Here is a 72089-nt window from a genome sequence, read left to right as displayed (position 1 = left end):
TATAACATTGTATAACACTATGCATCCATCATATAACACTATATAAACCAAAGAACACTATATAACACCATATAACACCATGTAACACTATAAAACACTATATACGAATATATAACACTATACAGTTCTGAATAGTGGTTGCACTACATAATTAATAATTGATGGTGTTATATAGTGTTTTTTGGTGGTTGCACTAGAGAATTATATAACACTACTGAATTATATAACATCAAAAACCATATATAACACCATATAACACCATGTAACACTATATAACACTATATAAAAATATATAACACTATATAGTTCTGAATGGTGGTTGCGTTACAAATTATATAACACTACAAAATTAATAACCGGTGAACGAGATGACACAAATTCGTAGATTAATTCTTAAATTCGAATTCCTATAATAAAGGGTGGCGGTTATTTTGGGCAGTTATCTTTTAATTAATTAATTGAAAGAAATAGAAAATTACTAATTCACCCTTTTGAATTAATTTAGATATAGGACACTTGTCATCACCACATTATTTCTCACCCTTCTCATAATATTAGATTAATGTACATGATCCTCTACATATATATATATATATATATATATATATATATATATATTCAAATTTAAAAGAAAATACGTATATATATAATATATTAGGTAGTGGTTTTCTAAAAACGCATCTCCCTCTCGTCGTATTTCTAGACGAGATTTTCCACGATACGACAGATCTTATTTCCTTCCTGAATCAGATCTTCACCATAATGGCGAAGTTCTGCTACATTCTCGTGGCTCATTGGTGGCATCTGGGCTGGCATGGGTTCAGGGTAAACTGGTTGTGGTTCTCCATATGGCATGTATGGGTAGGGATCATTCATTAACTCCTGTAATGTCCAATCATTGGTTTCCCATTGTTCTAAAGGATTTGGTGCTGGTAACCTGGGTATTTCGTTTGGATCAAAGGCTGGGATTGGAAGTGGGTTTTCCTGGGTTTGTTCTAGGTTCATGGGTTGGTAAGGGTATAATGGTAGTAGTTGTGGTTTTGGAGCTGCTACAAGGTTAAGATCAGGGACATTTTCTGCAGTTCTAAACATATCCAGATTGGCTAGTCTTCTATCTAGTTCCTCCCATAATGGTCTAGTCACTGGAATCTGGGCAGTTTCGTCAGCTATTCTTGTGGCTTGTTTTTGTTTTTGGATGTTTCTTATTCTTTTTCTCCCCTCCCTCTTTTCTTTGCTAAACCATCCCCTCTTCTTAGGTGGGAATGCTTCCTCAGATTTGGCTCTAAAAACAAAGGTATCTTCAGAATCTGCTACAAATCCTGAGGCTAACTCGGATGGTCCTTCATACATTGGAGAGTAGGACAAGTGATGATAAACGTCGAAGGTATTCTAATCACTCATACTGTAAACTAAAAACAATCATCAAAATACATAAAATCATAAAATACATATTTACACAGAATAACACATAAGTTATGGATATTTTCTAACACAAATGTTTAAAATTTAGGTATTTAAAAGAACACCTAAATGGCTTAAACCCGTGGCTCTAATACCACCTTCTGTCGCAGCCCCCGACCCCACCCCGGGAGCGGGAGCTGCAAGCACGAGCCGGTGGTAACGGTGCTTATTAATTTGGCAGCGGAAATGAGACATCAGAATCGTAGTTAGGAAATAAATTTCAGAGTTTCAAAACACCAAATTTTTATATTAAACAAATGTGATAAAACCCATATTTCATTTATAATATCTTTATAGGGATAAACCCTAGTTTGCTGAAAATATAACTTCTTCTTTTATTCAGGTAAATTAAAGCCACTTTCTGTAACACCTCGAAAATTCATGTCCAATAAAATAAAGACACGTGTCATGTGAGACAAACGTGTCAGGAACCCGGATCAAATAAGAATGTATGGTAGGATTTAAAAAGGGCGTCATGTTATTAAAATACCTCTGAATGACCCAAGGGCGACATGTTATTAAAATACCTCTGAGCGACCCAAGTGATAAATCCCAAGATCCTTAAATCATTTGATAAGCATCGAATATATTATCCGGATTGTTCCTAAATAAATAAAATTTCCATTTAAATATGAGAAATAGGATTCTATAAATTCTTGCTACAACCTTCGGTAAATAAACTTTGGATTTTAAAAGAATGTCACTTGAAATTTAGTTCATGTCCAACCCTCAAGAGAATCCAAGATGAACTCTTGGAAATTCCGTCACTACAAGCTTGCCATAAGAATCCAAAATATAAAAGTTCATGCAAGGCATGCAAAGGCCTGAGTAATGGGTCCCACAACTAAAAGGAAATGCATGAGATTCGGATTGGAAAGAAGTGCATGGTCAAAGCTTAAAGTTTGCAAAATTTTTGTCCTGAGACCATCGGTTACGGACCATAAGGGTCATAGCTTACGGTCCGCAAAGAGCATATCTGGGCGAATTGAGCAAGGGTCGGTTACGGACCGCAACCATTTAAGCATACGGTCCGTAAGAGTTGCATACGGACCGCAAGAGCTTAGGCTTACAGTCCGTAAGCCTGTCGCTGGCAGCAGGTTTTGGACAGCTGCCTGTTCAGCCTGTTGCACCGCCTTAGTAATATGGTTTTCGAAATCAGGGGCATGCTAGGCAGTATATAGCATCTTAGGGACACCTGGGATGATCTTGTAACCATCATAGACTATCTTGGCTTGATCTTGAGCTCCCTAGTTCACTATATAAGGACTTGAAGTTGTGACATTGGACTTGCTCATTTTCACTTTCACTCAAGACACTTCTCTGGAGCTCCTGGACAGCAACCAACTCTTCTTAGGCTCCATAAGCATACTTAGGACTCTTGTAAGTGTCCTTAACCTCCCTTAATCCGGTTTAACTTAGTTAATTAGCTAAAAGTCAAACCATTGTAATTAAGGTTTGACTTCGAGATTAAACAATAATTACTCAGTCAAATATCAAATTAAAAATACTTATAAGTAGGTAATTATGTGGGTAACAAACCCTTAAAAGGGTATTTCCAGATTCCCACTCTAACTATGCAAATTGTCGAGTCAAAGCTTACTTTAAAAAGTCAACAGAATGCTTAATTCCAAATTAATACATAATTAGCAATGTAGGATATATGCAACCTGTTTGATCATTAATATAACTTGGTAAGTAATGTAAGAACATGTCTAAACATGTTCAAACTCGACAATTTTCAGTTTAGACCCGGTTTGGAACCGAAAGTCGCATAGTTTGACTTTCGCTTTGACTTTCAGTTCTGACCCGTTCAAGCCAAGTTTAGTATTGCCTTAGAGCTTATTTTGGACCTAGTTACATGTTAGTATAACCCTCTGTGTTTATACGACTTGGTTCACTAGTTGTCTAATTATTATGCAAGTTTCGGTTAAATGCTCATATGTTGACCATTATGCCCAAATGACCTTAAAATATGATTTTTGAAAATGTAAAAGAGTAGACATCTTAGTTACTGAATTATGAACTTGTACCCAAACTTTGATATCAGTTTGAGGTCAAGATTAAGAGTTATGCTCCTTAGCGTAATTAGAAGCATTCTTAATAATTAATTGGCGTAATTAGCATATAGCCTATCTAAACCCAAATTTTAATATCAAACTTTATACCCACTGATATATAATAATATTTTGGGATTTTTGGAGATTTTTATTCTTTTTTTAGGCGGAGCATAACTTAGAGTTTTAAGCTTATTTCGGTTATTGCCGGATTTACCCTTTTTGGCTATAAAATGAGTTTTATAAATCCTTTTGACCTCAAACCTTTTTCTACTGATTTATTATGTTAAAATAATTATTTTGAGCCTTCTGGAATATTAAAAATATCAGCTTTTTATACAAAACCCGGAAATGACTCCAAATCGCCTTTTTAGGCATTTTTACGACATAGTATGTATCAAAACTAGTTTATATGTATAAGGGTTGATACCTACTGATATATTCAATAAATTTTTATATTATAACAGTAAACTAAAGTTTTAAACTCAGGTTTCCAGTTTTGACCTTTTAGGCTTATGTGAAATTACCAAAATGCCCTTTCGGTGCATAGGATGGTTATAATTAATAAAATTCACATATATATGATACCCTACTGTTATAACATAATAGATTAAGTATATTTACTGATTTATTCAGATATGTAACTCAGGTTACTAGTTTAACTCTGTTATACCCTTTAAAGTGACTAAAATACCCTTTCGGGGCATAGTTTGAGTTAAAAACCACTTTGGGCATAATAGGACCTATCTTGCTGATATCACAACATATTAGTGTATATTAACTCAAGAAACTTGTATATGATTATTATGGTTACTCGTTACGCACTTTCGCGTTCGGATCGGCTTATGTAACTAGTTTACATACATTAGCCGAAACGGGTCAAACCATATCATTTTTGTCTCAAAATCCAGAATGTGTTTGAGTTACCCATATTAAACAAGCATGCAAGCTTGTCGGGTCAAACATTCTAAACCGGTCTTCGCCTTTTATGCGATTGAACCGTATTCATCCTTGAAAACTAACCGGTCTAAGCTTAGGCTAAATTAAAGACCCATTAGGATTCTAATAGGTTATTATAAACCTTCGTTCCAGAATAGGAGATCCAGTAAAAGATACTTGCACTTGCTTGTTGTGGTTTGTACTTGCTCAGGTAAATACTTTTAACTTATTTTCCCTTATACGGGCTTGGGGTACGGTATATAAAATACCGCTTGGTCGGGCATTTGACCTTAATCGATTAGTGGTTAAGTATTATCAAGATGACCCATTTGAAAATTTGTTTTGTTTGTTTTACACCTTTGGGAGTTTAATGACCATGTCCTGGATATCCTTGGCATCATTCATGAAATGGCCACGACCTTGACACACGGGTGTAGGCGTACACCCGACAATGTGTCCATATTTATTAAGGTATAACCGTTGGTTTCCCGCCGCGGGTTTATACTATGTGGTGTGTCTATTAATCTTAAACCCGACACGAACCGGGCGACTAAACGCATAACAAACATGTAATTCTTTTACAAGTTTAAATTTGATTAATTATCCCAAGTTATAAAAAGTTTTGTGTCATGTGCATTCAAATCAATTTTTAAAACGTTTTCAAAATGAGTCAGTTATATTGTATTTACCAGTGTAAACTGACGTATTTTCCCCAAAAAGATTAAGTGCAGGTTCTACACGTAATAGGCTGGCCTCTCCTTAGCCTCGTTTAGAGTCTCGCAAGCTTGGATGCAATAAATCTGTTGAACAATTCTCCTTTTTGCTTGATCCGCCTGTGTATCTATTTCAGCTACATTGTGATACTTGAATATTACAATTTGTTTGGTTGAAATAAATCTATCTTTTTGCTTCCGCTGTGCATTTATATTTTGTGTTGTTTGACTATGACGATATCAACTACGTCACGGAACCCCCACCGGGCCCACCGGTGACACGTGGAAAATAGGGGTGTGACAGGTTGGTATCAGAGCCAACACTGAGTGAATTAAACACTAGCCTTTTGTGTTTAATCTCAGTGCACAAATTGCACATTCCTCAAATTCCGACAAAGAACATAGGACAAACTCTGTTTTGTTTTTGTTTTATTTGGTCTTTTATTTTTATATATGTTGGTTGTTATCTTAACCATGCTTGTAGGTAAGAATGCCGCCAAGGTTTTTGAGAGGAAGAGGCAAGGGCCCAGTTACGGGCCATGACCATGAAGCCGGGCCTTCACACCGGTGTACCCCATCTATCACAATGAGCACTAGCCCCCAGTAGCCGTGGAGGGTTTACGTTGAACCAGGGAGGCGATCAGTCTCCTTAAGTTCCTCACCATCCTATTTGCATTCTTTCGGGCTGCAATCCGAAAACGAGCCCGACCACCCTCCGCCTTCCTTCATACCGTTACAGCGGTCAAACTCGCACCATTCTTTTGGTGACCCTACCCCTGCTTTCCAAAGCCGGTTCAACCCGGCTAATTTTATTCAAGAACCCGTGGGTTTTCACTGACTAGGAACCGAGGATCACTTCTCGGGTGAAAATGACATGGATGAAGATACGGATCCCATGGAGCCTGCCACTGGGACCCCGAACCACCCCATCGAAATCTCCGACGGGTCATCTTTTCATGGATCACCTTACCGTGGTCCTGACAGCTACGAGGCGAGGTTCAGGCAGATTGACTGGTATTTCACTCCCTCTCACCACTCGTCTCCTTACCACCACCAGCAGCAGCAACAGCAGCAGGATCCTTCCGAGGATTCTCGATTTGTGGCAGTCACTCCGCCACCACCACCACCGGTGGAACAGCAACCGCCTCCGGAGCCACCGAGGCGGAGAAGGTCAAACGCACGGATGTCCGTGCGAGGAGGAGTCCGCATCAGCACTCCTCAGCCCTCGAGTGGCAGTCATTATCCGCCACTCCAAGAAGAAGAAGACCCGCAGATAGGGGGTCCATCAAACCCCATCCCAGAGATAAACTCTGCACCTATGGCGCCACCATTGGGTTTTGACAACCCAATTCCTACCTACGCCGGTTCAGCGGCGTATAACCCTTTTGAACAGCCGGTTCATACCCATTACGACTATGCGAATGTGGACCCATACCAGGAGGCATGGGACTATAATGCTCGTCACCCAGAGGGACCCCTATGGTGGTCTTTGGACCACTGGTTACCCAACTTATGGGTACCAGCGTCCGCCACCTCCTCAACCTCTGTATCAGCCGCCGCAGCCACAATTGATCCCGCCAGAGCGCCAGCAAGAGGTCCTTGAAAGATTGGACCGATGTGAACGGGAAATTCAAACAGAGCGCAGTAACACTCGAGGCTTCTTCAAAGGGTTGTCAGACTTGATCAAAGGAAAGTCCAAGAGAAGGGGTCATTAAAGACCTCATGTTATTTATTTTATTTAGTTGTAATCAAGTCCCTGCGTGGACTTGTGCTTCAGTATTCAGCCCCTGCGTGGGCTTGTCTTTTTGTACTCTGCCCCTGCGTGGGCATGTCTTTTGTTAATCCCTGCGTGGGTTTGTTGTTTGTTTCGCCCCTGCGTGGGCATTTTATGTTATTATATTTTTTGTAGAAGTCCCGTTTAGGGCAAAAGTTGTACTTGTTTGAACCTTTATGAGATGTTTTAGTTTAAATTTTCATTTTTATTATTATTATTAATTATGTGCATAAAACATAAAATAAATGAAGATAATTAAAAGATCTACCATTATATTAAAATGGCAAAAATCTAAAAAAAGGACAAGACCTAGCCATATGTCATCTTAAGACCAGGCCAAGATGGTAGTTCCATAATTTGATTCAGATCCAATTTAACATCTCAAATTAGGATTGTTCTGCGTTAATTATTAAAAGAATCTTAAAGATAAAACCTAGCCTATATGTCACCACAGACATGGCCAAGACGGTAAAACCTATCTAAAAGATTCCAATCCATGTTACCATCTGTAAGTATGTTAACATTCTTGGCAAACTGTGAATCATTAAAGTCACACAGGCCATCCTTTAAAAAGGGTTAATTTAAATTTCCTTAATTATATAACCGCCCCTTAAGGGCGAAGCGCCTGCGGGCAATAATTAAATGTCCACTGGGACTAAAGACAGTGGTAGCTTACGACTCCCTGTCAAGAAAAGGTGATGAACTGTGGTTCAAACCTAAATACCTTGATACTGTAAAAATCCTGGTTTATAATTAAATTAAATTGTCTGCGTGACGAGGCCTTATGTGCTATTATTAACTTAAAATTTAGGATATTAATAAAGATCCTACATTTATAGCAAATTAACCTAAATTGGCAATTTAAAACCATGGTTAATAGAATATAAAATATTGTAAAAGCTTCTAAATAAAACCTTGCCCATTATTTCTATATGTAGTAATTGAAGCTACATGGCTGGGTCGGATGAAGTAAATAGTCATCCGGTGGAAAACCACGATAACGCTAGAATACAGTTAATTGGCGTGGAGCTGCAAGCGCTAGTATATAATGCCGTTACAAAAGCTTTGGATAGGCAGAACAGTGAGTCCTCTGGGACCCAAAGTAGAACCCTGTCTACACCACATTCCAAGCCTAAGACCCATACTGAGGCTCATAGCAAACCACCCTCTATCCAGCCTAAACCTAAGAAAGATGATGATCGACATTCTTCAAATGAGAACAGTGTTCACCCCAAGAAGATAGTGTCCGATAATGCACCTCACGCTAAAGGATGCACGTACAAGTACTTTGTTTCATGCAAGCCTCGAGATTTTACGAGGGAGAAGGGCGCTGTGGATTGCATGACTTGGCTGGATGAAATGGACACTGTTGTGGACATTAGTGGTTGTGCTGAAAAGGACATTGTAAAGTTTGTATCCCAGTCATTTAAGGGTGAAGCCCTAGCATGGTGGAGATCATTGATTCAAGTTTCTGGAAAAATTCCATTGTACAACATGTCTTGGGAGCAATTTGTTGCTCTTATCAAAGAAAATTACTGCCCTCAGCATGAGGTTGAAAAGATAGAATCTGATTTTCTATCTCTAGTCATGAAGAACCTGGATTGCCAGGCTTATCTCACGAGCTTCAACACTATGTCAAGGTTGGTTCCTTACCTTGTGACCCCGGAACCCAAAAGAATCGCACGTTTCATTGGGGTTTGGCCCCTGAAATAAAAGCAAGCGTGAAGGCCTCTCGGCCCGCTACGTTCAGGTCCGCAGCTGATATTTCCCTGTCCCTTACGTTGGACGCGGTCAGGCAAAGATCGCTAAGGAACTCGGACGCTGAGAAGAGAAAGCAAAATGATGACAATTCACTCCGATCAAACAAGAAGCATAAAGGAAATCAGGATCACAAAAAGGGGTCGGGATCTAAGAAAGGTGATCAACAATCAGGTGATAGACCCAAGTGCAAGATTTGTAAGAAGCACCATTTTGGGAGGTGCAGGTATGAGCAGAAATCCTAATCCCAGCCGAAGACATGTGGAATTTGCAAGTCCTCTGAGCACAGGACCCTTGATTGCAAAAAGTTGAAGGATGCAACTTGCTATAGTTGCAATGAAAAAGGGCATATCAAGACCAACTGCCCAAAACTAGCAAAGAAAGCTGAGGAAGGGAAAAAGACCAACGCCAGGGTCTTTCAAATGAATGCACAGGAGGCTATCCAGAACGACAATGTCATAACAGGTACGTTCCTCATTAATCATGTTTTCGCAAGAGTATTGTTTGATTCTGGAGCAGATAAATCCTTTGTAGATAATAAGTTTTGTGAGTTGCTAAGATTGCCTGTTAAAACCTTAAGTGTGAATTATGAGGTGGAATTAGCTGATGGGACCATGGAAACAGTTTCGACTGTGTTAGATGGATGTGTTATATCCATTAGGAACCACTATTTTCCCTTGTCCCTCCTTCCGTTTAAGTTAGCCGGTTTCGATGTAGTGATAGGTATGGATTGGTTATCGCATAACCAAGCCCAGATTGTGTGCAACAAGAGGCAAGTGGTGATCAAGACTCCGTCTGGTGAACCACTTACCATTCAAGGAGATACTCAGCATGGATTGCCTGAGCAAGTGGCTATGCTAAAGGCATCCAGATGTTTGAAGAAGGGTTGTGTCATTTATATGGCACAGGTAACCATTGATGAGCAGAAGCCCAAGATTGAAGATATCCCCGTTATTTCTGAATACCCTGAAGTTTTCCCGGAAGAACTACCTGGTTTGCCACCAGATAGACAAGTAGAGTTCAGAATCGACATCATTCCAGGAGCAGCGCCTATTGCAAGAGCACCATATAGGTTAGCACCAACAGAAATGAAGGAATTAAGGACGCAGTTAGATGACTTGCTAGCCAAAGGTTTTATTAGACCTAGCTCGTCTCCATGGGGAGCACCAATCTTGTTTGTCAAGAAGAAAGATGGGTCGATGCATTTGTGCATTGATTACCGTGAGCTTAATAAGGTCACTATCAAGAATAGGTATCCTTTGCCCAGGATCGACGATCTGTTCGATCAGCTACAAGGAGCAAGCTACTTTTCCAAGATTGATCTGAGGTCAGGCTACCATCAGTTGAAAGTTAAAGATGAAGATGTACACAAAACTGCATTTAGGACTCGTTATGGTCATTACGAGTTCCTAGTGATGCATTTTGGGCTCACTAATGCACCTGCCGCATTCATGGATCTCATTAATCGCGTCTGCAAGCCCTATTTGGATAAATTTATCATTGTCTTAATCGATGACATTCTCATCTACTCAAAGAACCAAGCTGATCACGAGAAGCATCTTCGATGTATTCTTAAGCTGCTTCATCAGGAAAAGCTCTATGCCAAATTTTCCAAGTGTGAATTTTGGCTTCGAGAAGTCCAATTTCTTGGACATGTTGTAAGCGAGCATGGTATCCAAGTAGATCCCGCTAAGGTGGAAGCTGTCATGAATTGGCAGGAGCCGAAGACGCCTACGGAGATTCGCAGTTTCTTAGGACTAGCAGGATATTACAGGAGATTTTTTGAAAACTTCTCAAAAATTGCAGCACCCTGACTTTGCTGACTCGCAAGAATAGCAAGTTCGATTGGGGGCCTAAGAAGCAAGAGTCATTCGATATTTTGAAGCAAAAGCTGAGTAACGCTCCAGTGTTGACGTTACCTGAAGGAATTGATGAGTTTGTGGTTTATTGTGATGCATCACACACCGGTATGGGATGTGTGCTTATGCAGAAAGGCAAAGTCATTGCCTATGCTTCACGACAGTTAAAAGTGCATGAAAAGAATTACACCACCCATGATTTGGAGTTGGGTGCCGCTGTATTTGCACTAAAACTTTGGAGGCACTACTTGTATGGAACCAAGTGTGTGATCTATTCTGATCACAAAAGCCTTCATCTGTTCAATCAGAAAGATTTAAATATGAGGCAGCAACATTGGATGGAAACTTTAAATGATTACGATTGTGAGATAAGATATCATCCAGGCAAGGCCAACGTAGTCGCAGATGCCTTGAGCAGGAAGGAAAGAGTGAAGCCAATAAGAATCAATGCCAAGAGCATTGAAATCAAGAACAGTCTAAATGAAAGGTTGTTAGCTGCACAGAAGGAAGTTGTGTTGGAAGCTAACTATCCTAATGAAAAGCTAGGGGTGACTGAAGAACAGTTATCCTATGGCAAGGACGGAATCCTGAGATTAAACGGAAGAATATGGGTTCCTGTTTATGGAGGACTTCGGGATGTTATCCTTCAGGAAGCCCACAGTTCCAAATATTCCGTTCATCCTGGAGCTGATAAGATGTACCAGGATTTGAAGGCAAACTATTGGTGGATAGGCTTGAAGATGTCTATAGCTGCCTATGTAGCTAAATGTCTGACGTGCGCACAAGTCAAAGCTGAACATCAAAAGCCGTCAGGTTTGCTGCAACAACCTGAAATTCCCACTTGGAAATGGGAAATGGTGACGATGGATTTCATCACCAAATTGCCAAAGACAAATAAGGGAAATGATACTATATGGGTCATAGTTGATAGACTGACTAAGTCAGCACATTTCCTACCCATTAAGGAGACTTATAGCTCTGACATGTTAGCCCAACTGTACGTTGATAAGATTGTGTCTCTACATGGAGTACCAGTGGCTATTATCTCTGGCAGAGATACCAGATACACGTCACACTTTTGGAAAACTTTCCAACAGTCTTTGGGCACGCGCTTAAACTTCAGTACGGCTTACCATCCTCAGACGGATGGGCAGAGTGAGCGTACCATTCAAACTTTGGAAGACATGCTTCGTGCATGTGTGATTGATTTAGGAGGTAGCTGGGATAAGCACCTACCTTTGGTCGAGTTCTCCTACAACAATAGCTACCATACCAGCATTCAGGCTGCACCTTTTGAGGCAATATATGGTAGGAAGTGCAGAACGCCCATCTGTTGGGCAGAAGTAGGAGACACTCAATTATCAGGTCCTGATATAGTCTTTGAGACAACGGACAAGATTGTCCAGATCCGTGACCGCCTAAAAGCTGCCCGGGATAGACAGAAGAGCTATGCTGATAAAAGGCGAAAACCCCTCAAGTTTGAGGTTGGTGATAAAGTTTTGCTCAAAGTATCACCTTAGAAAGGGGTGATGCGTTTTGGCAAGAAAGGTAAGTTAAGCCCGAGGTATATAGGACCATTCGAGATTGATGTGTGTAAAATACAACATATAAATTACATCAAATGAGGCATAAAACTAACCCTTTTTAAGTACTAATGTTGGAAAAAGAGTGTTTTTGTCTTCCTTTTGTATTTTCAGGATTAAATGAGCTCAAATTAACAAAAGAAGCAAAAAGGTAGCTAAATCTAACATAAATACAAGAAAAGGAACATAAGTGGATTGCCCGACCCCTCGACAACATCCTCCCAAGCAAAACAGAGAAGGCAGAAGACTGAACACGCCCCGTGCTCAGCGAGCACGGGGCCGTGCCCAAGAAGCAGCAGATAAGACAAACCTATAGAAGCTTCTATTGCCCACCACGGGGCCGTGCCCAGTGAACACGGGGGCGTGGCGAAAGTACTGCAGGCGCATTAATTGTAATTGCGAATTACAATTAATGAGGAGAGAGAGTGTCAGACAGGCACGGGGCCGTGCCCAGCGGACATGGGGCCGTGCCCAGGCTTCTGTTCAGCCTATGAATAGGAGTGCTTGGTTTCATTGCAACTCATCCCTTGGCACACCACCTCTCTCACACTTCATCCACCACCCACCACCACCATAAGACCATCATCCACCACCATCATCCATTGTCCATCATAGAGTGTGTGAGTCGTCTCGGGATCCAAGATTGATCGTAAGAGTTCTTGACAATCAAGGCCATGTTTGCCTAAGTCTCTTACATCACTTGGTGAAGACAAGTGTTTAGTATAATACTTTTTATTTTTAATCTTTTGCACTTTTTATTTGGTTTTGTATTAATGACTTTAATAACTAGTTGCTTATGTTGAAGGTGATTCTTCCTTATCGTTTGTCCGTGGTGTCTTGGCATTATTTTACTGTCTATATAAAATAAAAGATTTTCACCATTCATATCTCCACGGTCTATATGGAGGTATGTTGGCTACCTGGTCGGGGGTTAAGGGAACGGTTTGGTAAGGGTCTTGCCCTTGTTCAGCGTTTAGAGGTCCTGCAAGGGACCTGGGTCAAATTTAGTAGGATCTCCTTCAATACCCAAAGGTATTGGATGGCGGGGTTCCAAACTCTTTGACCCCCTCATAAGTTAACTACTATTAATACTATAACCCGGCTATTTAGGACTATATCCCTGCTGACTCAGACTACTTAGTCGAGGGTAACGTCACCTCCAAAAGAGGGGCCTACCATAATTTGCATTAATAACTTAATTCATTAGCTTTCAATAATCCGACCCTTTAAGATTGTATCCTTGCTGACTCAAACTACTGGGTTGAGGGTAACGTCGCCTTCAAAAGAGGGGCCTACTACAACAACTAAGATAATCTCTTAAACAAGTGCAAAAGTGCGAAAATAATCAAAGGTTATACTAATACACGAGTCGGATCCAAGTGATTCATCTTGTCTATCTGTTTTTATTTTTATTTTATTTTTCAGCATTTAGTTAGTTTTATTTTCTTAGTTTAAAAATCTTTTTTTCTAACATTTTGATTTGATTAGACGTTGAGGATAAACCGGTACTAAAAGCTCTTGTGTCCTTGGACGACCTCGGTATCTTACCAACACTATACTACGTCCACGATGGGTGCACTTGCCCATATGTGTGTTTAGTGTTAGTAAATATCGTGTTTTATAAATTTAAAACTTGGCTAAAAGTGTAAAAAGGGCTTAAAATATACATCTAAAATATATTACACTACACACGCATTTAGTTTTTGGCGCCGTTGCCGGGGACACAAGGATTTTAAGAAAGTTAGGAATCAACGGCCTAATCATATTTTATTTTTCTTTTTAATTTTTTAGGATTTTCATAGTTTTTCAGCTTCTGCAGAGCTCAGCACGGGTCGTGCCTGGTCGGACACGGGTCGTGCCCAGTGTTGTTACTGGCAGTTTTTAGTTTTCCAAGTTACAGAAGGCTGACCACGGGGCCGTGTCGGTGCAACACGGGGCCGTGTCCAACTCTCCAGTAACTGGGATCTGGAAAACAATCACTGTAACTCTGACCACGGGCCGTGTTCTCTGAGCACGGGGCCTTGGTGAACCTTCTGACCAGCATTCTTTTCTGTTTTTATTGCAGGACTTGGAACCAGACGCCACCCCTACGTAGTGTATGAGCTCCAGTTCTAATAAGGACATAAAAGAACCTCTAGAAGAACCCGAACGCTTTCTCAGAAAAAGACTAAAAGCCAAAAACCAAGAGAAAGTTTCGGGGAATCCACTTCCAATGGCGGACCAACGTACCCTCATGGATTATCTACGACCCACCGTAGGTAATCTCGGCGCCGCTATCAACGCACCGAATGTTGAAGCCAATAACTTCGAACTTCGGCCGCATTTGATACAGATGCTTCAAAACTCCGCAACCTTTCATGGGCTTGCGGACGAGGATCCCCATCTACATATTACTAATTTCTTAGAAATATGTGATCCTTTTTGGATCAATGGAGCATCAAATGACGCCATCCGCTTCCGAATGTTTCCTTTTTCACTGAAAGACCGAGCAAAAGCTTGGCTTAACGCCCTCCCAGCTGTATCGGTAAACACCTGGGATGAACTAGCCCAAAAATTTCTATATAAGTATTTCCCTCCCGCTAAAACGACTAAATTAATGACTAAAATTAATACATATTCACAAGAGGACAGGGAATCCTTATATGAAACTTGGGAAAGGTTCAAGGAGTTTATGCGAAAGTGCCCACATAACGGCCTTGCGATATGGCAACAAGTATCCACTTTCTATAATGGGTTGTTGCCACACACAAGGCAGACACTTAACTCTAGCTCCGGGGGACTTTTAGGTAATCGCCGCCCGCATGAAATATATAATCAAATTGAGGAAATTGCTCAAACCAATTTTCAGTGGCACACTCCCCGAGGCAATAAATCTATTGCCCCGGGCGCCCATAAGGTTGATGAAAGCACTTCTTTACAAGTCCAAATCGAGGCCCTTTCTTCGAAAATAAAAAAATTAGAAATGACAAAAACAGTCTCGGTTATGGCTTGTGAAGGGTGTGGTGGGCCACATGAAAAATGGAGTTGTATGAAAGAAACAGACGATCAACAAGAGTCGGTAAGCTACATTGATAATAGACCTAGGTCGTCGGGTCCTCCAACGGGCACCTACAACCAAGGATGGCGAAATCACCCTAACCTTGGTTGGAGAGAACCCGGCAATAGTAGTAACCAACAAAACCAACGAACAAACTTTCAACAACCAAGAAATGAGTCACAAAATTTCCCTCAACAACAAGGTGGACGAGAAAGGCTTGAAGATACTATATCTCGCCTCATCTCCGACACTGAAAAGAAAAACTCGGAGAGGTTTCTACAATTAGAATCAAATTTTAGAAATCAACAAGCTAGTATTCAAAACATAGAAAAACAAATAAGTCAACTAGCCCAAAATTTCTCCGAGAGACCACAAGGCGCATTACAAAGCAATACCGAAACAAACCCAAAAGCGCAAGTTCATCTCATCACATTACGAAACCGCACCGTGGGTCCTACGGAAGTGCCACCGCCTACCGAGGATACTATACCGCTGCCCCTACAAGAGAAAGGTTCCCCTCCATTACCAGAGCCTACCAAGGCTCCTCGAGTTCCGTACCCCGGTAGGTTAATCCGTCAAAAGACCAATGAGCAATTCGCAAAATTCGAAAGTCTACTAAAACAATTGCATGTCAACATTCCTTTTATTGATGTCCTAACCCAAATGCCCAAATACTCTAAGTTCATGAGGGACTTCCTCGCTCATAAAAGGAAAATTGAAACTTTGCAATTAGTTAACTTAGGCGAAGAATGCTCTCCTCTCGTACTCAACAAACTCCCCCAAAAGAAAATCGATCCCGGAAGCTTCACGATTCCTTGCTCGATCGGGGACTCCCCCGTTCGTAATGCACTAGCCGACCTTGGGGCTAGCATTAACCTCATGCCCTCATCAATGTTCAAAAGACCCGGCCTAGGAAAAACGAGTCCTACAAAAATGAGCATACAACTTGCTGATCGATCCGTCAAATTCCCACAAGGTGTCATTGAAAATGTTCTAGTCAAGGTGGACAACTTCGTTTACCCGGCCGACTTTGTCATACTTGATATGGAAGAAGATACCGAAGTCCCCCTCATACCAGGGAGACCCTTTCTCGCCACCGCACAAGCAGTGGTGGACATGAATGACGGAACGCTCACTTTAAAATATGGGGATAATGAAGTAAAATTCGGGGTTGGGAAGAAGAAGGAGGACGATGACCCGGTCAATTACATGAAGGTTATTGATTCGAGTTTGGATGCTGCTCTCCGACGGTGCAACATGCGATGCAAAACATCCCACTCAGAAAATATATAACCTCACCTTGGGTCTAGCCAAGGACCCTTATAAACGTGGCGCACCACGGAGGCATTCCGCAGAACTATCCTTAGTTTAGTTTAATCTTTTAGTTTTAATTTGCAGGAATAAAACACACTCATGGTGGTAAAGGATGACAAGGGAAACGAGAAACATGGCCCCATTCACAAGAACAAGGCCACCCGACAACAATTTCTCCATTACAGTAAGCTCAGCACGGGCCGTGCCCAGCCAACACGGCCCCGTGCTGAATATCCTGCAGAAAAATGCCCAGTTCAGGTAACTTGACACGGGCCGTGTTCACCGGACACGCCCCCGTGTCCAGGCTTCTGTTTCTTTTCTTTAATTATCGTTACTGGCACCTGAACACGGGGCCGTGCCCGGTCACCACGGGGTCGTGTCTAGACTGCCAGTAACATAAATTTTTGCTTTTAACACCATGTTACACATTCAATCAACCTAAAAATTTATTTTTGGGACACATTGAGGACAATGTGTAATTTAAGTGTGGGGGGATGCTAAAACCTTGAATTTTGCAAGTCCTAATAACAAGCTTTACACAAAACTCTATTGGAACCGCTAATCACCCCAAATTTTTTCAAAAAAAATTTTCATTTTTTTTACTTGTCTAAAGTTTAAGCTGGGAATTTTAAGACTAACAAGGTTATATTTTTACAAATTTACAACCGATAGCGTCGTGATAAAAAGAATTAACATAAGAAAATTATGAAACGGCATGACAAGCTTAGTTAAAATTTGATTATATATACTTGATCACATAAAAACCCATTCCCACAAAAAGTGAGTTTTGAGCCTTTATTGAGCATACAAATATACATCTTTACGCTAAATGCTCATTTTTCGTTTCTTGTGTGAATAGCCGCTTAGTTCTTACGACTCTAGAACTTGCCACGACAATTCATTCCCGGTCCTTACCAACTTAAACCCAAGTAAGTAAATGATGGAGGCATTAGGACTAACCCTTTTTCTTTCAAAACCATTATTTTTATTTTTCTTTTCACCTACCCAAAAATCCCCTAGTTAACCCCTTTGAGCCTAAACATTTTCATTTCTTAACCCAAAACCCTTTTTACCCACCAAAAACCCTTTTTATTTTTACCCTTTATTTTAGTAACTAGCTCGGTTTTCGTGTGACTAAAAAAAAGAGAGAGAATTTTACAATGAAGTTAGAAATAAACAAACAAAGCTCCTAAAACAAAAGCTTGTTTGAAGAAATACTTCATTAAGAATAAAAGGTCACTAAAACGAAATGTTTTACGAAAACCGACGCTTTTTACGCTTTTCGCCCTTTTCTACTAACCACTAACCCAACTACCCACCTTTAGCCCAAGCCTTTACCAAAAAAGTCCTCTTGATATTTACAAAGGTAAAAAGTTAAAAAGGAGGAGTATTGATTGCTTGGCAAGCCTGTGGTAGGAATAAGTTCCATGCCGCTCTCGAGTGATTCACTAAAAAAAAGACACCTTCGGCCGAGTGTGAGTGATTTCTCCCGTGAGGTATGTGAACTTGTATATAAATGGAATTTTAAAAAGGCATGTTATGCCCAAATAAGTAATTTCTCTTATGAAACGTTCTAAATAAATCATAACGAATAGGATTGTAAATAAATAAAAATAAAACCCAATAAAGATCTTGGATTCCCGACACTCTATGACAAGCCAAAACCTTCTCTTCTACCCATTCCATTTGGGAGTGTAAGCCACGTATTAAAGAGTTTTGCTTGAGGACAAGCAAAAATTCAAGTGTGGGGATATTTGATGTGTGCAAAATGCAACATATAAGTTACATCAAATGAGGCATAAAACTAACCCTTTTTAAATATTAATGTTGGAAAAGGAGTGTTTTTGTCTTCCTTTCGTATTTTCAGGATTAAATGAGCTCAAATTAACAAAAGAAGCAAAAAGGCAGCTAAATCTAAAATAAATACAAGAAAAGGAACATAAGTGGATTGCCCGACCCCTCGACAGCATCCTCCCAAGCAAAATAGAGAAGGCAGAAGACTGAACACGCCCCGTGCTCAGCGAGCACGGGGCCGTGCCCAAGAAGCAGCAGATAAGACAAACCTATAGAAGCTTCTATTGCCCACCACGGGGCCGTGCCCAGTGAACACTGGGGCGTGGCGAAAGTACTGCAGGCGCATTAATTGTAATTGCGAATTACAATTAATGAGGAGAGAGAGTGTCAGACAGGCACGGGGCCGTGCCCAGCGGACACGGGGCCGTGCCCATGCTTCTGTTCAGCCTATGAATAGGAGTGCTTGGTTTCATTGCAACTCATCCCTTGGCACACCACCTCTCTCACACTTCATCCACCACCCACCACCACCATAATACCATCATCCACCACCATCATCCATTGTCCATCATAGAGTGTGTGAGTCGTCTCGGGATCCAAGATTGATCGTATGAGTTCTTGACAATCAAGGCCATGTTTGCCTAAGTCTCTTACATCACTTGGTGAAGACAAGTGTTTAGTATAATACTTTTTATTTTTAATCTTTTGCACTTTTTATTTGGTTTTGTATTAATGACTTTAATAACTAGTTGCTTATGTTGAAGGTGATTCTTCCTTATCGTTTGTCCGTGGTGTCTTGGCATTATTTTACTGTCTATATAAAATAAAAGATTTTCACCATTCATATCTCCACGGTCTATATGGAGGTATGTTGGCTACCTGGTCGGGGGTTAAGGGAACGGTTTGGTAAGAGTCTTGCCCTTGTTCAGCGTTTAGTGGTCCTGTAAGGGACCTGGGTCAAATTTAGTAAGATCTCCTTCAATACCCAAAGGTATTGGATGGCGGGGTTCCAAACTCTTTGACCCCCTCATAAGTTAACTACTATTAATACTATAACCCGGCTATTTAATACTGTATCCCTGCTGACTCAGACTACTTAGTCGAGGGTAACGTCACCTCCAAAAGAGGGGCCTACAATAATTTGCATTAATAACTTAATTCATTATCTTTCAATAATCCGACCCTTTAGGATTGTATCCTTGCTGACTCAAACTACTGGGTTGAGGGTAACGTCGCCTTCAAAAGAGGGGCCTACTACAATAACTAAGATAATCTCTTAAACAAGTGCAAAAGTGCGAAAATAATCAAAGGTTATACTAATACACGAGTCGGATCCAAGTGATTCATCTTGTCTATCTGTTTTTATTTTTATTTTATTTTTCAGCATTTAGTTAGTTTTATTTTCTTAGTTTAAAAATCTTTTTTCTAACATTTTGATTTGATTAGACGTTGAGGATAAACCGGTACTAAAAGCTCTTGTGTCCTTGGACGACCTCGGTATCTTACCAACACTATACTACGTCCACGATGGGTGCACTTGCCCATATGTGTGTTTAGTGTTAGTAAATATCGTGTTTTATAAATTTAAAACTTGGCTAAAAGTGTAAAAAGGGCTTAAAATATACATCTAAAATATATTACACTACACACGCATCAGAGATCATCGAATGTGTAGGGTCAGTGGCTTATAAGTTGAACTTACCAGAAGAGCTCAGTGGTATTCATAATGTATTCCACGTCTGCAATCTGAAGAAATGTCTAGCTGATGAATCGCCAGTCATACCACATACAGATGTGCTCATAGATGAGAGGTTGAAATTTGTGGAAAAACCTGTGTCGATTGAGGATCGACAGGTAAAGAGGCTTGGAGGAAGCTTGTGCCTATTGTCAAGGTGAAATGGGACGCCCGTAGAGGTCCTGAATATACATGGGAGTTAGAGTCCACGATGAAAGAAAAATACCCTCAATTGTTTTAGTAAATCTCGAGGTCGAGATTTCTTTTAAGGGGGTGAGGATGTAACACCTCGAAAATTCATGTCCAATAAAATAAAGACACGTGTCATGTGAGACAAACGTGTCAGGAACCCGGATCAAATAAGAATGTATGGTAGGATTTAAAAAGGGCATCATGTTATTAAAATACCTCTGAACGACCCAAGGGCGACATGTTATTAAAATACCTCTGAGCGACCCAAGTGATAAATCCCAAGATCCTTAAATCATTTGATAAGCATCGAATATATTATCCGGATTGTTCCTAAATAAATAAAATTTCCATTTACATATGAGAAATAGGATTCTATAAATTCTTGCTACAACCTTCGGTAAATAAACTTTGGATTTTAAAAGAATTTCACTTGAAATTTAGTTCATGTCCAACCCTCAAGAGAATCCAAGATGAACTCTGGGAAATTCCGTCACTACAAGCTTGCCATAAGAATCCAAAATATAAAAGTTCATGCAAGGCATGCAAAGGCCTGAGTAATGGGTCCCACAACTGAAAGGAAATGCATGAGATTCGGATTGGAAAGAAGTGCATGGTCAAAGCTTAAAGTTTGCAAAATTTTTGTCCTCAGACCATCGGTTACGGACCGTAAGGGTCATAGCTTACGGTCCGCAAGGAGTATATCTGGGCGAATTGAGCAAGGTTCGGCTACGGACCGCAACCATTTAAGCATACGGTCCGTAAGAGTTGCATACGGACCACAAGAGCTTAGGCTTATGGTCCGTAAGCCTGTCGCTGGCAGCAGGTTTTGGACAGCTGCCTGTTCAGCCTGTTGCACCGCCTTAGTAATATGGTTTTCGAAATCAGAGGCATGATAGGCAGTATATAGCATCTTAGGGACACCTGGGATGATCTTGTAACCATCATAGACTATCATGGCTTGATCTTAAGCTCCCTAGTTCACTATATATGGACTTAAAGTTGTGACATTGGACTTGCTCATTTTCACTTTCACTCAAGACACTTCTCTGGAGCTCCTGGATAGCAACCAACTCTTCTTAGGCTCCATAAGCATACTTAGGACTCTTGTAAGTGTCCTTAACCTCCCTTAATCCGGTTTAACTTAGTTAATTAGCTAAAAGTCAAACCATCGTAATTAAGGTTTGACTTCGAGATTAAACAATAATTACTCAGTCAAATCTCGAATTAAAAATACCTATAAGTAGGTAATTATGTGGGTAACAAACCCTTAAAAGGGTATTTCCAAATTCCCACTCTAACTATGCAAATTGTCGAGTCAAAGTTTACTTTAAAAAGTCAACAGAATGCTTAATTCCAAATTAATACATAATTAGCAATGTAGGATATATGCAAATGCAACCTGTTTGATCATTAATATAACTTGGTAACTAATGTAAGAACATGTCTAAACATGTTCAAACTCGACAATTTTCAGTTTAGACCCGGTTTGGAACCGAAAGTCGCATAGTTTGACTTTCGCTTTGACTTTCAGTTCTGACCCGTTTAAGCCAAGTTTAGGATTGCCTTAGAGCTTCTTTTGGACCTAGTTACATGTTAGTATAACCCTCCGTGTTTATACGACTTGGTTCACTAGTTGTCTAATTATTATGCAAGTTTCCGTTAAATGCTCATATGTTGACCATTATGCCCAAATGACCTTAAAATATGATTTTTGAAAATGTAAAAGAGTAGACATCTTAGTTACTGAATTATGAACTTGTACCCAAACTTTGACATCAGTTTGAGGTCTAGATTAAGAGTTATGCTCCTTAGCGTAATTAGAAGCATTCTTAGTAATTAATTGGCGTAATTAGCATATAGCCTATCTAAACCCAAATTTTAATATCAAACTTTATACCCACTAATATATAATAATATTTTGGGATTTTTTGAGATTTTTATTTATTTTTAGGCGGAGCATAACTTAGAGTTTTAAGCTTATTTCGGTTATTGCTGGTTTTACCCTTTTTGGCTATAAAATGAGTTTTATAAATCCTTTTGACCTCAAACCTTTTTCTACTGATTTATTATGTTAAAATAATTATTTTGAGCCTTCTGGAATATTAAAAATATCAGCTTTTTATACAAAACCCGGAAATGACTCCAAATCGCCTTTTTAGACATGTTTACGACATAGTATGTATCAAAACTAGTTTATATGTATAAGGGTTGATACCTACTGATATATTCAATCAATTTTTATATTATAATAGTAAAATAAAGTTTTAAACTCAGGTTTCCAGTTTTGACCTTTTAGGCTTATGTGAAATTACCAAAATGCCCTTTCGGTGCATAGGATGGTTATAATTAATAAAATTCACATATATATGATACCCTACTGTTATAACATAATAGATTAAGTATATTTACTGATTTATTCAGATATGTAACTCAGGTTACTAGTTTAACTCTGTTATACCCTTTAAAATGACTAAAATACCCTTTCGGGGCATAGTTTGAGTTAAAAACCACTTTGGGCATAATAGGACCTATCTTGCTGATATCACAACATATTAGTGTATATTATCTCAGGAAACTTGTATATGATTATTATGGTTACTCGTTACGCACTTTCGCGTTCGGATCGGCTTATGTAACTAGTTTACACATATTAGCCGAAACGGGTCAAACCATATCATTTTTGTCTCAAAATCCAGAATGTGTTTGAGTTACCCATATTAAACAAGCATGCAAGCTTGTCGGGTCAAAACCACATTCTAAACCGGTCTTCGCCTTTCATGCGATTGACCCGTATTCATCCTTGAAAACTAACCGGTCTAAGCTTAGGCTAAATTAAAGACCCGTTAGGATTCTAATAGGTTATTATAAACCTTCGTTCCAGAATAGGAGATCCAATAAAAGATACTTGCACTTTCTTGTTGTGGTTTGTACTTGCTCAGGTAAATACTTTCAACTTATTTTCCCTTTAAAATACCGCTTGGTCGGGCATTTGACCTTAATCGATTAGTGGTTAAGTATTATCAAGATGACCTGTTTGAAAATTTGTTTTATTTGTTTTACGCCTTTGGGAGTTTAATGACCATGTCCCGGATATCCTTGGCATCATTCATGAAATGGCCACGACCTTAACACGCGGGTGTAGGCGTACACCCGACTATGTGTCCATATTTATTAAGGTATAACCGTTGGTTTCCCGCCGCGGGTTTATACTATGTGGTGTGTCTATTAATCTTAAACCCGGCACGAACCGGGACTAAACGCATAACAAACATGTAATTCTTTTACAAGTTTAAATTTGATTAATTATCCCAAGTTATAAAAAGTTTTGTGCCATGTGCATTCAAATCAATTTTTAAAACGTTTTCAAAATGAGTCAGTTAAATTGTATTTACCAGTGTAAACTGACGTATTTTCACCAAAAAGATTAAGTGCAGGTTCTACACGTAATAGGTTGGCCTCTCCTTAGCATCGTTTAGAGTCTCGCAAGCTTGGATGCAATAAATCTGTTGAACAATTCTCCTTTTTGCTTGATCCGCCTGTGGATCTATTTCAGCTACATTGTGATACTTGAATATTACAATATGTTTGGTTGAAATAAATCTATCTTTTTGCTTCCGTTGTGCATTTATATTTTATGTTGTTTGACTATGACGATATCAACTACGTCACGGAACCCCCACCGGGCCCACCGGTGACACGTGGAAAATAGGGGTGTGACACTTTCTTTAAGCCTTCAGTGCTCCATAGTTAGCTTCATATTAAGTTAACTGAAACACGTTTTAAAAATATTCTATCAGCAAAAAATACTGGCGAGTACATTCCATTTTATAAAAACACATTGTTATAACTTCACAATATTAAGAGCGCTTACAATGTTTATATCTAACCAGAAACTCCAAGTACTTGTCACTCGACGGCTCTGTGACTATGGTCATATCACACATTGGCTACCCGTGTCCAATTGTGAAGATTATCAAGTAGTGTATACAAAACCCCATAATACCGGCAATATTTTGTAGAATACAAAGACTTAATCACTTTAAGTATAACGGAAAAACATTTGAGGTTTTGTAAAATAATTTGATGAAAATGAGAGTGACTCACATTGTAAACTTAGGTTTTTCTACCGGCTTCCTGATATATTTTCTGATTATTTTCTTGAATGCCTATTAAAAATATACAATGCACACGTGTTGGTATAATAACCCAGATTCAACTTATCAATGCGTCACGAGACAGAACCCCAACTTAGTTTACAAAGAATAGCCCTAAACATGCAGCGCTTTGGTATCAGTTTCTGGGTTCCAGATTAATCGGACAGGATATCGAATTAGTGATCAGGGGTTAAAATACTTACAATAGGGCAGAGCTTCATGATTTTAGGGGGTATTTTGACTAATATTTTCGGATATTTTGAGAGAGAGAAAGAAAGAGATGTGAGCGAGATGGGACTGGGGAACAACTGCTCAATTTATACAAGTTTTCGAGGTCTCTCGCACCCCGCGACCCCTCCCCTTGTTACTTTCGCACCCCGCGAGGGCACCCTATCTACGGCTAGGGTTGTTTGATCACTAACCTAGATCTGCCAAGTGTCGGACGCATGGCGCAAAGGGTGACTGGCAAGCAATGGCTTGTCGCGCCCCGCGACCGGCCCTCCCTAATCCTGTCGCGGCCCGCGACAGGTACTAAAACTTGATTGTTTAATTTTTTTAATTAAAATAATTGTTACGCATGTTCGGTTTTGCAAATACGGGGTATTTAGGGAGTTTTCGAGGGTTGTTATAGGTAAAGAATAAACAACTGGACACAAATTATTGAGGTTTTTGATGAAAGGTTGTCGATGTGGAAAGCTAAAACTTTATTGATTGGGGAAGGCTTACTTTGATCAATTCTATGTTGGAAAGTCTGCCTATTTGTTATTTTTCTTTATATAAGGCACCGACTGGGGTTATAAAGACCCTCGAAGACAAAATGAGAAAATTCCTTTGGATTGGCTCTGGTAGCAATTCTAAAATGCATTGGGTCTCTTGGGATTGGGTAATTTGGTCCAAGATAAAAGGTGGTGTCACAGCCCCCGACCCCACCCTGGGAGCGGGAGCCGCGAACCAGTCAGATGGTATCGGTGTTTATTAATTTGGCAACAGAAATTTTCATCAGAACCGTAGTTAGGAAATATTGTTATCAAAGTTAAACACCAAAATGTTTTAAAATAGATAAATGGGATAGAACCAAGTTTTGCTGATAATACATTTATGATAATCAAGTGGGACAAAACTCGATTTTCATTTGTAATATATTTATAGGGGTAAACCCTAATTATTGAAAACATTATCTCCTTTTTATTTAGGTAACTTTTATAGCCACTTTTCTAAGCCTTCAGTGCTCTCCAGCTAGCTTTTATTGGCTTTCATATTTTGTTACCTGAAACGCGTTTTAAAAACATTTTATCAGCAAGAAATACTGGTGAGTGCATTTCAGTTTAATCAAAACAGTTTTATCATTGTACACTATTGAGGGCATCCGCAATTACATTTGTTTATATCTACTTAATTACCACCCACGGTACTGTCAATCCTGACCTGTGGTCATGCTACTACTCATAGTGTAGTAACAAGTAATGTATACAAAACCCCAACATACCGACAATAATTGTAGAATACAAATACTCAGTCACTGTTAATTATACTTTAAAATAATTGAGGTTTTATAAAACAGTTTATGAAAAGCAGATGTACTCACATTTGTAGACTTAGGTATTCCTACAGGCTTCCTGGAAATATTATAGCTTCCTGTTGTTTCTCCTGGTTATTATTTCCGTAAATTTCTATGAATATATATAATGCACATGTGTTAGTAAAATAACCCAATTCACATTAACCGTACAACTCGAGAAAGAACTCTAGTGACTGAGTCAGGCAAAGCCTTGACATGCTTTACGGAGTCCTAAATCAATCGGGTGTAACACGAGACAGGATTCCAAGGACTGAGTCGGGCAGAGCCGACATATGTTACGGTATCCTAAATCGATCGTGTAGGGTAATAGCAGGGTTATAGTACGTAGAAAGAGGCAGAGCTTCGCTTATTAGGGGGTATTTGGCTATAATTTCCGCCTACAGAAATTAAGAGAAAAGAATTGAGAATGAACGATTGAAATGGCTTATCTCTGTTCCTTATATAGCTGATCTGCGACGTTCTCGCGCCCCGCGAAGGCCCTAAAGGCGGCAACATGTTTGATGAGTCATCACCCCAGTTTTGACGCGTGTCCGACACGTGGCGGCTCAGGTGACCAGTAAGCAATAGGGCCTTGCGCCCCGCGAAGGAGCCCCCTTCGTCCGTCGCGGCCCGTGAGCGGCTCAATTGTTTATTTTTATTTGTTTTTCAATAATATTAAGGTTGTTCGGGTCGGTTTCTCACATACGGGATGTATCTGGGAGCGTTTAGGGTTATTTTTGAGGGTTGTTATAGGTGGGTTGGGTATCAGCAGGCTTAAAGAAGTCAATGAAGCCCTTCTTGTTAAATGGGGGTGGAGAGATAGGGTTGAAAATCACAATTTATGGTGTAAAGTGGTGGAAGCGTGCCCTTGTAAGTATAATCAAAGGAACTTCCTTCCTCTTAACGAAAACATAGCGGGTTGTTGGAAAAACACTGTGAAATTAATATCCAAAGTGAAAATAAATGGGAAGGGTTTAAATCGGCTTATCATGGGTAAGGTGGGGAATGGGGTCGATATTCGCTTTTGGATTGACATGTGGGTGGGCGATTTTCCCTTCATGGAAAGGTGGCACCATTTATTTGGTTTGGAGTTGTTTAAAACGTGCAGGGTCGCTGAGAGAATGAAAACAGGTACTAGAAGAGGAGCTTAAGGAATGGAAGGGGTGTTGCGAGGTTCTCAGTATCTTGAGACTTAACAACGATAAGGATGCATGGTTTTGGAGTGGTGATAGTCAGAACGGATTCTCGGTGAAGGTGATCAAAATGGCTATGATTTCAGATAGAGGTAATAGTCATCCTCCAAATTTTGTTTGGTGCAAGTGGGTGCCCATTAAATGTAACATTATGAATTCGAGAGACAATCTGGATAGACCACCTACAATTATAAATTTAAGAAGAAGGAATGTGGTCATTCCATCGGTTTTGTGCCCTTTTTGCGACGATGTCGAGGAAATGGTGGAGCATTTGTTCACCGCTTGCTCGGTTGCTTTGAGTGTGTGGTCAGCTTTCAGAGTTTGGTGCAACATTCCGCCGTTTTTCTTTTTTGAGTTCAAAGATATTTTAGAAATCCACAAGTTCATTAAGTGTAGCAAGAAGGAGGAGAAGATCATTACGGGCTGGCTATGATAGCTTGCTGGTGCATACGGAAAGAAAGGAGCGATGTAGTTTTTAAATAGAAAATATGTAGCCCGCAAGAGATCATAGGGGAGGTAAAATCAAAAGTGTCACACCCCCAAAATCCACCTGCGGAGTATCACCGCTTGGGAGCGTGACTGACCAGGATCAAGCCACCAATCATATAGAACATTGTATAAAGTAAAAGTAATTGCAATATAATCCAAACCAAATCCATATGAAAGGTGTTTCCAAAACATAAGTAAGTTATCATTGTTTAGCGGAAGCGTATAATCCAAAACCCAACATAATTAAGTACGAAATGTCAATAGTGTTTAATAAGATAATCACGATCCAAGCCCACAACGACCCGCTCCTCCATGTGCAAGCTCCATATACCTAACGACCTGCAAGGCATGTAACAGCGGATCAACAACTAGTTGAGCGAGTTCACAGAAAGTAAATGCGTAATAGTAAGTTCGTTTGTAACAGGTGGCTCTACTGGGCCGTTAGTACGTTCTATTGGTGGGGGCTTCCCACGTTGTATAACCACTAGACTATTCGTATCTATAAGTATCCTTCACAACCGAGGATAGTGATCAGTATAAGTATCCTGCACATCCGAGGATAGTGATCAGTATAAGTATCCTTCACATCCGAGGATAGTGATCAGTATAAGTATCCTTCACAACCGAGGATAGTGATCAGTATAAGTATCCTTCACAACCGAGGATAGTGATCAGTATAAGTATCCTTCACAACCGAGGATAGTAATATGGTAGTCTAGTCATAGTGTCAGTAGTGTATCTATTCAACCTTATCCTTTCAATCCCATTCCCAACACCCCGGGAATCCCATGCCTTGGTAAGAGTGTGAACTCACCTTGATTTGCTCGGTATGCTAAGTAAGTGCTCACAGTTAATCAATCACGTCCTAAATACGCACATATGCACAATCAGTTTATATCCAAATTGTTCACGTATAGGTATAATCACAGAAGTATCAGCATGTATTCACTATCATAAAAATCATGCACATCACTTACGTAACAGCAGTTATATGTCTCAGTTAATATTTAACAGGATTAGACTGAGTTACTGGGCAGGTTATACATTTGGCGAAACACACTTTTTGGCAAAACATACTTTTTGGCAAAACATACTTTGTTTCGCCAACTACCCCTGGCGAAATCAAGTTCCAGTTTCGTCAACCGTGATTCGTCGGTGTAAATTCTGTTTCGTCAAAACAGCGGCTACGATATTCACCATATTACTTCTAAAAAATTTATTTGGTTGACACCCTATTACTAGTGGCCGCTAAAATCAGTGAATGGCCATCTTTGGCCGCCCACTACACCCAATAAAACTATGTGGCCGCCCAAGAATATTGTTAGTCAACAAAGTGGAATGATTTTATGTAAAAGAAATAGCCGCCACCAATTCCATGTAATTCGGTTGGCACACATGATCTACTGGACCGAAATCCCAGCCAATAGCATTCATTTGACCACCCAAGCCCACCAATGAAACATCACACACATGACCCTCCATTTGCAACCTACTAAACTTTGATCTTGATCCTAAACAACAGCCAGCCGCCAATTCCACATGCCACATTCATTTAACCAATCTAATGGGTCTGACACATTTGACTTTGCCATGCACAAATTAAATCCCAAATTTTAAAGCCTTTCACTTGATGATTTTATAACAATATTGAGTGTAACAAAAGGATTGGGCCGATTCTATGGCCAATCCCGTTCTTTTGCCGTCCACTACTACCAGTAACATAGCTCCTCAACATTGATTCCATTATTATATATATACTTTATAATGTTCACATCAATGTCTGACAATGTTTAATAATTACTATGAACATTTGTGATGGGACCATAATATGCAAACACATGGATTATCAGATCACTAATACATATCAACATTCAAATCGGTAGTAAACCATGCCCAACCATCGACCACCGATTTGACCCACTATCACTTAGTGAACCGACCATTAATGGCATTTGACCTAATATAAGTAGCAACTCCCTGCTATTGGACCGATTATAAAGGTGGGTCAATTCACAATAACCTAGCCGACACTAATGATCAGAACTTTATCAATTTACACCTTCCTATGAACTATCACATGGCTACTGATCACATGCATTTATGATATGAAATTCTGTCCACTATCAAACATAAAAAAAAATATATTCGAGGAGGTGCACACAGAGCTACAAGTTCACACGCGGCAGGCAATACTATCGGCACATACAATTACCAAACTTCCTTTCATTAAACAACACAATCACCAAGACATCACAATTATATCAATACTAACCGAGATTTTGATTTGATTCAGACGATTGAATGGGATGTTGCGTCCGTCGGGAGCGGTGTATCCTTGCCGTCGCTAGTTTTGTAGAAGACTAGGGTTTTATAATTTTTTTTTTAACCATTCCCCTAATCTAATATATATACATATTCGCATAAAAGTGTGGGCCGTAACTGGGCCTCGATGAATTTGACGGGTCGGCAAAACAGAACTCCTTTTCGTCGAGTAGACTTATGGCGAAACATATTTTGTTTCGTCGGGTTGTTCCACGCTTAAGTAATTAGGTTTATGTTATCCGACTCTACACGCATTTAACATATAACAACTCATCATTCATTTCAAATTATAATTCAACGTACATTACGAGTCAAACACATCAAAAACTAATCAGTTAACGAGTAATAAGTGCGAGAGTGAAACGTCGGAAACTCGAGTTATCACAAAAAGGTTACGTTTGGGTTAAAAATAGATCCTCATGTAAGTATATTAGCTGGACGGAATGGTGTAAATACCCTTTGTACATTTTGTAATTTCCTTGCCCTTTGCCCGTTTAAGTCAGGGGTGTTGTTTATATATTAGTCCTTTGCCCGTTTGGTTCGAAGGTTTGTTCTAGTGAAGTTTAATTTAAAAAAGAAAGAAGGGGTAGGCTAAATATACGCCCCTCTTATTACTTTTTATACCCCCTTTCTATAATATCACATTAAAACTTTTAATATTTACCCCCTATACAAATCATCATTTTAAAAAATATTCTTTTTGTTACAAAACAAATTCAAAAGTGTAAAAAAAGACTACTGACATTTTTTTAAATATTTATTTTTTAATTTTATTTAAATCATATTTTTTAAAAGTTTTCATATATTGTTTCTAAAGACACTTTCTCAAATAGTATTTTGATTACGTTTTTAATTGAACATCTTTACAAATAAATAATAACATTTTTTCTTATAAAAATACTAAAAAAGGTTTTGAACTTTCTTTTTGAAAAAAAGTCTATATTATGTTTTTTCCTCGTCTAGTTTTTATTTTAAAGACTTTTATATTTTTTTAATACTTTTGACGTGCTTATAAAATAATTAACAATTTTTATTTATCAAAAAAGTACAAAAAAAATTCTTTTAAAATAGCGTTTACAGACCATCTATGTAAGTGAACAAATAAACAATAGATACTAAAATTATTTTATCAAACTATAAATTAACAATCTATATAAATTCAAATTTAATTAGTGTAAAGAATATGTTATAAACAAGTTAAAACCAGTTTAAGACTTGGATCGAAGTGAACACTTTTCTAAAGCAAAACAAATGGATATGGTTGATTCACAAATATTTCTCTTCTTCATTTAAAAAATATATCAAACTGGTTGATTTCAAAAATATATTTGGATTTTTTTGTAATAAAAAAAAAGGTTATTGGAAACCAAAAGTCACGTAAAAGCATAAACTTAATTACAAATAATCATCAGTTTTCGACCACGCATCAGATACCCACTTCAAGTCATTCCAAAATAAAAAAAAACATTTTAAAATATTAAAAATAATAAATATAAGACATTTAAAATACAAACTAGACGAGGAAAAAATATAATGTAGACTTTTTTTCAAAAATAAAATTCAAAAGTTTTTTTATTATTGTTTTTATATGAAAAAACGTTATTAGTAATTTGTAAAGATGTTCAACAAAAGAAAACATAATCACAATACTATTTGAGAAAGTGTAAAAAGTATTTGAAAACCTTTTAAAAAATTTGGTTTTTTAAACAAACATAAAAATAAACATTTTTTTTTAAAACGTCTATAATATATTTTTACACTTTTGAATTTGTATTGTAACAAAAAAAGAATACTTTAAAAAATATGACTTGTTTAGGGGGTAAATATGATAATTTTAAATGTGATTTTTTGAAAAAAGGGTATAAAAAGTAACAAGTGGGGTACCTTTAGTAGACCCCAAGAAGGAAAGATACTTTGGTGAGAGTCAAAATAAAAATAAAAGGCATCTGTGTTTCCCGTTGAATTATTTAAATAAATGAGCCCTACAACGTGCCTCATTATAACGGTAACCTCGAATTCAACATTTATTTAAAATTTTATATATTACATCTAAAATAAAACAACATATTATACCTCACTAATCGACGACCTTAACCAAAGTCGTTCGTTTATCTAACGGTTCAGAACAGCCCCTCTTTCTACGGCTGAGATTATATTCATCATGGAAACGTGTAAGTCGGTTTTGACCCTGATTTACTTAACGCGGAATCCTCAAAAATTAACCAACAGCTGATATTATTTTCTCCTCTCCAGAAAACCGACTCAAAACCCTGTATATAAACCCTCATCGTCTCGTCATCATTCAACGTCTCCTACCTTCTCTCTGAAAACACTTTCTCTCTAGAGAATTTCACAACAAGGAACTTTTCAAAACCACAACAATGACGTCTTCTGGACTTGTTATGGTTATCCTGTTCGCTATGATCGCCGGATCTGCTCTTTCTCAATCACCAACCGCATCTCCGACGGGTTCGCCGACTGCTTCTCCGACTTTACCGCCGCCGCCCCCCGTCGTTTCTCCGCCAACGGCCGCTCCGACTTCAACACCGACGGAATCACCGTTAGGTTCTCCACCTGCTCCTCCGACCTCTCTTGCTCCTGGTGGTTCTCCGGCGCTGTCTCCGGCTGGTTTATCTTCTCCTGCTGGATCTCCTACTTCTCCGCCGAGCTCCGGTAGCTTGAACAAAGTTGCTGTTGGATGTTTTGTTATTGTTGCGTTTGGTGCTGCTTTGGTTATGTAGAGATCTGGAGATATTTTTGGAGTTTGATACGTTGCTGATTTGGAGTTCATTATTATTCTTACATTATTTTTAGGTTTTTTTGTTATTATTATTATGATTATGATGGGTATTATTATTGGTTTTAGGTTATTGTATGATGATTATACTGATTACTGACCGTATAATATTATTATCATTATTATATTAAATTTATGAATTCTTTTTCTTTCTTTCTATGATTTGGTGATTTATTCCTGATTCGTTTAGCGGCAAGTTCGTTTACGTTCGTAAAATGAACATACGAACGAACATAAACGAAAAATCTCGTTGGTTAAATCTCGTTCGTTTAATTGTATTTGTGAATGCTTGGTAAGGACGTAAGGTGTTTGTTTGTGAACATTTGTTTATTTGTGCGTGTTTTACGTTCGTGTGTTGTGTTTAATTAAAGATTTTTGTAGTTCCATATATTTTATGTATACTTTTTATATTATTATTTATTACCCTAATCATCAAACTAGAAAACCTATTTCATCTTGTTTATGCATCATTTTCCTTTTTTTTTTCATTATTTACATTAAAGAATACGACTCACCTCTCTTCCACAATAAGAGTTTATGCATTATTATCCTTTTCTTTTTCACTATTTACATTGAAAAATACGAATTTACTCCGTTTCATAATAAGATATTCAAGTTTCTGTGCTAATCTGTGGGTCATCCACATTTATCCTTCGTCACGTTCGCTAAATTTATTTGTCCGTTTGGGTTTCATAAACCGTTCGTAAACATGTTTATTTTCTTAATGAACGAAAACGAACATAAAATCTTATGTTAATGTGACGGCAGCATTGTTATTGTTATTACTTGGTTAATGTTCCCCCTATTTTTTTGCTTAAAATTGGGTCAATATACTTTGATGAAGCAAAGTTTGATCATATAATGACTTTTGTAATTAGGGTGAAGCGTGTAGGGTGGTCGTGAGGAGGTGGGTACGTGTCTTTTTACACTTGTATAAAAAGATGGGATGTGGTGGGGTGGGGACGTGGGGTGGTGTTTGTTTTGATTTAGGTTTTAGGTTTGGTTGAGGTGTCGGTAATACACAGGACTATAGCTGGATATCATAGAAACCCATGTGAAATTGTGCTCATCTTTACAATCCACTAAACCTTTAAAGGTTAAACGTTCTTGTTTTTTTCATTATTGAGTAAAGTACACGGATGGATGGTTATTGTGGTTTATCAAAATTTTGAATTTAGTTCATAGTTTTTTAAAAGTAAATAAATGGTTCTTGTGGTTTGTACTTTGTAATACATTTAGCCCCTAGATTTTTCCATAAAGTACATGGATGGTCCCTGTGGTTTGCACTTGCTAACGCATTTAGTCCCTAACTTGGACATGCTAGGGCCTTTAGATTTGTTGGTTGGGGACTGAATACGTTACAAAGTGCAAACCATAGGGATCATCCGTGTACTTTTGATAAGCTAGGGACTAAATTCAAAATTTTGGTAAACCACAGGGACCATCCGTGTACTTTACTCTTCTTTATTAGTTTAAGATCCGTGTATTACGCGAACTATATAAACAAAATAATTTTATTAAATCTTTTAATTTAATAAAATACACATAATTGTAGATGCTACTATATTCAAAATTGTTTTCTGTGTTACGATTATTAACAGATTTTAACACCCCCTAATCTTTAACACGAAGTTGTTTCTCATTAACGAATAAGTACGAAAAAATCATAGGTCATTTTATATAATATATTTTACTTTATAGAATATATATATATATATGTATATATAATTCTTTTTATAATAAAACGAAATAACACATTAAATGTGTGAAAAAGTTAAATTACAATATAAAAGTCTTTTTTGTTATTTATTACTTCGGTTGTATGTGGGACTTGAAATCTTGAATCTAAGACCTTCAAATCTAAGTGTACCTAAAAGATTTTGTCTTTATCATTGAGTCACCAACCTCATTGGTAAGTAACAAACATATAAGCAATCTATTAATCTCTAATATTTCTTTGTATACCACATTTTTTGTCTTTTTTTGTAACGTTTTTAATCTTTGTCTACTTGAATTTGTGTCTTCTTTTTATTCTTGATATGTCATATACAATTGTCATGAGCAAAAATCGATTCTTTTAAGTATAATCAAACCTTTAATAGTGATTGTGTTTGACTTTAATTAATAATTATTTGCTAAACATCAAATTGTTGTTTATTTATAGGGTTATTGGATTTTAATAATCCAAAGTTTCACCAGTTGGCCGATAATAATCCAAACTTCAAAATTTCCCTCTAACAATCCCAACTTGTAAGATTTTGGCCCCCATCGATCCTTTTCTAACTGGGTTATAACCCAGTTAGTTTTTGCTGACGTGGACGCAGACATGGACGCAGATGTGGCACACAACTTTAGTATTTGCTGACGTGGACAATGATTTAGCACTCTTATCACCACCTCACCTCACCACCACCACCACCCTCAGCCACCACCACGATCATCTCCACCACCCACCACTACTACCATCCCCGCAAACACCGCAGTCATCTCCAGCCATCACCACTGCCATCTCTACCACTGCCACTACCACCACCTACCATCGCCATCTCCACCATACCCATGAATCCTTTCCAACAGCCCACTAATCTTTTAACCCGCAAAATCAAATTCTCAGCATCCATTAATATATTATGTGATAAAGTTCATGTCTTTTAACTCAATTGTATCGATTCAATCAGAGTGTCAGATCCATCATTTGAAATTTTGAATGAGTTGCAGGTCAAATTGCCAATCAAATGCACGGTTGTAGGTCAAACATTATCTGAACCGTGCCTGTCGATGCAACACCACATTGATTCATCATCGAATATGCTCATCGATTGACGAAGATTCATCGGAATGACGAATGGCATTTTCCGACGAATGGAGTTTTCCATGGCTACCTACGAGCATGCCGTGTTTGATAAAATTTGCAAGTTGGGGGGTTTCGAGGGTGGAGGTTTACGGTTGAGATGGTTGAAGGTTAGGGGTTGTAGCGGTGGAGGTTTACAGTGGAGATGGAAGTTGTTAGTTGGTGCAACGGTGGTAGGTGGTGGTCTGAGGGGCTTGAAAACGGTGGTTGTGCAGTGGGTGGTTGTGGTGGTGGTGGTGGTTATGGTGCTAGTGAGGAGGTGGAGTGGTGGTGGTGAAGATGGTGAGTGTGTGTGTGTATATATCATATCAATATCTGCATCATCCTCCACATAATCAAGCAGCTCATTTTTTACACATCAGCATCCACATCAGCGTCCACGTCATCAAAAACAACCCAGTTAGAAAGGGATCGATGGGGGCCAAAATCTTACAAGTTGGGATTGTTATAGGGAATTTTTGAAGTTGGGATTATTATCAGCCAACTGATGAAACTTTGGATTATTAAAATCCAATAACCCTTATTTATAAGATATGTAAACATTTTAAATATGAAAATGATGTTTAGTTATCGTTCAAGATTTTATTAAAAAATAACAATAATACACAAAAGGTAATAATTATTATATTAATTTATTTAAACAAAAAAAGTAATTTAAAGTATATTGATTGCGTAAAATATATATTAAAATTTTTACAAGTCTGTTTATATTAATTACAATTATTTTTAAAAGGTTATTGTATTTATTAAGATCTGTGATTTGCAATCATATTCAAAAGGAAATGATCAGCACAAAAATGAAAGTCTAATTACTTTAAAATATGTGAGAAAAGAAGAGTAACAAAAGTCTTGTGTTTCCCTCTAAATCAAAACAATAAGGAGTATAATAATGATACGTGACAATTAATAACTTAAGAGAAAGTCATATGACTTAAGATAGTTTTGATTTATTGTAATTTATAGACTTGATTTGATACCATTATACAGTTATAAGAACATTTCACATGAAGCTACACTTTTTTTTTACAATCTTATACGTCAGGGGTGCAAACGAGCAGAGCTACTCGAGCTTGGCTCGAAAAAAAAAGCTCGAATGAGCCGAGCTTAAACGAGCTCGAGCCTGAGCCTAAAAACAAGCTCATTTAATAAACGAGCTCGAGCCTAAAAACAAGCTCATTTAGTAAACGAGCTCGAGCCCGAGCTTCGCTTATCGAGCTCGAGCAGGCTCGCGAGCCTAAACGAGCATTCTGTTTATATATTTTTATTAAGATATTAAACATATATTTATATAATAATAATTATTATTTTATATAAATATAAAAAATAACTAAATTATATGTATAATATAATAATTATAAGTAATATAAATAAATTAATAAATACTAAATGAGTCGAGCCCGAGCCGAGCTCGAGCTTGAAAAATTACCTTCGAGCCGAGCTCGAGCTTTAGAAATAAAGCTCGAATCGAGTCGAGCTCGAGCTTTCATATGTTAAACGAGCTTGAGCTTGAGCCTGGTCGAGCTCGGGCTTGGCTCGGTTGCACCCCTATTTGTAACAATCAATAACTTTGTTTTCCAAAGTGATATATATACTTGAAAATTCTGTAAGTTGTGTTTCTTGAAAGTTTGATTTCTAGTTCCGCACAATAGTTTCATACTTGTTGAAATCTATTGTCATACATAGTTAAAGAGCATCTTATATGGGATCAACACTTACTTTCTTGTTTCTTAAATTTTCTTGATCGCTAATACATACCACTGTACTAGTAAAGTTCAATTCAATTGAATTCAATAAACCTTCGAATTCTTTTATCCGCGAATGATTGAATATCGAATATCCGAATTTTTATGACTAACTTGTTCGCACTATAACCCGAATCCAAAAAACCCTAACATGATTTCGAAAAGAACCCTGGTTTGACTGCTAGAATCAAATTGGTTGCGGATGAATAATAAGAGGATGTAACCTGTGATCGCGAATTATTCTTGCGACTTGCCTTGCGATTCCCGATGCCTAAAGCCCGATGCTCTGATACCAATTATTGCCAACAACTTGATCTTTGATCTTTAGAATAATGAAATAACTTGTATATAATCTAAATGTTTAGTACATGTATAAATTGTTTACAATGAGAAATCTAATCCTATTTATACTAATCGAAGAGGTGCGATGACTGGATGTGTCTCTTGCTCAAAATGTCTCGTCCTTTTTTGACCTGGGATGTTGCCAACTTCTTGAATCGATGCGTATGATGAAGGCGTCGATTCGTTAAATGTGTAGGTTGCAGACTTTCGTTTAGTCGCTTCTAGTCCTCTCACTTGCTAAACTATTCTAATTACAATCCAAACTTAACTATCTACTAAATACGGAACACTTTGTATTTACGATGTGAAGGGATTAGATCTTCATTTTCCAATAGAATATGCAAGTTGGACTTAATTTTCGGATTTGATATTCGTATACAGAAGTCAATGATTTTATCATATGACTACGTCATACCAAATGTATGACATGATTGGAAAATTAAAATTTTAATGAGTTAATTGCCAAAATCGTCCCTGATGTTTGGGCACGTTTGCCATTTTCGTCCAAAATGACACTTTTGTACTAAATTGCCTCCAACGTTTGTAACTTTTTGCCATTTTCATCCAAACCACTAACTTAGTTTATTTTTTCTGATAAGTTGAGGATATTTGGATGAAACTGGCAAATATAAAACCACAGGGACGATTTTGGAAATTTACTCAAACTCTTTTAAATTTCTTTTATTTAAATAATTTTCTTACATATATAATAAAAAAGCATATACATGCAATTTTTATATGAAAAAAATAATAGCTTTGTCACAAAATTTTTATAAATTTTCATCCAACCACTAAGTTAATTTTTGTATTAAGGCGAATGATGTTTATAAACTAAGACAGAAATTAATTTCTAATTTTTTATATAGATCAGTTTTATAAAAATAAAATCTACTTATACCTCTAAATTTTATAAAACTAAAATGCTGATGACCTTATTGAAAAAGGTCAAATAAAAAAATCTTATCATATGTACCAAGTTTATAATTCATTTTCTACTCTTTTAAATTCGCTCCTAAGGAAAAACAGAAGCCAGTGCTCCCCCCTGTCAAACAACGTATCGTTACCGAACCTTAAAATTACCCACCAAATTGTAATTATAATGGTATGAACCAAAAGTTTTTTTACTCAAGGTACTCAGAATAAGTATTAGTTAGTTACCCTCATAATCTTAATTAAATAAATATTTTATTTCTACCAACATATTTCCTAGGTGCTCAACACATTTAAAAAATCTGTAACGTTTTACAATTTTTTTCTATCTCTACAACTGATAAATACTAAAAGCTGTAATCGATTGTTATGTGTTGCACACCAATGACATTGTCTCTTTATAAAACTAATTTATATAAAGAAGCTGTAAATTAATTTATGTCTTAATTTATAAAATTTAAAACATCGTTCACCTTAACAGAAAAAATAAACTGAATTAGTGATTTAGATGAAAATTTATAAAAATTATGTGACAAAACTATTAATTTTTCTTCTAAAAACTCCATGTATATTCTTTTTTATTATATATGTAACAAAAATAATTAAATAAAAGAAATTAAAAAGGGTTTGAGTAAATTGCCAAAATCGTCCCTGTGGTTTTATATTTGCCAGTTTCATCCAAATATCCTCAATTTAACAGAAAAAATAGACTAAGTTAGTGGTTTGGATGAAAATGGTAAAAAATTACAAACGTTAGGGGCAATTTGGTACAAAAGTATCATTTTGGACGAAAATGGCAAACGTGATCAAACATCAGGGACGATTTTGGCAATTAACTCAATTTTAATTTAAGTTATGATTTTATCACATGACTCTATCATACCAATCGTATGACATGATTGAAAAAATTAAAATTTTAATTCTTCTATTATTTTCATTTTAACTCAAATTTAAGTAAACAATAATTTTGATATGATTTCTTTTATTGAAATTCAATATAAAAACAAATACACCGAGCACCTCTTATGTATATTTGGAAAATGTTGATAAAGTATGTATCAAAATTGACCAACTATCTATACCAACTAGATTTTGCTCCGTCCGCATTGCGGGGCACTAAGCCAAATATTTCACTCTCATAACATGTACGTCAATGTTTCGGTTACTTGTACATACTACTTATAACACGATTTCAAAAAAAAAATACATTAAGTCAACCAACTAAAACAAAACATTACCATACTTTTACTAAAAAAACTAAAACGATGGATATACTATGATTTTAAACTTGGAGCAAAACAAATAAGAGTGTGTCAGACGGTCAATCAATTAAAACAAAACACTACCATAGCCTTGTTAAAAAAATTAAAACAATGGCATGACTATAAGTTTACATTGGGGGCAAAATTGTAATTTAACAGGAGTAAGACGGTGACAAAACTGTAAATTTGAAATGAGGAAAAATCGTAATTTGGTTGTTAGAGGAAAAAACAAAACTAATGATAAAACTATAAATTTAAATAGGGCAAATTCGTAATTTGTCTGGACCAATAAGAAATTGTCAAGAGTTGTTTGACACTATTACTCTTTAAGTTTGCAATCAATTAATATATACTAACTTAAAAAAAATGAGCTAATTGCTTGTCGCCATTCTGGCCAATCACACAACTCAACTATTCCCTTTCAGAAAAATGTGTATGTAGTTTAATACCGATATTAATATTAATATTAATATTAATATTAATATTAATAATATTAATATTAATATTAATATTAATAATATTAATATTAATATTAATATTAATATTAATATTAATATTAATAATATTAATATTAATATTCATTTTTCAATGTTTCAGAATAGATGTAAACACGTGTCTTTGTATACCGCTAATATAAATTATCATAGTAGAGCACCACAAATCCCGCTAGTTCAATTAACAAAAACCAACATAAATATTTTTTTTTTTTTAAAATACTGTATTATGAATTTGTATTAAGATAGTTGGTAAACAGACAACAAACTGCTCCGCTACCCCTTTTGAATAGCAAAACACATCAGATATAACACATTATTTACTGATCAATTCAATTACATAAATAAAAATCGGAACACAACGGAGAGAGAAATTAATGGCACTGCCTCTTTCCTGGCAAGGGAACTCAAGCAAGAACAAACATAAGCACTAAAGAAACCAAACTAATCAACCAAACGATTACAACCGGAGAAATGGTTGACGATGATGCCGGAACCTTTCCCGTGCCGCTTGATGGTGTAGGAGTAGGCTTGGCGGAGGAAGAACCATCTGGCCCAGATGGAGCTGGGGTGGCACCACCACTACCACCGTCTCCGGTCACCGGAACCGCCACCTTCATCCCACCACTGCAGTGTCCAACCACACCACAAACGAAGTAGTGTGTACCTGTTTTGTTTAGAGTGACTGTGGTGGGGCTGGAGGAGTACGACATTATGGAGTTTGCGACGTTGCATTTATCATAGTCGTCTGCGCTCACTTCAGCTACCGTGTGACTACTTCCATAGTTAAACACTAGTCAAAGCCATAAATAAATAATAATTAACATATGACAATTAAGTGTTGTTGAGAAGGGAAAAAGCTCGAGTGTAGCTCGAAAAGATCATGAACTGCCGGTTTGTAAACAAGCGTAACGCCGGAAAAGGTAAGGTAAGCTCAGCTCGTTAAGCTAGTTGGCCCGTTTTAAATTTTTCATTTTTTGAACAGAAAATATGGATCATTGATGGACCACTAAAGTATTATCGTGCCATCAGCGGAATCACCAGATCATATCCATCTCCGCTAGGCTATAATAACTAACAGCAATTTAGGAGGAAACCCAATAAATCAGGGAAAAACCCCATTGTTAGAATCGAACCTAAGATGCCACTAGGCCCATTTAAATTAAAGCCCAAATTTTAATGTGTATGTATAGATTGATCGATAGATAAAAATTATAAGGGATGCAAACGAGCCGAGTCGAGCTCGGCTCGTTTGTATTTTTTCAAGCTCGAGCTCGGCTCGTTTATTATCTATTAGTTAATATATTAAATAAAAATAATATAAATAATAGACTTTTTAGGCTCGCGAGCTTGATAAGTGAAGCTTGGGCTAGGGCTCGTTTACTATATAAACTTATTTTTAAGTTCGAGGTTGTCTTGTAAACAAGTTTAAATAAGCTCGGCTAGACTTGGCTCGTTTACACTAAGGGTCGATAAGGCTCGACGAGTCTAAAGAGCTTCACATGCGAGGCTCAAGCTCGAGCTCGATAAACAAACGAGCTTTATTTTAGGCTCAAGCTTGGTTCGTGCTCGATAAGGCTCGGCTCGTTTGCACCCCTAAATTAATTTAATTTATAACCCAATTAATTACTTTTTTTAAACAACCCAGCTAAACTCAGCTTGTTTTGTAATTTTTTTAGCATGGGGGAGGTTTTTGTAATTTTTTTTAGCATGGGGGAGGTTATATATGCGAAATCTAAAATTACTATTTTTAAAACTTGTGAAAATAAACTATTCATCCCAAGTTAGCTCGGTTTATAAACTAGCTGAGTTTGAGCCTAACTTAGCTCGACTCATCTCGTTTACAACCGACAGTTTATTGCAGGGGCGGACATAGTGTATACCGGGGGGTAGCCTCCGCTACGGCTTGGCTCGGAAAAATTTGACGTTTTTAGTGTAAATTTTGGAAAAATTTGATGTTTTTTCGATTTCGTTACGGCTTATTTATAAAACGTTACGGCTTGGCGTGAATCCTAGATCCGCCACTGGTTTATTGTACATTATGTGAAAGAAAAAAGAGAAACAAAAACATTTTAATGTTACCAAGGCTATCTCTAACATTGAACTTTTTGCCTGAAGCCCAAGTGCTATAATCAACGCTAAGTGACCATCCAGCAGAGTCTCCAACGGTATAATCTATGGCTAAACATGATATGCCACAAGTAACCAATACCAACAACACAAACCCAATCGGGTATATTCTCATTGTGTGGGTTTTGGTATGTATTTGTGGGGGGAGGGAATGAGATCTTAATTGATGCAAATAGTTATGGCAAGAGTTCTGGTTTTATAGGGGTAAGAGGTTAGTAAGTGGAGACTATACTTTATTGAATACTTATGACTTCTATATGATCCCCCTATAGGGATAAAAGAAATGAGAATCACTTTATCTTATGAGAACCATGAAAACTAAGTTTTTTCAGAAAATAAAAAATTTTAAAAAAATCACTTGTTATTGCTAAAAAATAAAAAATAAAAAAATGTCGCATGCAAGAATTTACAGCGGATGTAAAAACATTTTATTGGTGAAGTAAAGAAATTTATATTGCCGTAAACAAATTTTACATCAGGCATAAGTACCGACTCGACCAATTTTTCTTTTTTACAGATGTGTTTATACCATTTTTCATGTACGTTTATGCAAAAAATGGTGACTTAACTCACGCGGTAAGTAGGAGTTCTTATGGTTCTCACAACTCGTGATATTTTTTTTTATTTTTAATCGCACATTTTTAAGAGGTTTTTTTTCGCATACATACATACATACATACATAAATACATATATATATATATATATATATATATATATATATATATAGGAAGAATGTATAGAAAACCCACTTTAATTTAGAAAACCCGGGAAACTCAAAGTTCCCGATGTTTTTTTGTTTTGAAAAAATTTACACATGTTATATGCATGTTTTTAAGGGTTTTGGGCAAAAAAAAAATCAAAAAAGCGCCGAGTAGATATTTTTTTAAAAAATAAACAAGTTTTGGTGTAACACATGTTACATTCATCTGACATATTTGTAACATGTGTTACACCAAAACTTGTTTATTTTTTTAAAAAATATCTACTCGGCACTTTTTTGATTTTTTTTTTTCCCAAAACCCTTAAAAACATGTATTTAACATGTGTAAATTTTTTCAAAAGAAAAAAACATCGGGAGCTTTGAGTTTCCCGGGTTTTCTAAATTAAAGTGGGTTTTCTATAGATACTTACATTATATATATATATATATATATATATATATATATATATATATATATATATATATATATTGTCAGTTTTGAAATAGAAACATAAGTATATAGTAAAATTTTAAACTACACATATGTGTATATTATGAAAAATATATATGTATATATTATATATATATCCTTAACCTAAGTAGTGTAGGAAATCCGGTCAAACAAACTCTGATTGGGCTCATTCCAGTGGTATTAGAACCGACTCGTCGAACACTAACCAAAATATGTGGTCCGGAATTGTTCTCAAGCTTCTCATACGTGTTTAAAATTGAAAAATAAGTATTGTACACATACGTTTAATAATGTGTATATATATATGTATAAATGTGTATAGATAATTATATATATAAAAAAGTAAGATTATGATTTTAAATATGTTTTTTTTTTTCTAATGTACATATGTATGTATAGATACGTGTTTAAAATTGAAAGAAAAAAACTGAAAAATGGGCGACTAGAAAATAAAATTACATAAAAAAAATAAATGGTACAAAATATTTTTTACGAGTCTCAAATAAGATGTGTTAATTTTAAAATCTCAACCCTACATGTGTCAATTTTGTTGGTAGGGATGTGACAAGCAACATAGATAAAGGTTGCTTTCCAACTAACGATGTTTTTCATTGTGTTTTTCCACATATTGTTCAAGGTGTAGGTGCATCATTTCACTTTTCTGTTTATTACTTAACGGATAATATATTTTTAACACTAGAGATTATAGGTCATTATAAATATAATTTACCAACTTTTTCGTTGTATCCTTGTTAAAATAATACTATAAACCGCACTAATCACGTACAAGTTATTTAATACATAAATTTTTAAAGATATAAAGTTGAGAGAAACAATGGCTTATTTTATTTTTACATCTTTAAATTTTTATTCTTATTCACATAACCTTTTCACCTCTATTTAACTTCTCTCTCTATATATAGAGAGAGATAAATGGGAGAGGTGTATAAATATTAACACCCACTTGCATAAAACTATTTGAACAAATATATTTTTATAGTATCAATTTTCATGTTGATTGTGTTTCACAATATTGTATCTTATAATTTTAAAGTGTGTTGTACATGAGTGTTTGTATTCTTGGCTTTGCTAGGTTGTACTTGTTTTTGGGTTTAAAAACACATACACATATATCTCACAAGGAATAGATTCTCTCTATTGTTTTCTTTTATCTCTCTAAAAAAAATCTTCGGTGATGATGTCGGTATTGGTGTCGACAAATCCTAGCCATCGTTACATCGTCTACTACCGGTGTTCGTGCCGTGTGACTCCCGTGACGATGATGGTGTCGTTATCGGTATTAGGGCCAAAAAATCACGACCATCTTTACTGTCTACCGCCGGTTTTGGTGCCAATGTCGTAGTTTGTGCATCATGGTATTGAGGTGATGTTGCCTTTGTCGGTATCACTAAATAAACACCATCTTTACACCATCTTCATGGTGTCTTGGTTTGTGCTTCATCGTGTTGTACCTCATGCTTAGAAATTGTGCTTCATGGTGTTGTACCTCTTTCAACATTTAGGTTTTGCCATTTTTTTGTTACATTCTTTTTGTTGTTAATTCGATGATGGTGAACATACGTTCATCTGAGAGGTTTTATATGATTGTTGTATCAATGATGATGACCCTAGGCTCATCTAAGAGCTATCCCAGTTGTTATCTAGGATTAAATACTTCGATGTTAATACTGGAATTATCTAAGCTGCGATATGATTTGGAAGCTCATAGTGTGTCTCGATGATGTGAACTTGGATTCATATGAGAGTACTGTGTTGTGCATCTAGTGGTTGTACTCTTGGCTTTAGCGGTTTGTATCACATTCGATTTTAAAAAACCTACACCTAGTTTGGTTATCCATCACTACCGGTGTCGGTGTGGGTTTGTTATTCTTTCTTCCTTAAAGGTTTTAGTCGGCGATGATGGTCGCCTAATTCTTGGCATGACATCTCCGGTTGTAGCCGTGGCAGCACCAAACCATACTTTGCTGACTATAGCAGTGAGTAAGAATTCCGACGATGATGATTTGTTAGGCCCTGAGTCGATCGGTTTTATTATATGATGGTGGTGGTGGCGTGGTACGGTTGGTTATGGTGTTTGCAGTTGTGATGGCGGTGGTTGTGGATGTGGTTGTAATGGTGGCAGTTGTGGCCATGGTTGTGAAGGTGGTGGTTGTGGTTGGCTAGTTTAATATACGCTACACAAACAAGTGTGTATTTAAAGCTATACTTTTAAAAATGCATACAATTTAGAAAAAGGATACATACAATTAGTTTGTGATTCTTTCTTTGTCGAAGGTTTTGCCCGGCAATGATTTGCTGGTGCATCTTGTGTGACAACAACTTAGTAGATAGGTCATTGCGTTCATCAAACATTCATCATAATAGAGTTAGTGTAAAAAGTAGTTGTGATTGTAAGAACTTAGTTGAACGAAGATATGGCTTAGACCGAACTTATATTAAGTTCGTTCAAAAGCCCATGACCCAAGCCAATAGCCTAGCCCAAAGACATGTGAAGATGTTATGTGTATAAACATGTTCGCATGGTTTATTATCAAGAGTTCACAAGTTTAAACGATACTGAAACTATCCAAAGACTGAAAGTCATTAAGCTGAATGAATACAAAGACATTCTATAAGTTATTGTTAAGGAAGAGTCTATCGGTGCATCTTATGTGATAGCAACTTGGTAGATAGTTCATTGTGCTTATCGGGTATTCCTCATAATACAATTAGGTGTTGTTTGTTTTTTACAAGAAGTGCTTCCTGACCTCTTATGTCTGCGCCGCGCAGACCACGCGCAGACCTTTGGGTCTGAAGACTGTTTGTTTTTCGAAGACCTTTCACTAAAAAACGTCTGCAAGACCTCTGTTTGGTGCAGACATGGTTCAATGTCTTCACCCCTTCTCCTCCACCCCATCTCCTCCACCAACTGGTCACCCTCCAAATCAAACAAAATGCAAAAAAATTGAAACTGTAAAAATGAGAACAAAGTTATACCTAAATTGGTGGTGAAGAAGAAAACTTGGAAACAATAAGACAACCCAATTAGTGATGGGCCACTGTATTCAAATCTTCACACATTCACGAGTCGACAGACTCCGATCAAAGTCGGTGACCGGCACTTCTCCTTCTCCTTCACCAACTAACTGAACAAGTTCAACTAATTTCTCATCAAACCATCGTGAATGTGTGAAGATCTGACTTACTTAAGGTTATTGTGAACAAAGTTAACACCGTCGAACCCGTCGGAAACCCACCGTCAGCGTCGTCGTCGACCAACACCATCACCGTTATCGTCTGGTCGTCATCATCGTCTAAACCAACACCGTCACCAGAATTGTCTATGCTTGAATCTTGATAGGAAGAGAGAGAAAAAGAGAAATCTGTGATTTCAAAATAGAGTAAAGTGGTGTTATGGTGTTGGTGGGTTTCCGGTGTTGGAAGTAAGATGGTGGTGGCAGTGGGTGTTCGGTGGAGGAGGTAGAAGTGAGATGGTGGTGGTGAGTGTTAGGTGGTGGTGGTGGTGGTGGTTGTCTGAGAAGTGAGAAAGAGAATTGGAGAAAGGGATCTGAGAATAGAAAGAGATAAGGGGTGTTGGTGTGGTGTTAAAAAACAAACAGTCTTCTTCCCGCAGATTGCAGATATTTGGTCCATCTCTTCTGCAACAGATGTCTGCAGATTTGGTCCGCAGACTGCAGACGTTTTACCTCTGAAAAAACAAACAGCAACTTAGTGTTAAAAGTAGTTGTGATTGTAAGAACTTATTTGAACGAAGATATACTGAACGCGTACAGTTCTATACAAACAACCCATGGTCATTATCTTTTATCAGCAAGATTCTTACAGGAATTAACTAAACATTGTATACCTGTTTGATGACAGATTCTCCAACAGCACAGGAAACTCAAGCTTAGTTCCTGGCAATGGGTCCACAGTAAAGAGAGTTTTTTCACCATCGTATGCAAACCCTTTACCACCCATCTCTGATTTATATAACTTATAGAGCATGTCGAGTACTCTTCTGCCTACACCTTTTGCCTTAATAGGAGTTCCGTCTCATGGAATAAAGCCACCTGAATCATTATACAAAGTTGTCAACTATCTTTTACCAACAAGTTTGATATAGATATCACAAAAATCACTGATAATTTAATTGACACTCTAATTTGGGATGAATTGCATGTGTTCCAAATAGAAGTGCTAAAAGGGTGGGTTGTTTTCGCGGGTTGGCCAGTCTAACCCAACACAAACCAAAAAAATTGTGTCACACATATCAACCACAAATTTGTGTGAGACGTGAACCAAAACACACGACAAGAAGCTTTTTGGGCTGACACAAACACCACCCGTTTAACCAGACTTCTTTTTCATATTAATATTTTAATATTACAATTTTACAACAAAAAATGCATATGTATATAAAACAATTCACAATAATATCCATTTTGGTCATCTTAATTAATAATTTCCTAAATGGTCAAAATTAGTCAATCTTTCAAAATGTGCTTATTATAATATATCACAAGTTGGCAACATTGTCTCATTTTCACAGTAATATATTGCATTACACTTGATGTGAAACAAGAACATATTAGTTTGAGTTTGTTATATAACAGTTGGTGGTAAAATAGTAGCATATAACTATATATAAGAGCAGAAGATATACACTGTATTGATAGAAGTGGTCACTGGTGCTGCTCAGTTTGACATTAAAGTGGTTAGCCAACAGTGGGATCTTCTGGCCTCTGGTGCCTGACCCGCGTATAGCCATTAGTGTGCGGTTCGCGCCATGGACTTTAGCAGGAACAACACCTGGTGGAATCACCAGCGGTGGTGGTGGCAGTGCCTCTGATGCTTGCTTTTCTGAACGCTTCATTTTGTTTTTTCTGTCACCATATAATATACAACTATTGTAAGATCATCTAAAATACAAGTTTAGATAAAAAACCCAAAAAAATATATTAAATACAAATAGACACACACTCTAAACACAAACAAATATCATAAAACAAATTATATGATGATTATGAAAGAAAATCCCTTACAAATAACAAAAAAAAACCCCACAAATGCTGCTTTAATTTCTAACAACTGTTGACTATATCCATACAAAAGCTGGAAAGTTGCTAGAATGAGAAATCCTGTTGAGTAGGTGATAACTCGTGTTCGGCCGTAGGAGGGGAGGACGCCGGAGAGATTGGTGGTTGGGGGTAGGGTTACTTGTAGATCTGCAACGCTCGGATCGGAGTTTTTGGTTCCATGAAAGTGTCGAACCGAACTGGGAAAGCCAGATCTTGTATCACATGTAGAAACCCTAGATCTCGTTTGAGAGAGAAAGAAGTGAAAGCCAGGTCTTGAATCGCATGTAGAAACCCTAGATCTCATTTGAGAGAGAAAGTAGGGAGATGGGACTGGGGGCGGCTGAATGAATGAGTAGGGTTTCGAGAAAGAAAGATTATATTGGACCCGGAAGGGAAAAAACGGGTCAACATTATCCGGTTCAAGCTCCACGCGGCATCCAGTACATTAATACCTTGTTGAAAAGTTGGCGTGCTTTGAAGAGTTATATAATAAGCTTTGAACACTTATATATATATAGGAGAAGGATCCGTTAGGAACCATCCTTTATTGCGAGAACCGCGAGAACCAGTGTGAATAAAAACAGTAATACCTAAAAAAATATGAAAAACACCCAAAAATTTTTTTATTTTTTTTTACTATTTTTTTTTGGAAAAATCGCTATATTTCGTTTATAATAAAAAAATTTCAAAATAAAAAAAAATTTGAGTCACACTTATCCATGCACATGTTACATCATGGTTATATACCTAATGATGCACATGTGCATTTTGAATATTGGTAATCTAAAAAGTAGTGTATTACGGATGGTATTAAATTAAGTGCAATTGTCTATTACTGATAACGTATTACGGAATTTGTCGAAGTAATGATACATATGCATATGTGCATGGATAACTGTTACTCAAAAAAAAAAAGTTTTTTTTGGTAACTAAATATAGCGATTTTTGTTAAAAAATATTAAAAAAAAATTTTTTGAGTGCTTTTTTGATTTTATTTAGATTTTTTTTTTGTGTTCACATTGGTTCTCGCGGTTCTCGCAATAACGGTGGTTCTCAAATGAACCTTACCCTATATATATATATAGGGCCAGCATTTAGAGAAAACGGTCAAAAGTGTGAGAACGGAGAGAACGGTTATGGATCGTCCGATCAAAACAATCTATGGACTAGATGAGGCGGTGGTGTTTTCGTAAATAACATAACTTTTATTGCTGTGGCACGCTTCATTAAGGGTAAAAACGTCTTTTGACTTCTCTACACAAAACGCCATCACATGAAATAAACGCCATTAAATTACCACCTTAACCCACAATAGCACACACCATCATAATCTAAAAAATGCCATTAGATATAAAACGCCAAAATTAATTATAATAAAATCCCGCCTAAAAAAACCGCCAAAAAACATCCTATATATACAACATCTCAGACCTTCCATTAAAACACACAAAAACCCAAACGCCATATTTAATATATACCATTCGTTTTAGAAACGCCAAAAAACCCAAACATCAAATATCCTCTAAACCAAACTTTTATTTGAAATTTATTTTGGTTTTCGATAAGGTTTCGCTCAATGTAATGGACAAAATCCTTAAGTGAGGATATTGTCCATTTCATTGAGTAAAATCTTATTGACTTTATCCTCAACTTCCATGTCACACCCCTAAAATCCACATGCGGAACACCACCGCTTGGGGGCGTGACTGACCAGGATCCAGCCACCAATTATACTGAACAATTTAATTAATTAACATAAGTAATACTCACCAACCACACGGTTGGCAAATATCATAATCAAAGTTCAAAAGAGTTAAGTTTAATAGTAACATAAGTAGCGGAAGCATAGACAATTAGTTTCAAAACAAAGTTCATGGTCCATGTTATTTAGAACCCAACACGCGGGTTAGACGACCACTTCACATCCCCAAGTCGCAAGCTCCTGAGTCACTGGGTACCTGCAAAGCATGCAGTAGGGAGTCAACATAATGTTGAGCGACCCATGGCATTATAGCCTAGTGGTATTGGGGTGGGATAAGGCTTATGACCATTAGGTCATGGGTTCGATTCCCACAAAGGGGGTTTTCCCAGATTTATTGGGTTTCCTCCTGAATTGGTGTATAGGCATTATTGCCTAGTGGAGATGGATATGGTCGGGTGGTTCTGCTGGTGGCACGATGATACTCCAGTGGTCCGTCAGTGATCCAAATTTGCCGTTCAAAAAAAAAAAACATAATGTTGAGCGAGTTCACTAGTTGTCCAGTTTTAGTTTTCGAAAACATAAGTTGTTTAGATAAAGCATTTATAATCACTTTGTGGGGAGCTACCCCATCTGTAAGCTCACTAAACTGTAGATACCGAAACTGTTGACGGAAAGTTGTTGTGCCCCGAGTCAATGTCTATCGTCATTGACCAAGATGCAAGGTCTACTAGTTCACGCCCGATCTCCCCCGGTCACGGTGTGAGGTTGTCAAACCTAATAGCGCTATCAACTAATAACCCGTTCGCCCCCGGCGATTAATCGGTACTGTAAGCAGGGACTTAAGGTGATAGAGTTTTGTTTAGCTTGGCTAGTTGTGATTTATAAATAATATCCAAACGTATCTCCCCCGGAGATAGTAAATACCCATTCGGATTTCCCCCGGAAATAGTAGCTCAAAGTATTTTTCCCAAGTTGGCAGTTTGTCCGTGTCCCTCCTTGGGACGCATGCTTTTAGTGTGTGAACTCACCTTGGGTTGCTCGGCAGATTAGGTTACTTGTCAAACACGCTGGTCACCACGTCCTAACATGGTTACCAGTATAGGTCAGGTTTGGTGTACAAGTAATCACGTATATCTTACAAGATTCTAACACAATACATGCAGTTTAACATATAAGTTATTGGGCCGGCCCTAAAGATTCACACAGTTGACAATTAGTCCAGCAAAGCACATAGTCCAAATAATCAGGCGGCCCAAACAAAATCAAGTTATGGCCCAATAACTAAGTGAGCAGCCCAGTCGAGACAAGGGGGTCTCGACTCGAGAACTTGCGGTCTCGAGTCGCACCAAGAGGTCTCGAGTTGTACTGGCTGGTTTCGAGTGGTGCAGGCTTGACTCGCAACCTCAGAGGTTCTGAGTCTTGTCTCGAGTTGTCACGATGAGGTCTCGAGTCGCAACCGTTGCGGTTTCGAGTTGTCACGCTGTGGTCTCGAGTCGCAACTGTTGCGGTCTCGAGTTGTAGCTTCAAGGTTTCGAGTCGCAATGCTGGTCTCGACTTGTTCACGTGCTGATTCTGATATATCAGGCCAATTTGTACTATGCATCAGGCCCATTTTAGGAAATAACCAATGAGGGTTAACTAACAAGTTTCCTAAACTAACAATTAATTAATATGGATCAAACCTTGCCCTTTTTAAATCTTCAACTCATATTCAACATGTTCATCTTTAGGGTTTTCATATTCATTCAAAGCAAACATAAACCAAATAGTCAACATAAATTACATACAATCATCGGTTCACCATCATGTATATACATTTGTTATAACAATCTTGCATACCATCTTTAAACAACATTTTCATACAAGAATATGTTTTGCATAACACTCATTCATTCATCTCCAAATTACCTATCATACAATCTTAACATTTAACTAGTCATCAAAGTCATCTACACACATTTAACTATATAGAACATGTATTCATTCATCAAACATACCTATGTCATGCATTATCATCTATAATGGAGGGGATACTAACCGGTTGTGAAAAGGGCACCGAATCAAGGAAGAAACCGAGAAAGTAAAGTGTCCGAATGATGATGATGAGCTTGACCGAGTTTCTTGACCGAGATTTCTTGTTGATGCCGGTTAGATCCGAGCTTGAACCGAGAATTCGGAGAGAAGGTGGTGTTGTTGGGGGTTTTTAGTGAGAGAGAAAAGGAGTGTGTGTTTGTGTAAAAATGAAGGAAGTGGGGAAGGTTTGGGGGTTTTATACTTGGTTTCGAGTAGGCTAAGGGTTTTCGGCCCAACCGGTTACGGCCCTACGGCCCACTCGAGACCGAGTGGTCTCGAGTCATGGTCTCGACTCACTAGCACAAACACACACACACACACACACACACACATATATATATATATATATATATATACATACATACATTCAACACGTAGCATGTAAGAAGGTCACATTTTCATTTAATAATATATATGCAAAATGATATTACAAGATGTTTGTTCGGGAAAACCTAGAGTGTCACATTATCCCCAAGTTTTAAGAACTTTCGTCCCGAAAGTTAAAGCAGCCACTGCCAAGCTAGTGCGTGTAAGAGTGTTTCAACGGGGTGTCACATCATCCCCCGCTAATTTGGAATTTCGTCCCGAAATTCGGTTGTAGCTTCAGTGCTGGGGGTTTCGTTTGGGAACAACTGGGGATACTTGCACTTCATCTGGTCTTCCCGCTCCCAGGTAAACTCTGGGCCACGTCGCGAGTTCCAACAAACTCGTACGAGAGGTATCTAGCTACGTTTGAGGATTTTGATCTCTCGATCCGTGATCTCAATCGGTTCCTCAGTAAAGTGTAGCTGTTCATCAATAGTGAGTTCCTTGAAGGGGATTATGAGTGTTTCATCTGACAGACACTTCTTCAGATTAGACACGTAAAAGACATTGTGCACCGCACTCAGCTCTTCAGGCAGATTCAATCTATAAGCAACCTTACCGATTTTCTCGGTAATTTCGAATGGTCCAACATATCGCGGATTAAGCTTGCCCCGTTTACCGAAACGAACCACACCCTTCTAGGGTGAGACTTTAAGTAGAACCCGGTCCCCGACCTGGAATTCTAGCGGTTTCCTATGCTTATCAGCGTAGCTTTTCTGACGGTCACGAGCTGCCGCCATGCGTTGTCTGATCTGGGCAATTTTCTCCGTTGTGTCTACTACCAATTCTGGGCCTGTGACCTGGCTGTCACCAACTTCCGCCCAACAAAGAGGTGATCCGCATTTACGACCGTACAATGCCTCGAAGGGTGCTGCCTGAATGCTGGTGTGGTAGCTGTTATTATAGGAGAACTCCACTAGCGGTAGATGCTTCTCCCAATTCTTGCCAAAATCGATCACACATGCTCTAAGCATGTCTTCCAGGGTTTGGATGGTGCGTTCAGACTGCCCATCCGTTTGTGGGTGCTCATGTCCAAACGTGAGCCAAAGGATTTGTGCATAGCTTGCCACAACTCCGAAGTAAAACGAGCGTCTCGGTCGGAAATAACAGAAGTTGGCACCCCGTGCCTCGAAACTACTTCCTTTAGGTAAACCTCTGCCAAGGTAGAAAACTTGTCTGTCTCCTTGATAGCCAAAAAGTGTGCCGACTTGGTCAGTCGATCTACTATCACCCAAATAGTATCATTCCCGCGTTGGGATCTAGGTAGGCCAGTGACGAAGTCCATGGAAATTTGTTCCCATTTCCACTTCGGGATTTCTGGTTGCTGGAGTAGGCCTGCTGGTTTCTGATACTCAGTCTTGACCCTTGCGCAGGTCAAACATTTGCTGACATATGTTGCTATGTGGGATTTCATGCCAGGCCACCAATAGGTGGTCCTTAAGTCGTGGTACATCTTATCCGAACCAGGATGTACTGAGTAACGGGACTTATGGGCTTCGTCCATCACAAGTTCACGTAGATCTCCATAGAGTGGAACCCAGATGCACCCTGCCACATAGTAAGCGCCATCTTCTTTTTGTTCTAATCCTTGTCTCGACCCTCGGAGGGACTCAGCCCTGATGTTTTCCGGTTTCAGAGCTTCGACCTGAGCATTTCGAATCTGAGTAGGGAGGTTAGACTGGATGGTAAGTTGTAGTGCTCCCACGCGTTTGGGCGTGGTGTCTTTTCGGCTGAGGGCGTCTGCTACTACATTGGCCTTGCCCGGATGGTACTTAATTGCGCGTTCATAGTCATTTAAGAGTTCGACCCATCGACGCTATCGCATGTTTAATTCCTTCTGCTTGAAGATGTGCTCGAGACTCCTGTGATCAGTGTAAATAGTGCGCTTGGTACCGTACAGATAATGTCTCCATATCTTAAGCGCAAAAACCACTGCTCCCAGTTCCAAGTCGTGTGTAGTGTAGTTCCTTTCGTGAGTCTTAAGTTGTCGAGAGGCGTAGGCAATAACTTTTTCACGTTGCATTAACACGCAACTGAGCCCATGAATGGATGCATCGCAGTAAACCACAAAATCGTCGGTACCTTCAGGTAACGATAGGATAGGAGCACTATAGAGGTTATCTTTTAGCTTCTGAAATGCGGTTTCCTGAGCTTCCTTCCATTTATAAACCATACCCTTCTGAGTGAGAGCCGTGAGAGGCTGTGCGATCTTTGAGAATCCCTTGATAAATCTGCGATAGTATCCTGCTAGTCCCAAGAATTGGCGAACTTCGGTCGGAGTCTTAGGGGTAGGCCAATTCTTTATAGAGTCGATCTTAGCTGGGTCGACGTGAATTCCATCCTTGTTAACCACGTGCCCAAGGAAATGGACTTCTCGAAGCCAGAAGTCACATTTCGAGAATTTGGCGTACAGTTGCTCATTGCGAAGGAGCTCGAGGATAAGGCGTAGGTGCTGTTCATGCTCTTCTTGACTTTTTGAGTAGATCAGGATGTCGTCGATAAACACAATCACGAATTTGTCGAGGTAAGGCTTGCACACTCGGTTCATGAGGTCCATGAATACCGCAGGCGCGTTGGTCATTCCAAAGGGCATGACAAGGAATTCGTAATGACCATAACGAGTTCTGAATGCGGTTTTGGAGATGTCTTCATTACGGACTCTTAGCTGATGATAGCCCGATCGTAGGTCGATCTTAAAGTAGTAGCTCGATCCTTGCAACTGATCGAATAGGTCGTCGATACGCGGGAGCGGGTAGCGATTCTTGATGGTAACTTTGTTCAGCTCACGATAGTCGATGCACATTCGGAACGTGCCATCCTTCTTCTTAACAAAGAGTACCGGTGCTCCCCAAGGCGATGAACTAGGGCAGATAAATCCTTTATCCAATAGTTCCTGTAGTTGTGTAGAGAGTTTCTTCAGTTCTGCGGGGGCTAGTCGATATGGCGCACGAGCTATGGGCGCTGCTCCGGGAGCTAGCTCGATTTGGAATTCAACCTGACGGTGGGGAGGGAGTCCAGGTAGTTCTTCAGGAAATATCTCGGGGTAGTCACGCACTACTGGAAAATCTTCAATCCTCTTTTCCTTTTCCTGCGTCTTGGTGACAAGTGCTAAGATAGCGGTGTGCCCCTTTCGTAAACACTTCTGGGCCTTCAAGAATGAGATAATGCCTGAGACTTCTCCGCCTTTGTCACCTTGTACAATGAGGGGTTTGCCAGAACGACGGGGAATGCGAACCATTTTCTCTTGACAGAGGATTTCCGCGCGATGTTTGGATAACCAATCCATACCGATAACGACGTCGAAGCTTCCAAGAGCAATAGGGAAAAGATCGATGCTATAGGTCTGACCAGACAGTACTAGTTTGCAGCCTTTGATCACATGTGAGGCCTCGATGTTTCTACCATTAGCTAGCTCGACGATATGATTAGAACTTAGTAACGAAGGCGAGCGCTTAAGCTTCTTACTAATACGTAGGGACACATAACTAGCATCGGCTCTAGAATCAAATAATACAGAAACATAACGAGCATCAAGTAGGAACTTACCCGCCACGACGTTGGGGTCATTCCTCGCTTCTCCAGCTCCAATCACAAAAGCCCTTCCCCTTGCACCATTCCCAGCATTGTTGTTTTGATTGTTGTTTCCAGCCCCCTGATTGGTGTTGCGGTTCTGGTTCAGTTCAGGGCAATTCTTCTTAAAGTGCCCCTCAGCTCCACGCTGGAAACATCCCTTGACGTTCCCATGATGCTGCTGCTGCTGCTGGTTCTGCCCCGCGGGACGTGGGCTCCTACAGTCCTTGGCCTCATGCCCCATCTTGTTACATCGCTGACACTGACTTTTCCCACAAGGCCCACTGTGATGTCGATTGCACTTGTTGCACTTGGGGTGGTTCCCGCGATAGCCACCCTGTTGTTGAGTGCCCTTGTTGTTTTCAGTTTTCCTTTGCTGTGCTGGGGCCTGAGTGTGGTTAGCATCCTTGCTTTGATTTCCTTCCCACTTACGCTTGTTGTCATTAGAAGTTTCAGCAGTAGCACTGATCCTTTTGGGCAGCTTGCCCTGTTCCACGGCCTGATCAGTGAGTTTGTGAGCAAGACGAACGACCGGCTGAATGGTAGTGAGGTTGGCTGCAGTCACATGGCTTCGAATTTCTGGAGCCAAACCCTTGATGTACAATTCGATTCTCCGGTACATGGGTCGAGACATGTTTGGGCAAAGGGCAGCATAGTCGTTGGACTGTTTGGTGTTGATGTGCGTGAAGTGTGTTATATTTTAGATGTATATTTAAGCCCCTTTTTACACTTTTAGCCAAGTTTTAAATTTATAAAACACGATATTTACTAACACTAAACACACATATGGGCAAGTGCACCCATCGTGGACGTAGTATAGTGTTGGTAAGATACCGAGGTCGTCCAAGGACACAAGAGCTTTTAATACCGGTTTATCCTCAACGTCTAATCAAATCAAAAAGTGAGAAAAATGTTTTAAACTAAGAAAAATAAAAACTAACTAAATGCTAAAAAATAAAATAAAATAAAAACAGATAGACAAGATGAATCACTTGGATCCGACACGTGTGTTAGTATAACCTTTGATTATTTTCGCACTTTTGCACTTGTTTAAGAGATTATCTTAGTTATTGTAGTAGGCCCCTCTTTTGAAGGCGACGTTACCCTCAACCCAGTAGTTTGAGTCAGCAAGGATACAATCCTGAAGGGTCGGATTATTGAAAGATAATGAATTAAGTTATTAATGCAAATTGTGGTAGGCCCCGCTTTCGGCGGTGACATTACCCTCGGCTAAGTAGTCTGAGTCAGCAGGGATACAGTCCTAAATAGCCGGGTTATAGTATTAATAGTAGTTAACTTATGAGGGGGTCAAAGAGTTTGGATCCCCGCCATCCAATACCTATGGGTATTGAAGGAGATCCTACTAAATTTGACCCAGGTCCCAAGCAGGACCTCTAAACGCTGAACAAGGGCAAGACCCTTACCAAACCGTTCCCTTAACTCCCGACCAGGTAGCCAACATACCTCCATATAGACCGTGGAGATATGAATGGTGAAAATCTTTTATTTTATATAGACAGTAAAATAACGCCAAGACACCACGGACAAACGATAAGGAAAGATCACCTTCAACATAAGTAACTAGTTATTAAAGTCATTAATACAAAACCAAATAAAAAGTGCAAAAGATTAAAAATAAAAAGTATTATACTAAACACTTGTCTTCACCAAGTGATGTAAGAGACTTAGGCAAACATGGCCTTGATTGTCAAGAACTCTTACGATCAATCTTGGATCCCGAGACGACTCACACACTCTATGATGGACAATGGATGATGATGGTGGATGATGGTGTTATGGTGGTGGTGGGTGGTGGATGAAGTGTGAGAGAGGTGGTGTGCCAAGGGATGAGATGGAATGAAACCAAGCACCCCTATTTATAGGCTGAACAGAAGGCTGGGCACGGCCCCGTGTCCGCTGGACACGCCCCCGTGCCCGTCTGACATTCTCTCTCTTCATTAATTGTAATTCGCAATTACAATTAATGCGCCTGCTGTACTTTCACCACGCCCCCGTGTCCGCTGGACACGGCCCCGTGGTGGGCAATGGAAGCTTCTACTGGTTTGTCTTTTCTGCTGCTTCTTGGGCACGGCCCCGTGTTCGCTGGACACGGGGCGTGTTCAGTCTTCTGTTTTCTCTTCTTTGCCTTGGGAGGTGCCGTTGAGGATCCGGGCAGTCTACTTTTATTCCTTTTCTTGTATTTATGCTAGAATTAGTTGTCTTTTTGCTTCTTTTGTGATTTTGAGCTCATTTCATCCTGAAAATACAAAAGGAAGACAAAAACACTCTTTTTCCAACATTAGTACCTAAAAAGGGTTAGTTTTATGCCTTAATTGATGTGATTTATATGTTGCATTTTACACACATCAAATACCCCCACACTTGAACTTTTGCTTGTCCTCAAGCAAAACTCTTTAAATGTGGCTTACACTCCCAAATGGAATAGGTAGAAGAGAAAGTTTTTAGCTTGTCCTAGAGTGTCGGGAATCCAAGGTCTTTGTAAGTTTTATTTTTATTTATTTACAATCCTATTCGTTATGATTTATTTTGAACGTTTCATAAGATAAATTACTTATTCGGGCATAGCATGCCTTATTAAAATTCCATTTATATACAAGTTCACATACCTCACGGGGGATCACTCAACACTCGGCCGAAGGTGTAATTTTTAGTGAATCACTCGAGAGCGGCATGGAACTTACGCCTTCCATAGGCTTGCCAAGCAATCAATCCTCCTCCTTTTTAACTTTTTACCTTTGTAAATATCAAGAGGACTTTTGGGGTGAAGGGTTAGGCTTGGGTTAAATGTGGGTGGTTTGGATTAGTGGTTAGTAAAATGGCGAAAATCGTAAAAAGCGTCGGTTTTCGTGACATACCTTGTTTTTAGTGATTTTTTTTATTTTGAAGTATTTCTCCAAACAAGCTTTTATATAGCTTTTGTTTGTTTTTGACTTCATCATCATTTTTTTTTCACATAAAAAGGCGAGTTTACGAAAAACCGAGCTTGTTACTAAAATAAAGGGTAAAAATAAAAAGGGTTTTTGGTGGGTAAAAAGAGTTTTGGGGTAATGAAATGAAAGGTTTAGGCTCAAAGGGGCTATCTAGGGGGATTTTGGGTAGGTGGTAAAAAAAAGGAAAAATAATGGTTTAGAAAGAAAAATATGGTTAGTCCTAATGCCTCCATCACTTACTTACTTGGGTTTAAGTTGGTAAGGACCGGGAATGTATCGTCGTGGCAAGTTCTAGAGTTGTAAGAACCAAGCGGCTATTCACACAAGAAACGAAAAATGAGCATTTAGTCTAAATATGTGTATCTTTATGCTCAATAAAGGCTCAAAACTCACTTTTGTGGGAATGGGTTTTTAATGTGATCAAGTATATATAATCGAATTTTTAACTAGACTTGTTATGCCGTTTCGTAATTTTCTTATGTTGGTTCTTTGTTATCACGACGCTATCGGTTGTAAATTTGTAAAAATATAACCTTTTTAGAACTTGTTATTCCCAACTTAAACTAAGACAAGTAAATGATAAAAAAAATGAAAAAGTTTTTGAAAAAATTTGGGGTGTTTAGCGGTTCCAATAGAGTTTTGTGTAAGGCTTGTATTTAGGATTTGCAAAATTCAAGGTTTTAGCATCCCCCCCACACTTAAATTACACATTGTCCTCAATGTGTCCAAAAATAAGGTTTTTGGTTGATTGGAATGTGTAAAAGTAGGTTAAAAAGCAAAGATTTATGTTACTGGCATCCTGGACACGGCCCCGTGGTGACCGGGCACGGCCCCGTGGTCAAGTGCCAGTAACGAAAATTAAAGAATTAAAACAGAAGCCTGGACACGGGGGCGTGTCCGCTGAACACGGCCCGTGTCCAGTTACCTGAACTGGGTGTTTTTCTGCAGGGGGCTCAGCACGGGGGCGTGTTGGTTAGGCACGGCCCGTGTTGAGCCTTCTGTGATGGAGATTTGTGTCGGGTTGCTCTGTTCTTCGTGCATGGGTCCATTTTTCTCGTTCCCTTTTTCATCCATTACCACCATGAGTGTGTTTTATTCTGCAAAATAAAACTAAAAGATTAAACTAAACTAAGGATAGTTCCGCGGAATGCCTCCGTGGTGCGCCACGTTTATAAGGGTCCTTGGCTAGACCCAATGCGAGGTTATATGTTTTCATGAGTGGGATGTCTGGCGTCCCATGTTACACCGTCGGAGAGCAGCATCCAAGCTTGAATCAATAACCTTCATGTAATTGACCGGGTCGTCGTCTTCTATTCTCTTCCCAACCCCGAACTTCACTTCATCATCCCCGTACCTCAAGGTGAGTGTCCCATCATTCATATCCACCACTGCTTGGGCGGTGGCAAGGAAGGGTCTCCCTAGTATAAGGGGGACCTCGGTGTCTTCCTCCATATCGAGTATGACAAAGTCAGCTGGATAAACGAATCTGCTTACCTTTACCAAGACATTCACGATGACACCTTGTGGGAATTTGACGGATCGATCGGCTAATTGTATGCTCATTTTTGTAGGGCTTGTGGTTCCTAAGCCGAGTCTTTTGAACATTGATGAGGGCATGAGGTTAATGCTAGCCCCAAGGTCGGCTAAGGCATTACGAACGGGTGATTCCCCTATTGAGCAAGGAATCGTGAAGCTTCCGGGATCGATTTTCTTTTGGGAAAGTTTATTGAGTACGAGGGCAGAGCATTCTTCGCCTAAATTGACTAATTGCAAGTTTTCAATTTTCTTTTTATGTGTAAGGAAGTCCCTCATGAATTTAGAGTACTTGGGCATTTGAGTTAGGACTTCGATAAAAGGAATATTGACATGCAATTGTTTTAACAGACTTTCGAACTTAGCGAATTGCTCATTGGTCTTTTGACGAATTAACCTACCGGGGTATGGAACTCGAGGAGCCTTGGTAGGCTCTGGTGACGGAGGGGAGTCCTTTTCCTGCAGAGGTGTGGGTACTGTTTCCTCCGTTGGTGGCAGCACTTCTGCAGGCCCTACGGTGCGGTTCCGTAGTGTGATGAGGTGAACTTGTGCTTTTGGGTTTGTTTCGGTATTGCTAGGTAATGCGCCTTGCGGTCTCTCAGAAAAATTTTGAGCTATTTGATTTAATTGTTTTTCTATGTTTTGAATACTAGCTTGTTGATTTCTAAAATTTGATTCTAATTGTAGAAATCTTTCCGAGTTTTTCTTATCAGTGTCGGAGACGAGGCGAGATATCGTATCTTCGAGCCTTTCTCGTCCACTTTGTTGAGTGAAATTTTGTGACTCATTTCTTGGTTGCTGAAAGTTTGTTCGTTGGGTTTGTTGGTTACTACTATTGCCGGGTTCCCTCCAACCAAGGTTTGGGTGGTTTCGCCATCCTTGGTTGTAGGTTCCCGTTGGGGGACCCGACGGCCTAGGTCTATTATCAATGTAGTTTACCATTTCTTGTTGATCGTCTGTTTCTTTCATGCAACTCCAATTTTCATGTGACCCACCACACCCTTCACAAGCCATAACCGAGACTGTTTTTGTCATTTCCAATTTTTTTATCTTTGAAGAAAGGGCCTCGATTTGGGCTTGTAAAGAAGTGCTTTCATCGACCTTATGGGCGCCCGGGGCGATAGACTTATTTCCCCGGGGGGTGTGCCATTGAAAATTGGTTTGAGCAATTTCCTCAATTTGATTATATATTTCGTGTGGGCGTCGATTACCTAAAAGTCCCCCGGAGCTAGAATCAAGTGTCTGCCTAGTGTGTGGCAACAATCCATTATAGAAAGTGGATACTTGTTGCCATATTGCGAGGCCGTGATGGGGACACTTGCGTAATAGCTCCTTGAACCTTTCCCAAGTTTCATATAAGGATTCCCCGTCCTCTTGTGAATATGTATTAATTTCAGCCATTAACTTAGCAGTTTTAGCAGGAGGGAAATACTTATATAGATATTTTTGGGCTAGTTCATCCCAGGTGTTTACCGATCCAGCTGGGAGGGTGTTGAGCCAAGCTTTCGCTCGGTCTTTTAGTGAGAAGGGAAACATACGGAGGCGGATGGCGTCGTTTGATGCTCCATTGATCCGAAAGGTATCACATATTTCCAGGAAATTAGTTATATGTAGATGGGGATCCTCGTCCGCAAGCCCGTGGAAGGTTGCGGAGTTTTGGAGCATTTGTATCAAATGCGGCCGAAGTTCGAAGTTATTGGCTTCGACATTCGGAGCATTGATAGCGGCGCCTAGATTACCTACGGTGGGTCGTAGATAATCCATAAGGGTACGTTGGTGTGCCATTGGAGGTGGATCACCCGAAACCTTCTCTTGGTTTTTGGCTTTTAACCTTTTTCTGAGAAAGCGTTCGGGTTCTTCTAGTGGTTCTTTTATGTCTTTATTGGAACTGGAGCTCATACACTACGTGAGGTTGGCGTCGGGTTCCAAGTCTTGCAATAAAAACAGAAAAGAATGTTGGTCAGAAGGTTCACCACGGCCCCGTGTTGAGCGAACACGGCCCGTGGTCGGAATTTCAGTGATTGTTTTCCAGATCCCAGTTACTGAAAGTTGGACACGGCCCCGTGTTGCACCGGCACGGCCCCGTGGTCAGCCTTCTGTAACTTGGAAAACAAAAAAAACTGCCAGTAACGATGCTGGGCACGGCCCGTGTCCGACCAGGCACGGCCCCGTGCTGAGCTCTGCAGAAGCTGAAAATCTATGAAAAATCCTAAAAATTAAAGAAAAAAATAAAAATATGATTAGGCCGTTGATTCCTAACTTTCTTAAAATCCTTGTGTCCCCGGCAACGGCGCCAAAAACTTGATGTGCGTGAAGTGTGTTATATTTTAGATGTATATTTAAGCCCCTTTTTACACTTTTAGCCAAGTTTTAAATTTATAAAACACGATATTTACTAACACTAAACACACATATGGGCAAGTGCACCCATCGTGGACGTAGTATAGTGTTGGTAAGATACCGAGGTCGTCCAAGGACACAAGAGCTTTTAATACCGGTTTATCCTCAACGTCTAATCAAATCAAAAAGTGAGAAAAATGTTTTAAACTAAGAAAAATAAAAACTAACTAAATGCTGAAAAATAAAATAAAATAAAAACAGATAGACAAGATGAATCACTTGGATCCGACACGTGTGTTAGTATAACCTTTGATTATTTTCGCACTTTTGCACTTGTTTAAGAGATTATCTTAGTTATTGTAGTAGGCCCCTCTTTTGAAGGCGACGTTACCCTCAACCCAGTAGTTTGAGTCAGCAAGGATACAATCCTAAAGGGTCGGATTATTGAAAGATAATGAATTAAGTTATTAATGCAAATTGTGGTAGGCCCCGCTTTCGGCGGTGACGTTACCCTCGGCTAAGTAGTCTGAGTCAGCAGGGATACAGTCCTAAATAGCCGGGTTATAGTATTAATAGTAGTTAACTTATGAGGGGGTCAAAGAGTTTGGATCCCCGCCATCCAATACCTATGGGTATTGAAGGAGATCCTACTAAATTTGACCCAGGTCCCAAGCAGGACCTCTAAACGCTGAACAAGGGCAAGACCCTTACCAAACCGTTCCCTTAACCCCCGACCAGGTAGCCAACATACCTCCATATAGACCGTGGAGATATGAATGGTGAAAATCTTTTATTTTATATAGACAGTAAAATAACGGCAAGACACCACGGACAAACGATAAGGAAAGATCACCTTCAACATAAGTAACTAGCTATTAAAGTCATTAATACAAAACCAAATAAAAAGTGCAAAAGATTAAAAATAAAAAGTATTATACTAAACACTTGTCTTCACCAAGTGATGTAAGAGACGTAGGCAAACATGGCCTTGATTGTCAAGAACTCTTACGATCAATCTTGGATCCCGAGACGACTCACACACTCTATGATGGACAATGGATGATGGTGGTGGATGATGGTGTTATGGTGGTGGTGGGTGGTGGATGAAGTGTGAGAGAGGTGGTGTGCCAAGGGATGAGATGGAATGAAACCAAGCACCCCTATTTATAGGCTGAACAGAAGGCTGGGCACGGCCCCGTGTCCGCTGGACACGCCCCCGTGCCCGTCTGACATTCTCTCTCTTCATTAATTGTAATTCGCAATTACAATTAATGCGCCTGCTGTACTTTCACCACGCCCCCGTGTCCGCTGGACACGACCCCGTGGTGGGCAATGGAAGCTTCTACTGGTTTGTCTTTTCTGCTGCTTCTTGGGCACGGCCCCGTGTTCGCTGGACACGGGGCGTGTTCAGTCTTTTGTTTTCTCTTCTTTGCCTTGGGAGGTGCCGTTGAGGATCCGGGCAGTCTACTTTTATTCCTTTTCTTGTATTTATGCTAGAATTAGTTGTCTTTTTGCTTCTTTTGTGATTTTGAGCTCATTTCATCCTGAAAATACAAAAGGAAGACAAAAACACTCTTTTTCCAACATTAGTACTTAAAAAGGGTTAGTTTTATGCCTTAATTGATGTGATTTATATGTTGCATTTTACACACATCAGTGTATGCCTCGATTTCTGATCCAACCATCTTGAGCTCATAGTACTTATTTTCGAGCTTGTGGATGTCATCCCAGTGACAGTACTCCTCCTTAATCATGTCCTTGAAATCCTCCCACACAGTAGCATTAGCAGTCTCCAAACCAAACATCTGAATTTGCGCCTTCCACCAGGAAAGCGCATTCCCTTCAGGCGTACCAGTAGCAAATTTCACCCAATTTGCAGGGGGACACTCACAGACAGCAAAGACGGCTTCGACTTTCTCAATCCAGTGCAGAAGACCTATGGCACCCTCAGTGCCATTGAATGGGAGAGGTTTGCAATCCATGAAAGTTTTAAAAGTACACACGTGTGGTTGCGCAGGTGCATGCTGACTGTGGTGAGAAGCGAAGCGAATAGGTTTAGGGGGAAAAGACGATGCGGCGGTAGGATCTAAACATCCTAGGATAACGAGTTTACCTCCAGGGTGAGCTGCGAAAGCTGCAGCCACCGTGTTAATGTAACACCCCGAAAACGGGTTTGGTAATCAAACCTCGTTAATACTAAAAGACGGGTAAAGTACCGTTAGTGGTTAAATCTACCCGGTGAATATTAGGATTTAAATAAATAAATCTAATATTTATTAAAAGGATGGGAAATACTTTGAGAAAGCAAAGTATATAAAAAGGCCCGAGATTTAACAGGATTTAAAATAAAACAGGTTTTTGAACAAGAACTAATTAACTAGGAAAAATTATAACCTAGTTAACTACAAGTCTAGAAATAACTTGAAATAAGGTTAGAATAACCTTATTTAAATGTTAAACAAAAGGGGAGGGACTAATGTTGTTAAACTTGAAACTATTATTATTAGTTAAAAAAAATAAAACCAAAACACTATTTAGGTGTCTGGTTCGATCAACAGGAAGAGGAGGGCGACCTCCACCCTCAAAACCCTAACAACTCACTAAACTCTCAAATTGAAGGCTCAATTCAAGTTGAAATCGAAATTTGAGCATAGATTACTGATCTTCATCACAAGAGGATTACAAGGTATGTAAAATTTGATGAAAACTTTCAACTTGAAATTCTCATGAAATTGGGAAATCTGAAAATTTATGTTGCATGTTTGCTATTTGGGTTGATATAGTGTCTAGGAGTAAAACCTAGACAATAACATGTGAAATCATGGCTAAATTCTGAAAATTTCATGAACACATTGAAGGTGATTCATGGGTTTGTGAGAAAATGATGAACACTAGGATGTAGAATGCTAATCTAGTGTAAATTGATGCATAGAAACTGATTTCTGAAAATATGATGTGTAGTTCATGAACACTAGACATAGAGGTTTGATTTGTGATGTAAGTCTTGGTAAAAAATAAAAATAAAAATAACTAGTTATGAACTAGTTAGTAAATATGTAAAATTATGCCCACTAGGTGTTTGTTAAAATGCCTAAACGAAGCTAAAATGTTGAAATTCCATGTGAAGTGTGCATTTGAGTATGATGATAGATCAATTGACTACTAGGAAGTCAAACTAACCAATGATTTAATCGAGCGATAAAGTCGGCCTAAGACCCGTTAGATGGAGTAGTCATAATTGATAATGACTAATCTAACCATCTTATGAATTATGATGATAGTTTGACGCCTAACGAGCTAGGTGGAAGCTTGATGAGTGAACGGGTCAAACGAATCAAGAAGGAAAGAAGAAAGCGTATTCGGATGCAAGGTAAGTAAAGCTTACGCCCCTTTACATTATGTACTAATTACATAATTGCAAATATTGTTTATGAATGCTACTAAATGGTTGGTATAGAATGTTCCGACACGATTCAATAAGAGTCGGAACAAGGGAAATTGGTAAGAAATCATGAGTTATGGGAAAGGGGTAAAATGGTAAATTAGTCATGTAATGACGAACAAATAAAAACGGTTTTAAGTAAAACAAGTACAAGGAAAAAACTGGGATAGGTTTAAAGGGGATGAAATGGTACTTAAATACCATCTCATACGGACAAATGGTCAATTTGACTAAATAGGTCAATTAGTGTGGGTAACACCGTTTGACAATAACATTTGATAATTGCTTGTTGAGTTTTGTAATCACAGGAAATAACATAAGTTTGCATCGCTTTAACTATAAAGATTTAAAGTAAAAGTTAAGTAAACGGGTCAATACTTTGACCCGATCCAGGTACGTATAACTAAGCTTTTGGTTAAACATACAATTTTGGTCAAAATATTTAGTGAAAGTCCTTCGTCGTTAAGTGAGGGACTAAAGTTGACAAAAAAACACCCTTGAAGGGTATATTTGGCAAACGACTCATAGAGGTCGTTTAAGAACTTGCATAAAGGTTATGGAATCATTAGACATGAACAAAGGTCATAGGAATGCACATTCGCGGGTCAAATGCTAAAAAATGGTCATTTTCGTAAAATGACCAACCGATGGGTAAAATTGGGAAAAAGGGGTTCATTATGATAACTCTGCCACAAAATAGTTGTGGTGGAATATTTGTAATTAATTAGATAAGGAACTTTTGTAGCGACAAAAGAAAGGCACAAGTTCTAGACTAAAAGGCTTAAATACCCTTAACGGGTCAAAATATGCATTTAAGCGTAAACGGGTCAAAATCTTGTAAAAAGGTAATAAGCCGAATGCATAAAAGTCTCAAAATTTATTAAGCCGGATGTCGGACTTTAACTCCATATGATGGAGAATCAAATTACAAACATGTAGGAAGAAACGGTAGGTTAAACGGACAAGCGAATTTAAAGATACGAAAGATTTCGTGTCAATTACGGCAAAATGGAAAGGCTGAATGCAGGGGCCACCGTAACTTACGGTGCCACCGTAAGTTACGGTGGAGCTGAATTATTTATGGTGGTTGCCTACTGTTGTACGGTAGGAAAATTTTATTACAGAGGCCACCGTAACTAACGGTGCCACCGTAAGTTAAGGTGGAGGTCATTTTCAAATTTTTGTTTTTGGAATCAATGGTTTTCCGGACTCGTTGGACACGTTTTAAAGCCCGTAAGACTAAAGCATTTCGTGTTTATGAAATGTAGGTACACTTTGGATGCCGGAAGACGATCAAGCTCAACGAAGGACCGAACACGATATAGATACATGCTTCCGCACTTTGACACATTGCAAATTTTAAACAACGAATTCAACCACGTTATGTAGAACAACTTATGAATTGTAAAAGTTTTAATAAATTCGTATTTTTATAGTATGTGTAGGCTTAACTACACATCTAATTGTTGGTGTTTACATATAAAATTGTTAATTAGTAACTAGGGTGTTACAAGTTGGTATCAGAGCCCTGGTTTAAGAGATTCAAGTATGGTGGGGAAAACCATGCTTGGACTTAAACCTTACGCTCTTGATAAAGAATAGTGTTCGGTTCGAGGCTTGATCGCAAATCCGGTAAGTGCATGTATGCTAATGGTCTAGTGTATTAAAGTGTTGTAAATACCACATAGGGTTACCGTGTAATACACATTACCCCAATTAAATGATTGATATAGTTGACAAAAATACGCGCGTTAACGCGTATAGTAGAAAAAGCCTTGTATTATAATACAGGTGATTATTGAAGTTGACATTACTAACTTTTGTGAATGTCTTGATTGAAGGACACTCGCATTTAAAGATGACAAGAGTTGAACAAATTAAGGATATGATAGAGGAACGGTTCGAAGTATGACAATAAGAGCATGCTCACTAAGGACTAAATTGCGTAACGATCGCGAACAAGGTTAATGGCAAGAAACGTCCGTCGGGGCAAGCATTACCAGGTGCGTGTTTTTAAATATAATCGCACAATTAGCAATATGCAATAAACATGTAGAGAATGATCGTTGCATAGGTAAATTAGAAACTTGGAAAACCTGAATAGAAATACATATCCAGGATATAATTTCCAAGAAAACTGAATAGAGGCGTTACTTACATAGGGCGTGATGTGAAAACTATAAAAAGGTCGTGTATGTCATGTGTTAAATCGCTTACTCTGGCCAAGTAAGTAGTGGCATATGATACCACGAGTTTCTTATAGCGGGCATATTTACATCCGATGTAGTAAGGGCGGGGTGAATGGGACTAGCTTAAAAAAAGTACCCAAATGAATCGAATGAGCAAAATATATAGTAATAATGTAAACGCACAGCCGGGTGACGGAAGCGTATTACATTAGGATGATGAGCCCGAGTGAAGGGACAAAGAAACATGTAAAATAATTAAGGTACACATTGGGAGGGGGTGTACTTACACTCGAACCCGAAGAATATAAACATGTAGTATAAATAAGATATGCATTGGAAGGGAGTGTACTTACACTCAACCCGGAAAATGCGAATGTCTCTAAACGAGTCGTTTTTGTAAAACGCCAAACTTGAGAACAAAGTAGGAATATAAAAGCGAAACGAAGTCATAATGCATACCGTAAGGGTTGCAATAATAACGACTTCGGTAAAACACCCGGTTGGTGGGTAAGGATTTAAACACAGGCGTAGACCGAGAAACAGGAACTCGGATGGAAAATTAAAAGACTTGGATTTTGAGTCATTACCAAAAGATGACAAGATAAAGTAAATAGAAGTTTTGATAAATCATGTTCAACTATTTTAAAGTTGAACGGGTCGAACAAATATTGAAGTTTGACATTCATAAGTGACGAATTTTCACACGAACAAGTTAAACGGGTCAGATAAAACGTAACATTGGAAAGGATAATGAGCCCGGTAATGGGACGAGATTGAATACAAATATGGGCGCATACCAAATAAAGGAAAGCGCGAGATATTAATGAACCCATGTAATGGGTCGGAAATTAAATATGAAATGATTGCAGACACGAATCACAGTCGGAGTGAACGAAATTTTGATGCGAAAACAGATGATTTTCGAACATAAAAGGGACGATCTACGGGATCATTATAACCTTCGGGTTATAAACAGTGTAATGGTCTACGGGACTAAACTGACCCACGAGTCCTGAATAAAAAGAAAAAGGATCATAAAGGCAAACGCCCTAAAGAGGTGAAACCCTAAAGAAATAGCCTACGAGGCAAAGTGAAGGAACCTACGGGTTACTTAGACAAGTGAGAGAACCAGTAGAGAATCCCCGCATAAGACTAAGACTGTAAAAGAATAAATTACGGACTGTCAATATCCTGGTACGGATAATTGACAAAAGATAAAGAGGAAATCCTAAACTAAAACTTCGGTTTTAGTAAAAAATAACGTTTTTACAAATATAAATTCTGGTAGGAATTCAAATAGTAAACATGAAGGATACAAGTCTTGACACTGATAGGCGCAAGACGATATATTCGAAAAGTGATATTTTCAAAAATGAAAGGTTGATATAAATTAAACATGACGTGACAGGATCACGGTCAAAAAGTGTAATGTGAAGTATAATCACATTAAAGCCGAGCGATGAATATTTCTAAGTTAAATAAACTAGTGGAAATAACGAGATTACGTTATTTCAAGTTACATTATGCCGTATATGATACGTAAATGATTATTAACCAAAAAGATATTATCATACTTTCTGGTAGTACTAACAATTGGATAAAATATGAACAATGCTCAATTGATTATCGAGATCAAATGCATAGAGTTAAACTCAATGAATTATGTAAGAAAAGGTTTCGAGGACGAAACCTCTTTAAGGGGGGAAGACTTGTAACACCCCGAAAACGGGTTTGGTAATCAAATCCCGTTAATACTAAAAGACGGGTAAAGTACCGTTAGTGGTTAAATCTACCGGTGAATATTAGGATTTAAATAAATAAATCTAATATTTATTAAAAGGATGGGAAATACTTTGAGAAAGCAAAGTATATAAAAAGGCCCGGGATTTAACGGGATTTAAAATAAAACAGGTTTTTGAACAAGAACTAATTAACTAGGAAAAATTATAACCTAGTTAACTACAAGTCTAGAAATAACTTGAAATAAGGTTAGAATAACCTTATTTAAATGTTAAACAAAAGGGGAGGGACTAATGTTGTTAAACTTGAAACTATTATTATTAGTTAAAAAAAAATAAAACCAAAACACTATTTAGGTGTCTGGTTCGATCAACAGGAAGAGGAGGGCGACCTCCACCCTCAAAACCCTAACAACTCACTAAACTCTCAAATTGAAGGCTCAATTCAAGTTGAAATCGAAATTTGAGCATAGATTACTGATCTTCATCACAAGAGGATTACAAGGTATGTAAAATTTGATGAAAACTTTCAACTTGAAATTCTCATGAAATTGGGAAATCTGAAAATTTATGTTGCATGTTTGCTATTTGGGTTGATATAGTGTCTAGGAGTAAAACCTAGACAATAACATGTGAAATCATGGCTAAATTCTGAAAATTTCATGAACACATTGAAGGTGATTCATGGGTTTGTGAGAAAATGATGAACACTAGGATGTAGAATGCTAATCTAGTGTAAATTGATGCATAGAAACTGATTTCTGAAAATATGATGTGTAGTTCATGAACACTAGACATAGAGGTTTGATTTGTGATGTAAGTCTTGGTAAAAAATAAAAATAAAAATAACTAGTTATGAACTAGTTAGTAAATATGTAAAATTATGCCCACTAGGTGTTTGTTAAAATGCCTAAACGAAGCTAAAATGTTGAAATTCCATGTGAAGTGTGCATTTGAGTATGATGATAGATCAATTGACTACTAGGAAGTCAAACTAACCAATGATTTAATCGAGCGATAAAGTCGGCCTAAGACCCGTTAGACGGAGTAGTCATAATGGATAATGACTAATCTAACCATCTTATGAATTATGATGATAGTTTGACGCCTAACGAGCTAGGTGGAAGCTTGATGAGTGAACGGGTCAAACGAATCAAGAAGGAAAGAAGAAAGCGTATTCGGATGCAAGGTAAGTAAAGCTTACGCCCCTTTACATTATGTACTAATTACATAATTGCAAATATTGTTTATGAATGCTACTAAATGGTTGGTATAGAATGTTCCGACACGATTCAATAAGAGTCGGAACAAGGGAAATTGGTAAGAAATCATGAGTTATGGGAAAGGGGTAAAATGGTAAATTAGTCATGTAATGACGAACAAATAAAAACGGTTTTAAGTAAAACGAGAAAAAAAGATAGAAATTTGGGGGAAATGCTTCTTCTAAAATCTT

At 38.4% G+C, this 72089-nt stretch overlaps 2 protein-coding genes, 1 long non-coding RNA gene and 2 other non-coding genes across 5 annotated transcripts; 2 read left to right on the top strand and 3 right to left on the bottom strand.

Moving 5' to 3' along the window:
- Window positions 1-14731: 14731 nt before the first annotated feature.
- Window positions 14732-14838, bottom strand: LOC118482483. Its single transcript, XR_004868518.1, has one exon. It is a non-coding gene; the product is annotated as a small nucleolar RNA R71 (small nucleolar RNA).
- A 17472-nt stretch (window positions 14839-32310) lies between these two features.
- On the top strand, window positions 32311-32670 carry LOC110875827 (classical arabinogalactan protein 5-like). The gene has a single exon (XM_022124026.1). It carries the CDS (start codon window positions 32311-32313, stop codon window positions 32668-32670), a length of 360 nt encoding a protein of 119 aa, XP_021979718.1.
- Window positions 32671-40600: 7930 nt separating this feature from the next.
- LOC110877862 (mavicyanin) lies at window positions 40601-42655 on the bottom strand. The gene is made up of 2 exons (XM_022126088.2): window positions 42430-42655; window positions 40601-41140 (listed from the first exon to the last, which is right to left on the bottom strand). The coding sequence occupies exons 1-2, from the start codon at window positions 42590-42592 to the stop codon at window positions 40755-40757; spliced, it is 549 nt and encodes a 182-aa protein (XP_021981780.1). The 5' UTR covers window positions 42593-42655; the 3' UTR covers window positions 40601-40754.
- A 3709-nt stretch (window positions 42656-46364) lies between these two features.
- Window positions 46365-49069, bottom strand: LOC118481949. The gene is made up of 4 exons (XR_004866401.1): window positions 48696-49069; window positions 48317-48536; window positions 47519-47723; window positions 46365-47359 (listed from the first exon to the last, which is right to left on the bottom strand). It is a non-coding gene; the product is annotated as an uncharacterized LOC118481949 (long non-coding RNA).
- A 13157-nt stretch (window positions 49070-62226) lies between these two features.
- Window positions 62227-62333, top strand: LOC118482454. The gene has a single exon (XR_004868490.1). It is a non-coding gene; the product is annotated as a small nucleolar RNA R71 (small nucleolar RNA).
- Window positions 62334-72089: the final 9756 nt, after the last annotated feature.

Source organism: Helianthus annuus, chromosome 9 (genome assembly GCF_002127325.2).
Source record: "Helianthus annuus cultivar XRQ/B chromosome 9, HanXRQr2.0-SUNRISE, whole genome shotgun sequence".
Lineage (NCBI taxonomy): Eukaryota > Viridiplantae > Streptophyta > Magnoliopsida > Asterales > Asteraceae > Helianthus > Helianthus annuus.
This window is presented reverse-complemented; position numbering and strand designations above follow the sequence as displayed.

Bases quoted from the DNA above. Each gene is read 5' to 3' on its own strand.
- LOC110877862 (XM_022126088.2), bottom strand. From the start codon at position 42,592: ATGAGAATATACCCGATTGGGTTTGTGTTGTTGGTATTGGTTACTTGT. The intron at 41,141-42,429 runs GTAACATTAAAA...GGCTTTGACTAG, and splicing joins CAATGTTAGAGATAGCCTTG to TGTTTAACTATGGAAGTAGT.
- LOC110875827 (XM_022124026.1), top strand. From the start codon at position 32,311: ATGACGTCTTCTGGACTTGTTATGGTTATCCTGTTCGCTATGATCGCC.